This window comes from Mytilus edulis, chromosome 13 (genome assembly GCF_963676685.1).
Source record: "Mytilus edulis chromosome 13, xbMytEdul2.2, whole genome shotgun sequence".
Classification (NCBI taxonomy): Eukaryota; Metazoa; Mollusca; class Bivalvia; order Mytilida; family Mytilidae; genus Mytilus; species Mytilus edulis.
Window position 1 is genome coordinate 25962368 of NC_092356.1, and position 72089 is coordinate 26034456.

The 72089-nt window shown below is 32.4% G+C and overlaps 3 protein-coding genes across 3 annotated transcripts in view; 2 read left to right on the forward strand and 1 right to left on the reverse strand.

Annotated features, from left to right (window-relative positions):
• The first annotated feature begins 1454 nt into the window (after nt 1-1454).
• LOC139501062 (uncharacterized) lies at nt 1455-41895 on the forward strand. The gene is made up of 10 exons (XM_071290029.1): nt 1455-1655; nt 28056-28115; nt 29820-29932; nt 30939-31126; nt 31952-32525; nt 33154-33258; nt 33939-35656; nt 35891-36127; nt 38203-38387; nt 41137-41895. Exons 3-10 carry the CDS (start codon nt 29836-29838, stop codon nt 41321-41323), a joined length of 3291 nt encoding a protein of 1096 aa, XP_071146130.1. The 5' UTR covers nt 1455-1655; nt 28056-28115; nt 29820-29835; the 3' UTR covers nt 41324-41895.
• Nucleotides 41896-59649: 17754 nt separating this feature from the next.
• On the reverse strand, nt 59650-60186 carry LOC139500209 (craniofacial development protein 2-like). The gene has a single exon (XM_071288948.1). It carries the CDS (start codon nt 60184-60186, stop codon nt 59650-59652), a length of 537 nt encoding a protein of 178 aa, XP_071145049.1.
• Nucleotides 60187-60831: 645 nt separating this feature from the next.
• Nucleotides 60832-72089, forward strand: part of LOC139500210 (uncharacterized) — a 21601-nt gene continuing 10343 nt past the window's right edge. Inside the window, exon 1 of the mRNA XM_071288949.1 lies at nt 60832-60952. Coding sequence (XP_071145050.1) covers nt 60832-60952 — 121 coding nt within the window. The remainder of the gene's footprint in view (nt 60953-72089) is intronic.

The following is a 72089-nucleotide window of genomic DNA, read 5'->3' on the forward strand; positions in this document are numbered from 1 at the left end:
CTCATTTATACAACACAAAAAATATGTCGTCCACTTTTCGGTGTAATGAATTAGAATTATTGTCAGGTGTAAAATAAGAGAATAGGCAGGCGAAGAATGGAGATCGTAGCGTGTTTTTTTTTTATCCACACAGGGAACACATTGAGAGTTTTATGCTGTAAGAAATTAAGCAATTCGCATTGTGTCCGAAAAGACAAATTTTCCTTCATTGTAGAGGATGCTTACATAGTTTTGACATACTATATGTGATTGTAATATAAAATTTCAACTGTTTTTTTTAAATGATTATTTATTTATTTATTTCTGTTATTTCTTTAACCGGAAACCGCCTTTGAAACTGGTGAAAATGTTTTGCAATGTTCCTGGATATCAATTTTACCCAGGGTTTTCGGATTTTTTCATTGCTGTCGTTGGGAAATCTAGTGTCAAAGTATTACCTTCTAAGTAAACACTGAAAACTTGATCTTTCAATGATGGTTCTGTTTTAGCAAAGACACTAGAAGTTAAAAATTTACAAGAAAACTTTCTGGTAGTAAACTAGTAACAATACAAAAGATTTGCACTTAAAAATATCATTTCCCTCCTAAAATAGCAATTAAACGACGAGTACAACAGGCTACAGAAACTTTTTGTATAATAAAGATAAAAAGATGAAGCTTTGTGTCAAATTAGGTGAAAATACTCCTATGCGAATATATTCCTGGAATACCAGCTTTAATTTATGTTTTTATTGACTGTATACCTCTCTGGAACATACTAATTATCTGCATATGTATCATATGTACATTTTGGTTCAGTGGTGCTGATGGCATTTGAAGCAGTCCTGTTTTTCATATAATGACATCGGGGTTTTATATGATTTGCATATGTGGTATGAAGTTTGCTCATTGTTGAAGTGGTAATAAGCATTGTATGTAACTTTCATAACATTTTGTTGAGGCAAATAAAGTTAGAGCGCGTAGACGACAAATTAAACATTTTTTCCACTTATAAATAGGCTCGAACGGTGAAAGTGATGCCAACCACATTTTTACTTGATCTCAGTGTGGTGGCAATTAGCATTGTGTATAAGTTTCATAGTATTTGTTTGAGGCAAAATAAAGTTAAATTGCGGAAACTTTCTTGTTTATATGCATCATTTCTTTGATTGTTGGGTTTTTTTTTGCTATTCTTGTTTGCTTGAATTAACATTGAGGGGCTTGTGCATAGATTGTTACCAATGGTGCACATACTTTTCAATTAAATCAATAATGGCATTCTGCTATTATCATGTCATATCTCGTCAGTTCTTGTAAACTGCGTCCCATTTGAAATATATTAGCCTTGCACCAACGGTTTTCTATGATTAAAATATTGATTCAATACACTTTCATTCAAATGCAATCGACATTTGAACAGAATCTAAATAATTTCACAGAACTTCCGAGTTTAAATTTCCGAAAAATCGATGTCAAATAAAGCTACCTTTAAATAGATGTCATCAAGGTAAACAATTACGATCATATCAAAGGAAAATCAATTTTTGGAACCTGCATCATTTCACAATACGACTGGTTGTAAAACCAAGGGTTAAATAAGGAATTCTTATTCATGTTCCACTTTATATGCATACTTCTTCTTGGATTGCCGGAATGGGGATAATAACTTCAAAATAGGTAAGATACTGTAACGTTAGCACGATCCCGAATGCGAAAGGCTGTAAGAAAAATTAAGACATTCGTTGTTGGGTTTTTTCATTGGATAATAAAATTTGTTGTGTGAACAAAAACAATGTTTTTGTTTTCGACACTACTTAAACGAATATGGCATTGCCTATCATTAAAGAACTTAAACGGATTTCCTGGCCGTTGTAACTTTTCGAAAATTATAAATGTTTTCTTTTACTTTTTAAAGTTGTGTGATATGCAACTCATGGGTTTCGAAATACACTTTTTAGCAGAGCAAAATAAACTTTAACTGTTAAAGGAGTAGGTCCGGTAAGGGCCGATTATGGCCTCAAATTTCAAGTTCATCTGACGAAAGATTTTTGAAACTTTTTAAACACTTTTAGTGTCTATTTTAGTTGATTTAATTAATTTATGTGTAAGATTTAGTCATTAAAAACACTCCGGTTCAAGCTAAGTCATTTTTAGATATTTCTTGTTTACAAAACTTTTTTTCGAAAAACTAAGGATTTTCTCATCCCAGTAATAGATTAACTTAGCCGTATTTGGCACAACTTTTAGATATTTTGGATCCTCAATGCTCTTCAACTTCGTACTTGTTTGGCTTTATAATTATTTTGATATGAGTGTCACTGATGATTCTTATGTAGACGAAACGCGTGTCTGGTGTTCTAAATTATAATTTATAAACCTGGTACCTTTGATAACTAATTAGACATGAAAAATCTATCAAATATGCCAAAAAAATTCCTTTTCAGAATGATTTTTGTCAAAAATGAAAGTGACCGCATCCTCAACATTTATATATGTTGTGTTTTATCATCAAATACTACGAGAAGGATCAATCATAATTCAGAATTCAAAACTCGCAAATCAAGAAAGATAATCCTGTTTTATTGCAGTTGCAATCCAAACACAATAAATATTATCTTAATCTGATCAACTGATCTGATAAAATATACCGTAGATTAATAATATAATAGTGCACAGGCAAACATTTCAAAGGATATGTGCCGACATTATGTCAGACAAATGAAACATTTCTTGTTATCAGTTTTACTCCGGGAGAGAGATATGTCGAGTGTCACTTCAATCCTTATTCGATTTTTTTCTTCTTCTTTCCATGATTTGAGAATCTTTCATAATATAAGAATAAGAAGATGTGGTATGATTGCCAATGAGACAACTCTCCACAAGAGACTAAAATGACTCAGAAATTAACAACTATAGGTCAACGTACGGCCTTCGTCAATGAGTAAAACCCATATCACATAGTCAGCTATAAAAGACCCCAAAATGACAAATGTAAAACAATTCAGACGAAAAAACAAATTTGATATACAGCAAAAAACGACAACCACCAAATTACAGGCTCCTGTGGTTAAAGTTTTTGAAATTTTAATAACTTTCTTAAACTATACTGAATTTCTACCAAACTTGGACAGAAGCTTGTTGATGATCATAAGAAAGTATCCAGAAGTAAATTTTGTAAAAATAAAATGCCATTTTTTCCGTATTTTACTTATACAATGTAAATGGACTTAGTTTTCCTGCGAGGAAACATTACATTCACTCTGTGGTTAAAGTTTTTAAAATTTTAATAACTTTCATAAACTATCCTTGATTTGTACCAAACTTGGACAGAAGCTTGTTTATGATCATAAGATAGTATCGAGAAGAAAAATTTTTAAAAATAAATTTTCACTTTTCCGTATTTTACTTATAAATGGACTTAGTTTTTCTGCGAGGAAACATTACATTCACTCTGTGGTCAAAGTTTTTTAAAATTTTAATAACTTTCATAAACTATCCTTGATTTGTACCAAACTTGGACAGAAGCTTGTTTATGATCATAAGATACACAATGTAGTATCAAGAAGAAAATTTTGTAAAAATAAATTTCAACTTTTCCGTTTTTTACTTATAAATGGACTTAGTTTTTTTGCCAGAAACTAAACATTCACTCTGTGGTTAAAATTTTAGAAATTTTTATAATGTTCTTAAACTATCCTGGATTTCTACCAAATTTAGACAAAAGCTTGTTTCTGATCATAAGATATTATTTAGAAGTAAATTTTGTAAAAAAAATTCACTTTTTCCGTATTTTACTTATAAATGGACTTCCAGTTAACATTACATACAGTCTGCAGTTAAAGTTTATAAAACATTTATTAGATTCATAAACTATCCTGGATTTTTTACCAAACTTGGAAGCTTCTTTCAATCAAAAGACAGTATCGAGAGGGAAATTTTTATTGATGTTTTTCCTCATTTTTGTTAAGTCTGCGATTAACAGCAAAAGTAGGCGAGACACTGGGTTCCGTGGAACCCTTACGAATTTTTTAAGTGCATTATTCTTTAATCATTTAACCCCATTCAAACCCTCATGTTGAGACAACTCTCCATAAAAAACAAAAATGACACAGAAATTAACAACAATAGGTCACCGTACGGTCTTCATCATCGAGCACAGCCAATACTCAGCTTTAAAAGGTCCCGAAATGACGATGTAAATCAATTCAAACGAGAAAACTAGCGGCCTTATTAATGTACAAAAAATTAACAAAAACAAACACATAAACAAACAACAACCACTGAATTACAGACTCCTTACTTAAATGTTCATAACATACTAAATGAATGTTGATATTGAAATTGATAGAAAACCAAAACTTAGGAATTTTGAAAATGAAGGAGGAGGGATAAAATAAAAAAACATTTTCCTATCCCCAATAACCTATGACTTAATATGATACTTTTGCTGAAATTCTCCAGTCATTCAATATTTTACAAAATTCTTCCAACAACACTTTACATACTTTAAACTACGCTCTGAATGCCCGCGATTTCGCGGGTGTGTTCTAGTGTAATTTAGTTTAAAACGAAGTTAGTTTAAAATTTGTCAAAGTAAGCTTTAAGAATTCCTTTTTTTTCAATTTGTCTTTTAATTTAAATTTATCATGTATGTCTCTAAACAAAGTATGCGACACGTAACAGTTTATAAGTCTTGGTGTACTCATATATTCATTTGATACGGTGCATTTATTATTGATATATTTCAGACTCCATTCATGAAAGAAAATTTATAGAGCAGAGCATTTTTTTTTTTTTTTGTAGCTCTATTTTTTTGAACATAAGATTTAAACTTGTTGAAATGAACTTCAGTTTAAAATTTGTCAAAGTAAGCTTTAAGAATTCCTTCTTTTATTTTAGATTTATTATACATGTCTCTATACATAGTATGCGACGCGTAACAGTTTATAACTACATTTAAGTGTTTTGATATATGACTTTGATACGGTCCATTTGTTATGGATATATTTCAGAATCCATTTATGAAATAAAATCTATAGAGCAGTGAATTTTTAAAAAAAAATTTTGTGTGTCAAGTTATGAACATTTCTTAACCTATAATAATAAGAAAGCATTCAAAAGTTGAAGAAGGGATTATTATTGGATTGCTAATACAAATTGTAAGGCTATTAACTACATATTAAGTATTAATTTTAATGAATTAAAAACAGAAAAAGAAGATCTATATGTTAGTGGTCTTTACCATGTTTACACTAATATAAGACAATCTTTAATTATCTTTGGGTTGTAACTGTATTATATACACGATGGACACCAGACCTTTTTGTAAATCTTTTTCTATAAGAAGATTTTAATTGATCAACTTTGAAAAAATGTGTGTAATTATTTTCAAAATATTATTCTTGAAAGGTTTTGGTCTGTACCCATTTCAATTTGAAACTTGATTTGACATAAACAAAAACATTGTTTTAGCTCATGAAAACAGCCTCTGGGATATGCACTCGTTTCATTAATTAAATATATACAAAATAAGAATTGTTATTAATAAAGGTTTTATAGATGTTAGTGTCACAAATAGAAATGTGTGTATCTTGTGAATGGTTGATGAGTTGGCATGCAACACTCCCCCTCCCGTCCCCCCTCAAACACACAAACTAGACAATACGACGAGTCTGCACGCACTCCGACTAGGAAAGGTTTAATAGATATAGGAAGATGTGGTGTGAGTGCCAATGAGACAACTCTCCATCCAAATAACAATTTAAAAATTAAACCATTATAGGTTAAAGTACGGCCTTCAACACGGAGTCTTGGCTCACACCGAACAACAAGCTATAAAGGGCCCCAAAATTACTAGTGTAAAACCATTCAAACGGGAAAACCAACGGTCTAATCTATATAAACAAAACTAGAAACGAGAAACACGTAAATATTACATAAACAAACGACAACTACTGTACATCAGATTCCTGACTTAGGACAGGTGCAAACATTTGCAGCGGGATTAAACGTTTTAATGGGCCCAAACCTTCTCCCTTTAAGTCTATATAGGAACATTATCTGATATTATTTACGGTATTCTTGTATTCTGTACATGCATATTTAATTCGATAAATAAGTCTGTATGTTCTATTGTTTATTTTTAGCAATGTACTTATTTTTCTATAATCCGTTATTTGTATTTGTCATTGTTTTAGAAAAAAATATTGTTCAAGTATATTCAAGTAACTTTTGGTTTGTTATATAAACTATTTTATAATTCCGATATGGCATATCGGATCATTGTATTACATGTGCACAGAGCAGTTCAAACTGTGTAAAACTGTATTACGTAATATAGATACAATGACCCTAATACGCTTTCGTAATAAATGTAATTACATAAGTAAAAGCTAAAAGTATCATCTTTCGTAAATCATAGACCGTAACTCCCAAATAACATAAAGAAAAATCGTCAAAAACTTAACACGAATTTTGTTGATATAACAACATAAAATTATCAGAATTTGATAAACGATACACAAAATCTGTCTTTTGTATATACATATTTTAATAACTAGATTATTCCGTTGGAAAACTAGGTTATTATAAGAGATTGGTTGTTGTTTGTAAATATTTCCTGCATATTTAAACTTTACGAAAAAGCGATGATTTCAATTTTTCCATTGTGAACGTTCCATTTCAGTGAAGCGACTTTCTAGCTTAAAAGTAAGCATTGAGAATTCCTTCTATCTTTTTTTTTAGATTTATTATGCATGTCTCTATACATAGTATGCGACGCGTAACAGTTTATAATTACATTTAAGTGTTTTGATATATGACTTTGATACGGTGTATTTGTTATGGATATATTTCAGACTCCATTTATGAAATAAAATCTATATAGCAGAGAAATTTTTTTGTGTATCAATTTAAAATGTAGATTCAAATATTTTTCACTTCACACGATAAAGTAAAACTTCTTCAAAACGTATATATAATGTAAAGTTCGGCGTCCGCAAAACAGAAGCCATACGTATTTCATTGAATCTCGATATTTATCATGTTTATAATTTTTTTAACAATGACGTTCTACCTCCATAAGCCTGGAAATGTCATGCCGGGTCATAATTTTAATATATAATGATAGGTACCATATATTAGTTAATATCATATAAAAATGGGTACATTGTTTTAGACAAACATAGCACACTCCTACCCAAAAAAAACTAAGTTAACCCCTCCACCCAGATTAAAATTGATAAAATTTCCAAGATTAGAGTTGGAAATTGAAAGATTGAAGTTGATAATTCCAAGATTAAAGTCGACAATTTGAAAACAATAAATAATCAAAGTACTGAAGTACTGAACATCAGAGGACCTCAAGTTGTGTTGAATTATTGATAAATGACACGTGTTTATATTATACCTACCAGACAGATATGTTCACCATACAATATAGTACAAATATTAAATATAATATGCTATCATATCTGAGATACTGACTTGAACTAGGAAACTTAACTTTGTGAATTATCAATGATTACTTGGTCAAATGAGAACTGTTAGATTGGCATTATGACCATATAGTTGCACACATACAAAAATCGTTAGCGTATAACTTATAATAGATAATCAACATAGCAAACAATTCTTCGAGTAGCTATATAGTCGCTCACTGAACTATGAAAAAGAGGTTCAAGACAATCATTTCAAAACAGATAAATTGTAATATTGTGGCTAATTAAAAAATAAAGTGGGGAAAAATATATTGTTTTGGCAAAAGGGGTGGCGAAAAAAATAATTGACCCAGGGGAAACTTTGGGGCTAAAGATACCAGATGAACAGCAAACTCATAAATGGAAAATAAACTTACAATTCCATGACTAAAACTAAAAAAGACATGCATACAAATAAAAGTACACTAGAAACAACATAGAAAACTAAAGACTGAGCAACACGAACCCCAACAAAACACGTGATCTCAGGTGCTCCGGATGGGTAAGCAGATCCTGCTCTACAAATGGCATTAATTAACAATGTTTGTACATGTAGTATCCAGGTCTTTTTTCTGAAACATTTAGCTTTTGGATCAATTGCTAATTAAATGGATGTTAACACAGCAAGATTACTATCCCTTATTCTAGATTTTTGTTGCAGTCAACACAAACTCTTTAAATGTTCATAAATAGCTTCACTGAGTTACATTTGTATCTTGGTTTTATTGTAACACAGTCAATCATTTATCCATTATATTTTTTTTTAATTAGCAGCTATACGTGTACATTGTAGGTTCTGTTTTCTAATTAGGGTTTCGACCTTTCCGTGGAAAGACCTATTGATTTTGTTCTGATTATTATTTTATTTTTTTCTTCCGCCTAATTTTTTTTCTTGCGTAATTTTGTTGTTTCAAAAGATGTCGCTTAGATATTTGGAATATGATATCGTATAGTTTATACGCTTTAAAACTGACAACCGCGCAACTAGATACTTTGCGTTGTAAGAGTTATCTCCCCAAACACGGTTTTTCTTGTGGCCACTACTCCTTCGCAACCGTAAAAGATTACGACAAATTTATTTTACCAAATTGCTCGTTACATCTTCAGGATTTGGAGTTTAGTTTTAACCGAAGCTATCCTGATACTCCATATGAGAGTTATTCCCCCTTATGTATTTGATATATAAGTGATTTGCATTTCTAACTGGTAAACCATAAGTGCTATAGAGACCTAGGGTCTTTTAATTTGAGATCCTTGGTCCAAAAAAATGAAAATTAGGTCAAGGTCAAGGGTCAAGGTCATATTCTAGACTTTTTATTTTGGCTTATTTTGACTTATTTTCAAAACCTTATAACATATCTACATCTTATTTTCACTAAATTGTTAGTTGCGACATGCCGTTACTTATAGATTTTGGTTGAAAGGGTGCGTAAACAATAAATAGGAGTTTTTGCCCATCTTATATTTAGAATTATGCGTAAAGTCATATAACTCATTAACCATACATAATAAAGACCTAGGGTCTTTTGATTTGAGATCCTAGGTTTATGACCTTGAAATTGAGGTCAAGGTCATAGGTAATTTGCACGTTCTAGATTTTGACCTTTGCTTTAAATTCATATTTATATATTATAAAGCCATAGGAACTGACATTTTAGATTGATTTTTAATATTTTGATAATAAAATAGATCTTCACTTGTGGAAAGACCTTCAATTGTTCTTTGAACAATTGGTTTTTAATTATTAAATGGTTCATTGTAAATATTACAACGTATTATATGTAGATAGCCATTTGCTAATGATGGTATTTTTGTTAATTGAATATCACAACATTTGGATAGTTTTTCAACTGTTAGGTTTTTTTTACTTTGTTCTCGATTTAATACTTTGGATACCACTGGTTTAGCAATGAGAACATTTTGCACTATACATATAGAACACAACTACCATATGAATGTGTCGGTCCTTTGTAAGAAACCTGTAAAACAGGCCTTGTAATTTTTTGGTGTATATCTTGATTTCCCGATTGTACATTGATGTGGCCATTAGTTTTCTTGTATATATTGTTTAACATTTGACATTTCATGGCTATTTCTAACTGATTTATGTATAGTTTTTTTTCTGATTGTAAAAATGTATGGTTATAAGCTTTATTTCTTTTTCATCATTTTGTCTAGAGCTGGTGTCTGATTTATACCAATCATACCTCCCTTTTCTTTTTTTATGAATAATGACAAGTTTGGTTTTAATTTTCATTTATGTATGTACATGTAACAATATAAAACAGTATATATACATGTATAATCTCATTCCATCATTAATATTGGTCATTGTCGGTATATATTTATCTTTAAGTTTAACAATGTACTGTGAAAGAGCTATCTTCTAACAGATACTTGGTATATAATGGTTATTGTGAAACCACTGATTCAAAGGACAAGTTTCACTTATTGCCCAAAATAGCCTAAACTATAAAACTCCAAAAAGTTCTCAATTTGGTTCGTAATTTGGGTCTATTTTCAAAGGTCTTAACACTCAATAAATCAGTTCTTTTCATAAAAGTACATTTTATGTTCCAAATTTGTCAAAATGTGATGATTTTGGGCAATTTTCAGACCTGAAAGCTTTAGGCCTTTAGGAATAAAGAGTTGGCCGCTACCTACATGTACCATCCAAAATGTTTTGTAACCAAAAGAATCCAAATCTGATATATAATTCATCAATATAAAAACTTTTTAGATCTTGGATGGCAGCCAAGTTTAATTATGCCAAAAACAATTAAAGTTTTACCATAGTTATCTGTGGTATAATTTTCACAATTATTCAATGGTTTTGTTGTCTGATTTTCGAATAGAAAAATAAAGATGGCAAGACCTGAACGATGCCGCCTAATTTTTTTAAGTCAGAGTCAGTGTGGGGCCACTAAGCTAAACTGCCCGCTTTGCACCAGCCAATATAAATGAATGCCTAGTGTGGGAATCGAACCCACATACACCAACTCTGTTGTCCCTATATTTTTTTTTAAACATAAACAAAAAATTGTCAAGAACAAATTTAAAAAATATAGCGCTCATAGGTTTGTCTCAATAAAGATTTGCTTAGTTTGCTTATGCAGTATCCCAATATTGCTCTCACTAGTATAAATAGGCTCATGTGTGCTCAAATAACCATTTAGATTAGTTTCAATATTGATATATATCTAACTCAATTGAGTAGATCTAGCTCAAATTTTACTGAACATATAACTGATCATATTTGCTCAATTTAAGATCTCATGGGTGCTCATAGATAAAGTTAACTGATTGTATTTCTCATAGATATAACTAATCATATTTGCTCAATTCAAGTTCTCATATGCACATATGCATGTATGTGTGAACAAATGTCTAATATAAGTTACTAAAATTTGACATGGATATGGTTACACATTTAAATTAAATAATGCTGTAGAGAATGATAAGCACAAGTATGTCATCAAATTATCATATAATTTTGACGATACATGTCATGTATGGTCAAAATAATACAATACTACAAGCTAAGGAAGACTTAAGGATGTTCGCTACTCTGTTAAAAAATAACAAGCTTTTTAAAAGATTGTTATGAATTGATAGTATATATGTAAAGAAACTAGAAAAGTTGAAAAAAATGGAGGGTCTGTGTGCTCGTTTCTGAGATATAAGCCATTGAAAATTTGGGGGGAAATAATTCTCTCTAGATTTTTCTTACATTTAACATTGGCAACCATTTGTTTCAAAAACAATGAAAAAATAACAAGAATTTTATAAAATTTTGAAATATGGCTTTTTAACCTATATGTAATTAAATTATGAAAAGAAAAGTAGGGGTTTGTGGGCAAATTTGTTTAATGACAATACATGGATAAAACCAGAGGATTCCGAAAATCTGGCAAAAAATCCAAAAAGGGAGGAGCAAACATCCTTAAAAAACAGGACAGTTAATCTATATTTATATCTCTAAAACTGTAAGGTTTCTCCCAATATATCTATAGTAATTCAGTAAATGTGATTAACCCAAATTCTGACATTTCAGTGTAAAGTAAGACTCTTGATTTTACGAGCAAGAGTCTTTATACACTCAAAGAGTCCAACTCTATAGGAAGAAGAAAAAGTCGAAGATTCTCTGAATATTATATAAACAATAAATTCAACCAATAATTATATATTAGAATTGACTTACATAGACATAGTCAAAGTCATTACAAATTCCGCGTATTTTCCAGTCAAGGGACATATTCACATATATACTAATGCAACAAACTAAGTCGGAGAAGGAGCGAAAATCCGAAACAGTATCTTAAAAAACAGAAAATAGTTCCGTGTGTGTGTCCAAGTGATCAATCTACTTGTTATTTACGAAGAAAAGAAATTTAACTCAAAAAATTGTTGAGATCTTTATAAAAACAAATTGTTGTTATTAAAAATACACAAATAGTAACCTTATCTTTAAAGGCCTTGCAGGTTCTTGTTACTCCTACCCAATCTGCTGGTATTTTCAAAATGGCTGCGGGGGACGTGACCTGATAATTTATTTTAATATTATGACAGATTAAATTTTCCTGGTTTTGCTACGTTAATATTATAGACAAATATGCTACAAACGGTTTAAAAAGGTTACTCCAAATCAAATAATTGAAATATAATTACCTTTCTGTGTATAAATGTGTGAATTGATTTCCTCTCGATTTTCTACACGCTCGCTCTTGTCCTCTTGCGCACTCGTGGTATTCATCCGCAACAACAATTTTTGACTCGTCATTGATCTTGAAGGTCGTTTGATTAAAATACAAATATTTCTAACGACAAAACATTTTCAAATTATAAATTTTGCATTAAGAAAAATTAAAAAAACTGAGTATCCATTGAAAACATGAATTTAAAAGAAGCGATACGGAATTTTATTCTGCACTATATAGGTCCGCGGGTCTATAATGTCGGTTATTATTCCAAAACTAATTATATATGCATCTCTTTGATCTTTGCGCGAATTGAAAAGTAGGCGATGGCAATACACCCGAGGCCCCTCAGGGGCCTCTGATGTAAAAAAGGATGACCCTAATACGCTTTCGTAATAAATGTAATTACATAAGTAAAAGCCAAAAGTATCATCTTTCGTCAATCATAGACCGTAACTCCCAAATAACATAAAGAAAAATCGTCAAAAACTTAACACGAATTTTATTGATATAACAACATAAAATTATCAGAATTTGATAAACGATACACAAAATCTGTCTTTCGTATATACATAATTTAATAACCAGATTCTTCCGTTGTAAAACTAGGTTATTATAAGAGATTTGTTGTTGTTTGTTTAACCTCCAGTGGTACATATTTCATACATATTTAAACTTTACGAAAAAGAGATGATTTCAATTTTTCCATTGTGAACGTTCCATTTCAGAGAAGCGACTTTCCAGGCTTGAGTTTCCTTTCCTATTTTCTTGATAGAGGGTTGCTACTAGCAAGGATGCTGTGTTACCAAGGGTTGCAAATGGTAAAGTTGGATGTATCCCTTTGAAGGTGTAACGGACCTAGCTTTGCCTTGTTTCAATGGGTGTGTGTTCTTAACAAACTTTCTAAAATAGCTTTCAGTAGTATTTTAAAGTGTAAAGAGCGATCTTTTTTAGCTTTCGTAAGCGCGGGGAATCATGATAGAATAATGTAGGATTTTTGAATTTTGAATTTTGAATTTTGAATTTTGAATTTTGAATTCTGAGTTTTGAATTTTGAATGATCCTTCTCGGCTTTCGTAGATTTTTACTATCAATTCTTAATTCACTTATCAATCAACGGCGGTCATTGATATATTATATAGATCCTCTCTATTTAATTTACTTAGTGACGGAATTTCAGAAAAGGTATCAACAGTTATAGGTACTTTGGGACAGGACCATTACTAGAAATAAACTTATAATATAGAGAGTCTGCCATTTACACCCTTACATGTTTTCTAATGAATCAAATTAGTCATGCACAGTCGGGCGTATGACATTTGCGCCGAATTTGAAAATATTCATTTTTTCATTTGCGCCGATTTCATTTTTTCATTTTCGCCGATTTTATATTTGCTCCAAACTAGATTCACAGGTAAGTTAATACTTGTACATGTACTATGTACTGTACTATACAATTGGTAAACTCTGCCAGTCTCTGGTTACAAATGTTGTTGATTTATGTTAATTTTGATTTATATTGTTCTGAAACTTCATAGTAACATGATAGACATATTGCACACTGAAACGAGACGAGGAGTCAATTCTTTAATCATCGAGGGCCATACATATCTGAAGATAAGTGTCCTTAAACATATCTTACTTATGTACCATAAAATCGTGTACAGCCAGCGTCACCACGTATTCTATTGTCAAAACACAGAACGAGTATAACCATGTGGTAGATGTCCGAAAGTCAAGGAAAAAGTCTGGAGATGTTCCTTGTAGGACTTCTTCCACCTACCCGTGGTGAGCAGGGGACAACAGTTATATACAAGTTATGATTGATATTTCATTAAATCTGTACAAGTGGCTAACTGAGGAGGTCTATAATGATAAAGGAAAAATAACATGACTTGGATTGAGAGTTCATTCATTGGCACTCATACCGCATCTTCTAATATCTATTCACCTGTAATTTACCTTAAAAAAATCTGCGCACATGAAAGAAAAAAATCGGCGCAAATGAAATGCAGATCGGCGCAAATGCAAAACGCCGGCACAGTCACATTCCACCACACTAGTTTACCTTTTTCAAAAAAAAAAATCACAAGATATTCTATACTAGTACTAGTTGTTCTACATGCATGACATGTATCCCACATGAAAAACGTGTAAAAACAAAATTAAACAGCATTTGCAATTGCGAACATCCCATAATCTATTGCATTAAATTTTATTAGTTTTTCTAAAATTAAAGCTAAATATCTTCTTTACCACACGCTCGCTTTACGGTTGACATGACAGAATATATAAATACACAGTTTCTATGACAGATCGTTAAGCTTAGCTAGCACATGCCGACTAAATATTTAGCTATAGGACGACTCATGGGCTGCTTTTTAATGGAATTCTTCTATTATCAAATGAATATTTTTTGTCTTTTCCTAAAACTTTACATTGAATTATAACAACAACAAAAAATAATAATCTCTTCAACTTTCGATTTTGATTTGAAACAAATTTAACAAGTTAAGACAGAATAAGTTACTGTCATGGCAACTTTTTTATTCACTTTTGCTTATATTTCAAACTTTTCAATGAACTCAAATTTGTTTACTAGACGTCTATTTTGAAGAAGATATTTAACTTTATATATATTGATTTTGAAGTTATTTCAACAAATTTTTAAACGTGAAAGGCTACTGTCTTACCTTTAAATGATGAAGAAACAATCTAAATTATAAAAAAAAGTAAACTTTTCTCTGCAATTTCAGCCATTTTTTCATAAAACTAAACTGTCCTGGCAGTTTTTTTTTTTAACTTGCTTATTATTTATTTTTATATTTTTAAAAAATAATATTTAAGTAAATACCCTGTTCTTTATAATACAAGTGATTTTTTTAACAATATGTTGAGTAAAACAAAAGTTATAGATAAAAGCGTATCGAAAATAACTGTCCTGGTTTTATATGTCCTGTTAATAGACTTTCTCAAGAAATAAAAGACAATCTGTTTGATTGGTTATCGTCGGTCAACGGATCGTAATGCCGTTCCATCATGATGGATTAATCTCCATCGTGATGCGTTTGACTTCCATCACGATTCTTTAAACTTCCATCACGATGCTTTTAACTTCCATCGTGATGCTTTTGACATCCGTCATGATGCTTTTAATTTACATCGTGATGCTTTTAACTTCCATCGCGATGCTTTTAACTTTCATCGCGATGCTTTTCTCAATTCAGTTGCATCGAGATGCTTTGGACAAGTATCATGATACTTTTAATAAGTATCACGATACTTTTGATAAGTATCACGATGCTTTTGGGTAGTATCATGATACTTGTCAAAAGCATCGTGATACTTATTAAAACCATCACGATGGAAAAACTATCATGATGGAAGTATCATTATTTTGTCACGAACGGCCACTCATACAAAAGATAATGCTAAATATTTGGGCGCTGCATGGCATAATATTGTTTAGTTAAGAGAGCCTTTACATTTTGTCAGTTATATCCTTGGTTATATCATGGAAGTATACCTCCTTGGTTATATAAACACAATGTGAGAACGGAACTGTATGGTTGTCAAATAATTTGGTCATTCTAGAGACTGTCAAGCATGGCTCCTACATTGGAAAGATAACAAGTTGCTTGATGGAAACTTTGATGAACACTTATGTTACCATAAAACATTTCTGCTTCAAGGTTTGGTAGCTAAAACATTCTTTATGTAAATATGAAGCAATAAAATAATAAGAAAGATATATGCATCAAAACGTTTTCCTTAGAATGGTGGAGCTCCGTGTAAAACGATAAAAATAGTAGCACAACTGCGATCAAAAATGTCAAATTAACATCGAAAAATCAATGTTTGCTACCTGAATTTTCACATGTACCTTTTCTGATATATAAAGTCTTACCTGTCTGACAGTTTCAAAGCCATTGTCCCAGTAGAAATCCAAATATATTCATTTTCTCCATGTCGGATATTTTTATTGACTGTACAATCGCTTGCAAGTTAACTGTACAATTACTCGGAGCCTTCCCGTACAATCACTTGGAGCTTTCCTGTAGAATTGCTTGGCCAAATTTATTAAATACATTGCATATGCATTGCATTGGTTGTTCCTTGTCTGTCCTATTACATTCATCAATGGTATTTGAAATGAAAATAACCACAAAACAAGTCATTTTGACAATTAAGATTCTATCAAGGAACCCTTTTAAGGTGACTATACCAGAGACAAAAACAAAATGTGTACAATATATATAAAAAAAAAAGAAGATTTGGTATGATTGCCAAAGAGACAACTCTCCGCAAGAGACCAAAATGACACAGAAATTACCAACCATAGGTCACCGTACGGCCGTCAACAATGAGCAATATCTCATAGTAAGCTATAAAAGGCCCCGAAATAACAATGAATGATATACAGTTTTCTAACACCACAACTACAGAAGAAGGGTGGCTGTTTTTATATTTCCATATGTCGGGGTTAAAATTCCATTTAATAGAAGTAGAATGGGGGGGGGGGGGGGGGTCGAGTGTTTGGTTATATTTAGTCTATCATGACGCTAAGAACTACTACATAGTTGTTATTAATTCGTAAATCATAATTTAGATTTGACCAATAATTGGGAGCATTAAGTCGCAAAAATAATTAAGGGCAGTCTCTTTATGTAAAGAATATACCACATTGAGCTTTCTGAACTTTCTTCTGTATCTAGCAATTTCCGGACTATTTCGAAATATGTAGCTTAACGAGTGACATATATATACGTATGCATATTCAATAATTACATGTAGTATAATCCAGGTTAGATTTAAACGATCAAGTTTATTTCCTTATAATGCATAATTGGGACAAATTCGTTGTTCAAAACTATTTTCAAAGTGTTATTTAGAATTCAAATATGCATATTGAAAGTAAATTTTACTGTTATTTATTGAATGAATTTAAATTCAGATCAAATCCGCTGAAAGAAAATACATCCGGCGAATGACACTCATTTTTGTTGAATTTGGGTTTGACTGACCTTAATTGATATTTTCTTTTAAAACAATTATTCAAATTAAATATACCATTATTTTACGTTTTTAAGGGGGAGGGGGCATTGACCCTAAAATAAATACTACAGATTCCGATGTGAGACATGTGCCGTTACAATAGCCAGTGTACACGCATCAGCGCACACATATATGTCAAATAGGTCAGTTGATTGGAGGAATGTTACCGAAAACACGCCTACCTCAAACTAATACCCAATCAAACGCCTTTACTAGAAACATAAATAATACATGGAGATTTGGTTGCGTATTCAACATATGAAAACGTTTGTAAACTCTTAATTCGAGCTAAGAAGTAAAGAATATGCCCAAAATACAAGTTTCCAATAAATTTCAGCTATCTAGTGATGAAAAAATACAAATTTAAAAAAAGAAACAAATTAAAAGTATTTCGAATGTTTCTCTATGTATCATGCTGGTAGTGTAAGTAGTCTATTCGTACAAAAAAAAATCACCAGCAATCCAAAATATGAGAGATCATTAAATACAAATCTAACAAGACTCTAAAAGGTGTTTGCCAAAAATTATTTGAAATAAAAGATTTGTGTGCAGACGAGTAACAACATTGTATTAGCATGATAAGTAAATCTGACCAAATGAATGGAAAAAAAAAAAACTTTTAACAGAGTAAGTGCACATATTTCTAGTGGCGAAAACCACGCATATCGAGGTTACGTCGCCGAAATAGAAAAGTATATTAATAATAATAACTACGATGTCAATTTCATGAAGTTATAGGATTAAAAAAGTTAGAAAAACAATCTTAAACACGATTCATGTTTCCCCATGTATAGAGATTAAAACAGATTTTTATTTTTATTTTTAAATAAAATTCTAAAATACAAAAGCATGGCTCTGATACTTGACAGTTCAGCGAACACTATGACACGATGCTGTTGGTCGAAAACAAAGGTTAGAGATTCAAATTGTAAAATCAGCTGCTGAACGGCAGATTTTTTTTATCATCAATGCAATTATTCAACGATAATAAAAGACTTATGAGTGAAGTATGACAGAAATAATTTTACTTTATTGATTTTTTTTTTTATCAAATGGAATGCTTGTTAAATTGTTCCAGTCATGGTTACTAGTAACTGTCAATCCATTGCGATATTTCATAGCTTTTTTACAAATTCTGATGGGAATAATTTTAGTTGCCATGGAAGGAATAAATGTTCCCAAGGGAAAAGTTGTTTCCATGGGAAGAAAAAAAAGTTCCCTTGTGAACAAAAGTTCCCATGGGAAATTTCGAATTTCCCGTGGGAAGCAACTATCTCCTAATGTTCCCATGGTAAATTGTAGTTCTGATGCGAACTTTAAAATTCCCATGGGAAAAAGTACTTTTTCCGATGGGAACTTTGAATATTCTCATGAGAATTTTTTAATTTCCCATGGGAAATGTCCTTTCAATCAGCTGTGGTGACAACAGTGACAACGGTGACGGTCTTTTATCTGGCAAGAATACATGTACCCCTATTTAGCGGACAAGCAGTCAAGTGATTCTTTTCGCTGTTACTGAATATACCAAGAAAGTATATAAAATACATAAATCCCGAAATTAAATTGAAACTTTGATACTCAATACTTTTCCAGCAAAATATTCACATCCCTTGGGACGTCCAGTAGCATAAATATAACATGCATGTCGGAACAGAAAATTTGGCATACAGTACTTTCAGAACGATGTTCACATAAAGCATTATACCCAACAATCAGAGGCGGATTTAGGGGGGGGCAGGGGGCCCGCCCCCCCCCCCCCTTTTGGGACAAAATTTGGTTGCTTATATAGGGAATCACTGAAGCGTGACTGGAGCGGGCCCCCTCTTAGGTCAGTCAGTGGGCCCCCACTTATGAAAATTTCTGGATCCGCCACTGACAATTGTGATGACGAATTCCTTCCTTTGTTCGAGAACAATCTTATTTAAATAGAAATCTGTGATTTCACTTTGTCCATTACTTCGACGAACCAAAAGCAAGTTAAATGTCGACCTGTATTTAATTCAAATTGGTTCTCTTCTTCTTCTTTTGGTATACAATAGTCCATCGACATCCCATGATAACATACTGTTGTCATACGAGGACTAGTCTATTTACAAAACTTTTAACCCAAATTAAACAAAATGCATGTCTCTTTCTTATGTTCAATGTAAAAATGTATATAATTTTAAATTGCAACTATCTATAGTTCCGTAACTTTCTATCAAGGCGTATAAAAGAATGGTCGATAAGTGCGTATGTTTTATTAAATCAATATTTCTTGTATGTTTCAAACTGTCCTTCACTTTTGACAACGAGTACTTACATTTCCGCAAATTTACCCTTGGAAAAAATGTGTAAACAGATTTATATTTTATCAAATCTTTTTTTTTTTTTTTGGAATTATTTAGATTTTTATAAATAATATTCTTTACACCAGAAATGTTATTTATAAACAGTAATTACTAGTATATCACTATCGAACACGCAAGACAGAGATGTATATTATGAAATGATTATACACTTAATAGTTCAAAATGTAAAGTTTCAAGTTTTCTGTCGTGTACGCTGATAAATACGCTCAGAAGTGAAACGATGCATGAACTTGCAAGTCCGATAGGAAATCGCTTGAATACTTGGACGTGTCATCTCACAATACATTGGGAGTAATAGCTTTAGTTGTCATACGAGGACTAGTCTATTTACAAAACTTTTAACACAAATTAAACAAAATACATGTTTCTTTCTTATGTTCAATGTAAAAATGTATATAATTTTAAATTGCAACCATCTATTGCTGGTGATCAGACAAGGGAAGGTCTGAATTTATATAAATAAGTTTATTACATAAAAGAATTATGAACAAATTAGATTTTCGAAAACAATTTTCACGGAACGTCAGGGTTACTACTTGTACAAGTTAATTTTATTTACTTGAAGAAGTAAAAAAAAATGTACACATATAAGTAAATAAATAATGTTTGAATAATCTCCCCTTAATTTTGTCTGTAGTGTGTTTTGTTGATTGCTGTTTATCATATATTTGTTTGTTTGTAGCTGGCGTATACTAGTATACATCAAATTGACATCACTGTTGGGTTTCTCGTCTGATTTTTTTACATTAACTCTGTTAGACGCCTCATTCTAAGCCGAGCCTTTTATAGGTACTCATTATGAAGTTTAAGTTTTTGGTCATTGCTGAAGGGTGTGCAGTGACCTATTATATAGTGACTAACAAGTAAATCACTTGGTCTACATGGTTTATGGTTGATAGTCGTCTCATCAAAATTCATACAAAGTGGTGGATCCAGGGGGAGGGTTCCGGGGGTTGGACCCCCCCCCCTTTTTTGCATGCAGTCAGTCACTGAACCATGAAAATGAGGTCAGGTGCAATGGACATGATGATATAACGATAGACTGAAACATCATAACATATTAGCTACTAGTATCTGAATACAAGACAAGACAAGAAACATTCAGCTCTTTTAGCTTTTAAAATGTAAAGCTCTATAAAAATAGCTTACATCATCACCCCAAGACTGTAATACATATATTTCTTGCATACAACCAACTTTCATGACTTTCGTGTAAGGCGAGACAAAATAAAATGATACTTTGAAGTACATGTATTGTTTAATATGTTCGACTACTACATGTACTAGTATAAAATTCCAGTTTCAGAATGAACAGTAATTTAGAAGATTATCAAAATACATGTAGATACATTCAGACTATTACAACTATACAGCAAGCTTTCATTTGACTCTAACCAACAACCGTGCCAGGTGTGTAAAGCTTGTCTAGGTTGGTGAAAACTTCCATCATCATGCATAAGATACTAACCAATAGTGACAGACCATGACAGACCCTCATGGAAAGTAAAGGAGGTTTAACACTCCCTGGTGGTACATGTAGCCAACAGTAGCAATGCCAGCATAGAAATTCTTAATATATCCAAATTCTTATTTTAAATGAATAATTATCCAAGGTGAATTCAGATATATGTGATCATGATGATGCACTTTTAGTATTGACAATGATTGCAAGATATTCACTGAAACTATGAATTTCCATTATTCCAATTTCCTACATTTTTTCCTATGAATTGTAAGTTTGCTATTTGTTCAATTCAATTTAATTGATAAGTCCCTTATGAGAAGAAGAATAAAACCTTTTTTTTTAGGTGTATACTTCATTGAAAGGTTACTGTCTAATAGAGGCTATAACACTATACTTGTTGTGATCAATTTCTAAAATCAGACAGAGTTTTCTCTCCCTTAAACACAACTGGTAATTTCTTTTGGTCATTTTAATAGGAAATAAATTACTGTAAGAAAGATGAGATTAAAAAATTAAAAAAAATAATTTTAAAAATAAATGAAATTCACCGTTGCCATGAATACCCTGTAGACTTTACTTTTGTAAAGTGCATATAGGAAAGAATTTTGTATCATAAATGAATAAACTGATTTAAACCGTTAAAATTTTAAGAAACTGGATATATATAAAGTAGTATACTAAACCTTGAGTTTAATTTGACATCTTTAATGTTATCCAGTATACTTTTTACTTAATACAGCTTGTGCTTTAAATAATGCTTTGCGGTTTATTTACCCCAGACTACACATTTTCTTTATTCTATATAAAGTATTTACCCATTTTCATGTTGATAAATCTAAATTACACACAACTTTAAAAACCTGTATTTTTAATATATATGTAACCAAAATTCTAGAATAAAATTATATCCTGGCAATATTATAATATTTCATATTTTTCGTAATTTTTAATGAAATTAAAAATTAATTATTAATTTATCCTAAATTTGAAGAGAACATTTTAAAAATTGTGAACATATACAATCATCTTCAATACCCACGACATTTTAAAATTCACTCCTCAAGGCAATAAACTGTTGTGTCTTGAGCTCTTTATTACACGTATAGCATGTATTTAAGAAGTCCTGATAATTACCATTTCAGTGTTAAACATCCAAAGGCCGTGTCAATGAAAGTATCATAGGATATGTCCTAAGATATGTCTTAGGACGTTAGTTAGACTGGTCTTAGGACGTGTCTGAGACTTGTTTTATGATGTAAAACAAAGCTGTCTTAGGACAGTCCTAACTACGATGATCATAAGACCATCCTTATACATTTATTTTAATTGAAAAATTATGTTGAGATTGCTATGACATAGATTTAAAGGTATTTTAGTATCTATATGTATAAAGAGAGGGAGGAGGACTTTTATATGGAAAACAATTAACGCAACAAAAGTTAAAGATTATTATTATTCTAATAAATAACGTTGTCTAATATTACGATAAAAGATATAAATGAATTTAATACGAAAACAAAAGTAAATAGTCTCGAAACTTTATTAAATGCGATATTTATTCGTGCTGCAATTTTAGCGGATGAACTAGTTTTGTCCTTAGGTCCACTCGATTTTATTACATGTATCGAATGAGGATTAGTTAAAAAAAAAAGTCATATTTTCCCCATTTTTAAATTAGTATTGCACCGTTTTAAGTTAGTCGCAAACATGTTGCTTTAATGCTTGTATGTTTTAGGCTTCAAAAAAGGCAGCACGAAATAATCTAATGTAATACAATTAAATCTTTAACAAAAATTGAAAAACAAATTGTTGTATTAATTTAATTCTCATAACAGTATGATAGTTTAATATTGTATATGTATATTTAGTATTGAGTTTATGCCATATTTGTTGTTTTTATTACGTTTTAGGACATTTTAACCTTTATGACTATCCTAAGAAACCTATTTGTATGTCCTTACTTTAGGACAAAATTTAGGACATATCTTATTTTAGGAGACTTTCGTTAATCTGACTTAGGACTAAGACGTGTCATAAGACCATCCTAAGACATGTCCTAGTCCTAGGACAGCTTCGTTGACACAGCCCCTGATTATGACCTATAGCTATAACATGTATTATAATATCACATTTACATGGTCATGAATTCAGGTTCAGTTTTAAATATATTTTCATTTTGAAGTTGGTTTATAGATTTTTTAAAACCAAATTCTGAGACAGCATTTGTGACAACTAACCTGTATTCTGTAATACAATATCTTTTGAATTTCATAAAATACTAAAGTTTAGACCAGATTTACATAAAAGAATCATAAAAAGATATGCCTGCCTTACAGAAAGATTTTTTGTATTTGTTTCCCCAACATACTGAATATTAAACAGGTGTATATAAAAATAAATATAAATAAAATAGAGAGACAGCAGCCCAAGACCAAAAGCAAGAAAAAGGCATAAATGAATTTTGACTAATCATGCCTGCAGGGCAAAATTTATATATATAGATTTAAATAAATCTTCTAAATTTTTATGGCTCTTGACCCAAGAAATTACTCTTATGGAAAAACTGGGCTGTTATATTTGTGACTGTTTTAAATTAAGGAGATCAGGTATGAACACTGACACTAAGTCAAGTAAATAATTTGAGAATAAATACATATACATGTATAATGTAATTTTATTATTCTTTTATTCACAATATATATATGTGGTTTTTAGCTTGATTCTGACCAATGCTTATATTCCAAATATATATGTATATGCCTCTATTATTGTTGTTGTTACCAATTATGTACATCAATTGTATCTGATTTTATGCCCTATATGGGCCCTGTAATTTGGGAAATAAAAATATTCTATTCTATTCTATTCTATAAAAACTGACAGAGTTCACATGAAAATAAATTGTTTATGCCACATTAATTTGATTAATAGTTCTTTGGATTGATAATATAAATAACATCTGTGTGCAATGTGCAGTGTGTCGTTCCTCCACTATAACATGATATAATATTTATAGATATTTTATTCATTTTAGGAAAAGATGCAACCTCCGAAAAAATTGTTCAATATGAATCCTTACTTAGTTACTTAGTAACTACACGATGAAACAAACCATCTAATTGATATTCATTTTCAATGCCTTATTACTATAAAATATTAGGGCACATTATCTCAATATACTCTTTTTTTTTGCCCCAGGCACTTTTTAGGTTATTGCATATGCAAACCCAAGCCTTGAAGGTATTCATAACAAATATGTGATACATTATAAATATTGTACATCACCCACCAGTGGCTATATAAATAGGTACATCATCATCGTAACATGTGAAGATTGGTTGGTTATTAGTTATAAAAAATCCAGTGACAAATATTTCATGCAAATTTAGGATGTGTCAGTTATCAATACATTAACATACAATATGAAGGGTTATTCAGGGGGTTAGGTCTTGTAATAGGCCATCCCCCACAACCAAACCATTGTGAATACCCCACATGTTAGGCAATAAACAGGTGTGGATCCAGCCCTTTTTAAAAGGGGGGATTTAAACCATAGTTTATATATGTACCTTTTCAAATCATGCATTGATCTTCCAAAAAAAAGGGGGGTTTCAATCACAGGAACAAATCTTTAAAAAGCCAAAATTCTTACTTTGCCTTTGAACAGGTTACTGTACAAGAGTGTGGTGTATTAGAACGTCGATTCATATCTGTATGCACAAATGTAACAAATGTAAACATTTTTCCTTCAAACTCTTGGCCGGATCAATGATTATTTTCATGTCTAATAGGCATGTTTTAAAATATTATTCATTTCTACTCACCAATTGTAATTTCCAGCTCAGCTTATATTGTACTGTAGTTTCCTTCTACCATGTCAACGATTTTGTGTAAAATAAGTTTGCCATTTGAAGCGCTGACTGCCGACATGCGACATGATTGCCACAAAAGTAAAGAGGGTACGGTAACGTTTTCGGGCGTAAAATTATTTTCCGTTTTTAATCAAACTTGTCAGATTTGATTAATTATCGTCGGAAAATGTCCCAAATGGTTAGTAATTTAAATTAAACCAGCTTTATTATGCTGTATTCATGTAATATATATAACCTGGGCCCAGTTTCACGAAGCTGTCTTAGGACTAAGACATGTCTTAGGATGGACTTACGACGTATCTTAGTCCTAAGTGGGTTTCACAAAGCGGTCCTAAATTAGGACATCTCTTAAAGTTGGTCATAAAGTTAGGACAACGCTAGAGGTGTCTTATGATGGTCTTAGGATAGTTATACGTTTATTTATAAAAATTACATTCATTTTTTATATCAATTTTGAAAAAAAATATCTTATTATTATCTAATTATCTATTCTGCTGTTCCTGCTTAAAACATATATACATTGACGGATTATCAGGATTTGTCAACGATGAAAATTCGATGTATTGATATAAAAATTGCACGATTTTATCTCTTAACCTTTTATAACCAATAAAGTCGAAATTGAATTCAACTCACTTGTACCAAAACAATGTCATAATTCTTTTTTCTTAATTTTGCATTGAAAATTTCATATTTATATTGATGTATTGTTTAAAGATAATTTATATATAAATTACTTTTATTTTTTTATATTTATTTTGCAAATTATGTCATTATATTAATCAATACGTTTAGAATAATTTATGGTAAGACATACTACATTTACATGAATTTTTTCCGTAGATCATATTTATATTTGAAAATTTAAAGAACTTGCGACAGGTTTATGATGTCTTAGCTAAGATGATCCTAAGACAGCTTCGAGACGAGGTCTGAGATATGTCCTAGGATAGTCATAAGAGGATCATAAGACATGTCCTACGATATGTCTTATGACATGTCTTAGGATAGCTTCGTGAAACCGGCCCCAGGTCTTTAAATGTACTTCAGGTACACTAACGTATAAACATTTTCTTGCCGGATAATTTATCAAACCTATTTCAAATATGTTGAATGAATTCATAAGCCTTTTTTCTTCTATAATATTCAAAATTTATTTTTTAACGAAGTCTTCAGGTATGTAATATATTTTTTATAAAAGGCTCTCGAATTATAGACACATTAAAAAATAAAGATAGAAAGTCAAACGCATGAGTCTGGCAAAAATGAACGGACAATGTCATGACAATAAACGGAAAACGATAAAAATTAGACATAGTTATATATATTTTTCCCCTGCCTCAAATTTACTAAAATGCAATTTATATAGGTAACATAAAAATTTAAATGAGAATGCATTCATTTACAATATTAAAAAATGTTACAACTTAAATTTAATAGAACATATTAAGATCACGTTTTCAAGTGTTCACGGCCGACATCCGTAATTATTTAATAAGGGTGTAAAAATTATAGTAATTGGTTAAATTTGATACATTGATTTCATTTTTAATTTGCTATTTGTTTTACGCCAATACTTAGGACAGCAGTTAGGACGTCCTAGCTAAGATAATCCTAAGATAGCTTCGATGTGCATGCTGAGACGTGTCGTAAGTCTGTCCTAACTTTATCCTAACTTCTGTCCTAAGAAATTCTTAGGACCGATCTTAGGACAGTTTCGATAAACAGGCCCCAGGTACACTAACGTATAAACATTTTCTTGCCGGATAATTTATCAAACCTATTTCAAATATGTTGAATGAATTATAGACACATTAAAAAATAAAGATAGAAAGTCAAACGCATGAGTCTGGCAAAAATGAACGGACAATGTCATGACAATAATAATAAACTAAGACATAGTTATATATATTTTTCCCTGCCTCAAATTTACTAAAATGCAATTTATATAGGTAACATATAAATTTAAATGAGAATGCATTCATTTACAATATTAAAAATGTTACAACTTAAATTTAATAAAACATATTAAGATCACGTTTTCAAGTGTTCACGGCCGACATCCGTAATTATTTAATAAGGGTGTAAAAATGATCTGTTGCGTCAAAATGACAATTTTTTTACCACGTACGACAGTCTGTAATTGCATAAAAATGTTTTGCAATCACTTGTAAACCATTAGACCGTTGGTTTTCCCGTTTGAATGGTTTTATACTAGTAATTTTGGGGCCCTTTATAGCTTGTTGTTCGGTGTGAGCCAAGGCTCCGTGTTGAAGGCCGTACTTTAACCTATAATGGTTTACTTTTTTAAATTGTTATTTGGATGGAGAGTTGTCTCATTGGCACTCACACCACATCTGCCTTTATCCATTAAATATAAAGGTTCAGGTGCTTATATTCAATATATAAATGTTATTTCGGCAATCTGTTGATTTTTTTTAGTCAATTCGCGGCGGTTTGTGCAGCAGTATGACTTTGAGCTACTTTTTAAAATATATAAAAAAAAAATGTTAAATAATTAAATAGGAAGAAGTAAGAATTCAAATTTAATAAATTTTTTTAATTTAATTAACATGATTAAGGGGACGTGGTAGACTTTCAGTTAACATAAACCGTCTTCTTTTCTAGTTTTTATTTTATTCTTAAAAGGGGAGCAACCCCTGATAAACAATGGAAAAGTTTCACTCGTTTTGTGTCCAAATTATTAAAATCTGAACACGACTGCACACGGCCTGCCAACATCTTGACGTCATTTTGTATCCATGGTCTGTTTTGGTCTGACACGGTCGTAACGAATCTAAACAGCTCAATAGAAGATTGAGTCTTGATAATCGTGACATGCCTTAACGGACTAATTTACCTAATGAGACTATCGATCGGAACGGAGACTTAACGATCTTACAAGTCTTGAGGTTTTCCTCTAGAGGTAAATCCAGTCAATTAAGATATGATCAGACCAAAATGACCGTTTCAGACTGAAATCGTGCTACTAGTGGATCCAGAATTAACCACCAGGTGTTATATTAGTAGTGGTTAAAACCATATATATATAAACTGTGTACAGGGTTCTTAGTGCGTGTAATCTTTTAAAATAATTTTGAGCGATTGCATTATTTTGGGAACGTTATATGTATTTGTATTTCTTTTTTTTCATTTCAGTTTCTAGTGTGCTTGTTTACCTAGCAACTAATTATAACAAAGTCCAGAATTAACCACCAGGTATTATATTATAATTAGTAGTGGGTAAAACCATATATATAAAAACTGTGTACATGGTTCTTAGTGCGTGTAATCTTTTAAAATAATTTTGAGCGATTGCATTATTTTGGGAACGTTATATGTAAGATAACTATCAGCCGTTCATCTATAAATATAAGCCTTTGTATTTCTTTTTTTCATTTCAGTTTTTAGTGTGTTTGTTTACCATGTTTACCTAGCAACAAATTATATCAGAGTCCAGAACTAACCACCAGGTGTCATATTAGTAGTGGTTAAAACCATATAAATTATATAAAAATCCTATAATTCTATTTCTATTTGAAAACTTACAAAAGAAAGTCACTTACTTTTTATCGTACACTATTCATTTTTTAAACCATTTCTTAAACATTTGTTAAAAGTGAAACTAAGACTGCTATGATTTTCTGAAAATCTGATCAAACAGTCTCGTGGTGTGTAATGTATCATTTCCTGAATAAAAGTGTAAAAGAAATTGTTGTTTTTATAATTCCAACATATAAATTTAGTTAATCTTATCATTAAAGCAATTATATCAGGAGAAGTCCAACCATAACAAGTAAAGATTTGGACGTCATACGTGCGTTTTGTAAATATAAAACACATCAGTGAGGCTCGAAATCAAAAAGTTAAACAGGCCGGATAAAGTTTGAAGTTGAAGAACATTAATTGTAAGATAGAGTTCTGACAAAATAAGTATTCTCAAAAGATCAAAACTGAAGTCATTAGTTAGGTTCATTGTTACGGTAAACAGGTAAATTGGTCATGTCTTTGCATATACACTGATATTCATCCGTGGTTTTTTAACAAACTCTCCCGATACTGGATTATTATTGTTTCGATTTGCTCGACAGTTTATTGTGTCTAATGGTTAAATAAATCTGCGAATCATCTAAACAGTGTAAACAATACATTTCAGCAATAATGACAGTGTGTTATCATTTGTGAATTTTAAATTGAAAAAAAAAAATAAAAAATGAGAATGAATGAATAAACACTATTTGAAGGAAATTTTTTAAACAGAAAAAAAGTAATTTTTTTTCTTAATTGTAAGTAAATGATCGAAAAGAGTAAAATCACAAAAATACTGAACTGATGTCTCAGAGAAAAATCTTATCAGAAAGTCCATAATCACATGGCAAAATCAAATGACAAAACACATAAAAAATGAATGGACAAGAACTGTCTTATTCCTGACTTGGTACAGGCATTTTCAAATGTAATAAATGGTGAATTAAACCGGGTTTTATAGCGCTAAAGCTCTCACTTTGTTGACAGTCTCATCAAATTCCGTTATATTTACGAATTGATTTCTTCAGAAAAATAATGAATACTTTTTGTAATGTTAACCACAAATAAAAAACTAATCTATAGTTAATTGGCCCCATTTTTCCTTTCATATAAGACTTTAATAACTTATAAAGGTCATTTACCAAAATGTGTTCGGCTTTTTCTCACCTCTTATTCAATTCCTATGAAACGAGTTTCTAGTTATTATAACGTTAAGGTAATTATTGAGCCAACGCATGCATATATACAAAACGGATGACCATTGAACAAGCGCAAACATACTTGAATTGATAGAGCAATGCTATTTGTTTATAGTGTTCCCATATTTAAACATATGTAAATCACATTTTCGTTCATAACAGTTGTTAAATGATTGATTAATTTTATCACTCATAGGGAAAAAGGTAATAAAATGTGGTTATGCTCAACTTGTTATACGGAAAACGGTGTGGAGAATAATATTTGTTCAGAATGCCATACAGAACGACCACAGTCAAGAAACTCAAAGGGTATGATATTTAGTGATAACATACTTAGAGAGATGTGATATAAGTGCCGATGAGACAACTTTCAATACAAGTCACAACATCAAACGACAACTACTGAACATCAGATTCTTGACTTAGGACAGATGCAAACAATTGCAGCAAGTTTAAACGTTTTAATGGTATCATAGGGGAAATCTTACAGATTAAGAATGTTTTAAATGATGGCATCAACCTACTGTCTAACAAATTCCAAGCTGCCATTCATCATGGACTAAAAGCCTAAAATTAGTACATTGGACAAACAAGACTAAAAACATGTAAAATACAGAATCAAGTACGCAATGTATTTTGTGCCTCAAATATTGAATACAGATATTCATTGAGAAAATCTTACATAATAAGGATGTTTTGAATGATGGCATCTACCTACTGTCTATCAAATGCCAAACTGCAAGACCATTTCTTGTCTTAAACGATTAATGATACCCTCTGTATTTCCATGTTGGCAATAATCTTGAACACATATGATAGATAGACAGTGATCAGCAATTCAATATCTGTAAACATGGTAAATATGTCAACATAGATATAATTTGGAGTTATCTTTGTGTGCTAGTGTCATTAAATGAAAAAGGTTTTGCTTATTGTCAATGTTTTTGTTGGGCAGAAACCACAGGATATCGCGAGAAACTGTGAGGGACACGGTCGTTTTATAGCCTCTACAGCCTTTGTTGTTGTAGAAGGGGTAACTTATAATTGTGGGAATAAGATAAAACCATGAAATTGCATAAAAGGTTCATGACAGGTAAATAGAATTGACAAATACCAATAATCCGTTGTATGGAATTATCATACAATATATTCTGAGAAGAGTTGTCTTCAACTGGACAAAGATCATGATAATGAATGAAATTTGTTTCACTTTAATAATATTATACGAGATTACAAGTTCACCTGCAGGTAATAGATAAAATGTCTGATCGTTCTTTTGGGAAATATAGATTATTTATCATATTCTCTACTGCAGCAAAAGTATCTCCTAAAGAATCAGATACCAGAGAACTAAATGCCCGGAAAGAATGTAACGTGAATGAACCAATCAGAGTGATAAACAAGATTTCGGATTCAGAGAGAACTAACGTCAAAAACGAAAATGGTTACTTAGATGGTATGAAACAAAGACCAAATCAAGATCCAGTAATGTCTAGAAATCAGGTACAAGTTCATGACGTTAGATAGTGCCCTTGTTTTAGTAAGATATTTTTGATTCACAGTTTTTGAATTCAATGTATCTAACAATCATTTCAAACAGTATAGACGAGAATTTGATCTCTTCATCGGCAGTAACGATGTGTAATATATTATTTATCACAGATGGAGATTCATTTTTCTATTTCTGTGCCTCAACATGTACGTGTACGCCTGGAAAACTGTAAATCACTGCAATTGTATTGATAGTATATAACATTCATACGAATAACTGTGGAAGAAGATACAAGATGACATGCTATGAATAAGAAAACCTTAAAAAAAATTGATACTATGACAGACATAATTACATATAGTTATCAAAGGTACCAGGATTATAATTTAGTACGCCAGATGCGCGTTTCGTCTACATAAGACTCATCAGTGACGCTCATATCAAAATATTTATAGAGCCAAACAAGTAAAAAGTTGAAGAGCATTGAGGATCCAAAATTCCAAAAAAAATTGTACCAAATACGGCTAAGGTAATCTATGCCTTGGATAAGAAAATCTTAAGTTTTTTCGAAAAAATCAAAGTTTAATAATATGAAATTTATAAAAATGACCACATTATTGATATCTATTTCAACACAGAAGTGTTGACTACTGGGCTGGTGATATCCTCTAGGACAAAACGTCAACCAGCAGTGGCATCGACCCAGTGGTGTAAATAGTATACACCATATATGATATTGTCATGGTTTTAATAAAGAAACGTGCAGCTAACACATTGCAGTTTTCCGATTAATTTTTTATATAGGCTTACATGGTTAATTTGTCTCTTTTGAGTAGAAAGAATGTTCTCCAGAGAGACCACTTGATAAAGATCCAAAAGGAAAAGGACGGCAGTCTAATACTAATCAGTATCACGAAAGACCAACAGAAATGTACAAAAACGAAGGATATAACCAACAATCAAACCAGAATCAAAGATTTTACCAACCCCAAAACAAATATCAAGGAAGACCTCAAGGAATGCATGCCAATCAAGGGTACAACCAACAACCACACCAAGGATTAAACAAAACCCCAAACCAATATCACGGAAGACCTCAAGAAATGTATGCCAATCAAGGGTATAACCAACAACCTCACCATCATCAAGAATATAACCAACAACCAAATCAGCATCAAGGACATAACCAACAACGAAACCAGCATCAAGGATACAACCCACAACGAAACCGGCATCAAGGATATAACCCACAACGAAACCAGCATCAAGGTAACAACCAACCCCTAAACCAGTTTCATGGATACAACCAACCACATCAACCACAACCATATACTCAGGGGTTAGAAGGAATGATGCCACCACCATTATTACCAGCACAAAATATGAACCCGCCTCAACAGAATGTCACTGGTAAGTTAAATGATTTAAGGACGATTAATATGTTATCGCGTTTTTATTAATGATTCTTAAAGAATCAGTGAAGAATTACCTGATGATGAAAATAATAATAATAATATGAAAGGAAAAATAATAACGAAAAGAAGTGACTATAGGGTATACGTATGTCAATAAGACAACAACGAAATAAAACAAAAACACCTAACGTTTTTTTAATTTTAAAAACATGCTTGAAAATTGTGTCTGCCAATCAACATATAGATATAAGAAGATGTGGTATATAAGTACCAATGAGACAACTATCAATCTTTTAATTTGTAAAAGTAAACCATTATAGGTCAAATTATGGTCTTCAACATGGAGCCTTGGTTCAAACTGAACAGCAAGCTATAAAGGCACCAACATGACTAGTATGCAACAATGCCGCGATACATGTTCCTCACAGATTTAAATAACATTCTAGTAACCACTCTTCCATTTTAAATTAAGTTTATCTCTTTGAATGACTTAATTGGATAATAAAAGTTTTACAAAAAATAATATGAATTAACCAGTATACAATTCTGTTTATAACTGTCAATCTATGAATAACTTTTATGTTCATAACATTAATTCTTAATAAGGTTTTTTTTTTATGCAGTTGTCGTGCTACCGATTCATGTCCCCTCTGGCTCACATTCAGGTCAAGGACTTGCACCTAACCCTCTAGTGATGCCACCATACACCCCGACAATTTCGCCTCAAGGTAAATACATTTATATTTTCAAAACACATTTCCATTTTATTTATTCGATTATAATTTTATTCGCACACTGGTTTGGAATAACAGAATATTGCTATGACGGCTGATAATTATCTCAGTCAGACCTAAAAGGATGTTATATATCAGAGCAATCTTGGACTGAAATAAATTTGCAGCTAGACGTTAACGCAGCGTGCAGGCTTATACTTGCAATTTTTAAAACAACAGACCTATTCGTGTAGTTCTTGGCTTAACTCCGCCATATTCTGTATGTGCCTGTCCCTAGTCAGGAGCCTTTTTTCAATGGTTGTCGTGTGTTGCTGTATTTCAAATAAATTTTCGTTCAATATTTTGTACATAAATTAGGCCGTTAGTGTTCTCGGTTTTACATTGTCATTTCGCTCCCTTTTTATAGTAGACTATGCGGTATAGGGTTTGCTCATTGTTTAAGGTTGTACGATAACCTATGACTACGGTTTCTAGTGTTAAATAGCAGATTTCACTTCGGACAACTTCATACATATGTTAAGAAAATTTTTCAACACTAAAATTTGTGGTTAACTTATGTTTAAATCAGCAAAAGTATTATATAAAATAAAGCTGAACAAAGGCATGCACATATGTCTCCATTAGATCAATTAATTAAAATGAAAATTACTCAATAAATTTATATATCTTGGCAGGAAATTTGAATATAAATGATCATCAAGATAGTCCACAGAGAGACAAACAAACTCCAGACAGAGAAAAACAACTTAAAAAGAAAAAAGGCAAAACAGACAAAAATAAAGCAGAAGAGAATAAAAAACAGGATCCTCCAAGATCAGAACAGACAAAACAATCTGAATTATTATTGTCTGAACAAGAAAAAGAAATTAAACACCAAGAAGATAGAGAAAGAGTCAGAGGTCCAAAAATAGGGAAAGGTGGACATGGCTATAATGAAAATAAACATGAAAAATTGGAAGACGAGAACGTTCTTGGAAATCAAAAAAGGAGAGGAAATGGTACAGATAGGGGTCGTGTAAGAGGTGGTAATCATCAACTTGGGAGAGCAAATGAACAAGAAGATGGAGAAATAAATGATGTGGATGACATTGTTGTATTTAAATTCTTGATCAAATCTTTTGGTGGAGGATGTACTTTCGAAGACTTTTTAAGGCGTTGTGATCTCTTTCCTAAGGGCTCTAATATATGTTCTTGGTTTAAAAAGCATAGTAAAAGATTTCATGTTTTCTGGGACGAAAATGATATTGTTTATATTCAACCATTTTATCAAGAGGCCAAAATCTGCAACCACTGGAATAATAAACAAAATCCTGGTCAATGTCGAAATACTTCGTGTGATTTTTTCCATATCTGTCGTCACTTCATTAGAGGCAATTGTAAAGAAAGCAGTTGTCTACTGTCGCATAGTTTAGGAAATCCACACAATCAGACTATACGGGATAAACTTAGCTTCAGTGATTATAGTGATGTTGATATCAGAGTTATCCTAAATTGTAATTCTCTTTCAGTTTGTGCAGATTATGTTTACAACAATGGTTGTAAGGTGGAAAATGGAGAAAAAAGATGCCCACACTTACATTTATGTGAGCAAAAAGTATTTGGAAATTGCGAAGGCCAATGCAAGTTCATGAAAAATCACTCTATAACTCAGTTTCACAACAAATGGGTTTTGGGAGCATGGACTATGAGTAGATTGCCAGAGACCCAAGTATTCAAGTATATAAGTGTACCACCTAGACAAAGAAAAGAATTTGATGATAAATCCGATGATACTGAGCTCAGTCAACACGTAGACGATGCGGTAGATACCAGTGTTCAAAGTGATAGTAATGTCAGTGCCAGCAGTGAAAGTCTTTCAAGTACTGCATCATGTGATCCAAAAATCAAAAAGCTGATCACTTCTGGTGAAAATCGTAGTAAAGAAGATGTAAATGCATCAGAAGATAGCATTTGTGGAATTGTAGGAAAAAGCAACCACTGTCTTCCTAAAGTATCTGCACCACAAGAAAAATACGATGCTAATGATAACATCACAAAAGATAGGATAATGATGAAAAAGAACAAACAGGAAAAACAGGCTGCCACTTCTGGTAAAGTTGTAAAGCCAAAGTCCCCACCAAAACCTTCAAAACTGACTCCATATGATCCAGATTATCAGGAAAGACACCCCGATTTGTTAAAGGATGAAACAGAAAATTCCAAAATCTGCATTTTTGTGTCGAAGGATAAATGTCCGTCTGCATTATGTAAATCTCTGCATTTGCCTAGCGGTATTCCTTACTTGTGGCAAATAAAAATTGACAAATGGTTTTCTCTTACTTTGGCAGAGAACGAGAAAATAGAGAAAGGTTACTGCTATCTACTAGATGATGAATCAACTGAAGCATGTGAAGTAAGTTTATACTGATTTCAGATATTAATTTTATTCTATTTGAAGAAAGTACGTAAATGTTAAAAGACAATGTATAACGGACAGATTTTCTGGCTCGTGAGTCAAAAGGTTATTCATATAAAAGGGTGATTGAATATACTGTTATTGAATATAGCATTTCAAAGGAGAAAAAGCGTGTAAAATGTAATGTCATACTCTATTGCATATTTCGTAAACATGTTTAATTATTTATAGGTGAAGTACAATGGCAGTAAATACAGTTATCTTATTTCGTTCTCAAAGATGCAGGCCACAATTTATGATGTTGATGGTCAACCTGCCGTTGGCGACAATCAGCATGACCAGTGGTGTAATGTCAGACGTCTGAGTACCCCATCCTTCACTGAGAAGAAAATGATGGTTGATAGCTATCTTACACAGTGGAGATGGTATTGGAAGGATTACAGTAAAAAATGGAACATGTACGATAAGGTGAGAACGGTACAAATTTGTAGATGTTTTATACACATTTGTAGATGTTTTATACACATTTGCAGATGTTTTATACACATTTGCAGATGTTTTATACACATTTGCAGATGTTTTATACACATTTGTATCTTATTAATTGATAAAAATGTGCTTTTCATCCTTTAACAAACAAATTGTAAGATAGTGTTGAAATCCATATAGTCATTGCAATGTTAATAATTACAATCCATTTTTGACACATATATTACATATACTGATGGTAAAGATACATTAAAATTGATATTTGGAACACTAAATAAGTCACATGTCCTTTAAAATTTAACTATTATTATGTTTTTCGTTTGCATAAAGCTTGATAGGGTGTCCAACTTATATTTGTGTCACACTTCAAGTCTGTGTTTACTGCAGACGTGGTGTAAATAAAAGCAACAGTAGTATATTGCTGTTGGAAATTCATAAATCGATTTGGGAGGGGGGAATCCGGGTTACAAAATAAAACTGCGGGAGACACATCAAATATAAGAGGAGAACTACAACACAGCATAAGCACAACACTAAAAGGTAACACACATAGAAACGAACTATAATATAACAATGGCCATTTTCCTGACTTGGTAATTTGGTAAAAGTAGCTTGGTCGTCTGAGTGCAAGAAACCGTGGACCCGATTCTCGACAGGGTCAAACAAAGACTTGACAATAAGTATGCGCTGCTCCTCCACGTAACATGTAGAAGTTACAGCAAATACTGGTCATCTTGGAGACTTTAATGATTAGAGTGTTAATGTGAAATGTTACCTTGTGAACAAGCATGTTAAAAAAAATTTTTTTTTGGGAAAATTTCTGCTCAGCATAACGAACCAGTAAAAACCAGAATTAAATTTCATATCACATGAAAAAGAGGCAACCGATACTAAAAGGACATTCAAACTCATAAGTCAAAAATATACTGACAACATTATTGTTAAACAAGGAAAATACTAAAAGACAAACAACAGTTCACAAAATACAACATAGACAACTAAAGAATGAGCATCACGAACTTCATCAAAAAGTAGGAATGATCTCATGTGCTTTAGAATGGTTAGCAGAGAAAATGTGTTGACCTGATTTATTTATGTAATGTAACCACTAGATTTTTTAAACACAAATTTGTCATCTTTGCCATCACATTTATACAAATAATTAATATAAAAAAAAATGCGACAGAACAAGGGGTTACTGTCAGGGGTATCGAAATGTTTTCGCCCCTTGATTTCTGATGTTTTGAATGCAATCCCTGCTAAAGTGTGTTGATGTATTTCGTATAAAAATAAGAAATATCAAGGGTCGTCAAGTTATACCTTATTCCTTATTCGTAACGTATTCCTTATTCCTTATTCGTTACCTATTTGTTACTTATTCCTTGTTACTTTTCGTTACTTGTTCCTTATTCCTTATTTGTTACCTAAGCGTTATTTATTCCTTATTCCTTATTCGATACCTATAACGTACTCGTTACTTATCCGATTTTAGTATTCTCCCGCTTGTGTTGCTTTACTTTCTTATCTCTGTTAATAGTTCTTGTTTTTTAGAGGTGAAATTACACTTTTGGCCCTTATTGCAGCCATCGACAGATACCCTGTTACTTATCATTTGTTCCTTATTCACTTGTAATACGTGTGTAATACGTTGCACCTTTTAAAAAATACTTTTCAATTTTTGTCTACCCGATTCAGCGCTCGGCTGATACCCTCTTTCTTATTCGTTCCTTAATAACTTGCGATACGCGTGTAATACGTTGCACCTTTTAAAAAATGCTTTTTAATTTTTGTCTTATCTCTGATGGTAGCTAAGGGTTCTTAAAGGTGAAATAACCATACTAGCGCGTATGTACCCGTTTCAGCGCTCATTAAATACCCTGTTACTTATGCATCCCTTATTCCTTGTAATACGTCTGTTATACGTTACATTTTAACAGAACAAAATTAATTTGTTAAGTGTCTCTGGTGTTAGCTTTGGGTTCCTAACTGTGAAATAACATTTTTGACATTTACCTGTTTTAATCCTTTTTCATATAAAGTTGTTATTTTCATAGGATGACATTGAGAGGAAGTATCAGACTAAACAGAACACTTATTTGCATACCATGGAGAACAACCTTAGTATATACAGGATAGATTTCAAGAAGATGATCCAGGTTAACGTCGAAACATATAGAGAACAAAAGATTACCAGACGTCCACTGTTTGTGTCGAAAGATGATGTTAATGAGAAGAAATTGTAAGTTGAGAGTTGAACTATTTTAACTACGGTTTTGGCGTACAGGTATCAAACTCAGTTCTGCATAAATTAAAACTTGTTTAATGGATTCTTATCTCCGAGCATACAGTGTATGATTTTTAGTATTTACTTGTATTATCAAAACAAGTTGTCAGTGTCAACAGAGTAAATATTAGACAGGTTTCAATGAATATGTATTGAAAATATTGAATATTTTTACATTTTTTAACAAAATATAAGATTAAAAGGAAACAATATCTAAGATATCTTTGTCGTGACTGTGAAATAAGTCTAAGAAGTGAGACATATCCAGTATATCGTCGGATTCTCCTCAAAATTCAGGTTAAGTATGTAGTAAACTTCTTTAAAAAGCATGAATTTGGATTTGTATGATAGTGGTAATACTTCTTTATCATGATCATAAGACATGAAGGGTTGAGATCTCACAAACATGTTTAACCCCGCCGCATTTTTGCGCCTGTCCCCAGTCAGGAGCCTCTGGCCTTTGTTAGTCTTGTATTATTTTAATTTTAGTTTCTTGTGTACAATTTGGAAATTAGTATGGCGTTCATTATCACTGAACTAGTATATATTTGTTTAGGGGCCAGTTGAAGGACGCCTCCGGGTGCGGGAATTTCTCGCTACATTGAAGACCTGTTGGTGACCTTCTGCTGTTGTTTTTTTCTATGGTCGGGTTGTTGTCTCTTTGGCACATTCCCCATTTCCATTCTCAATTTTATTATCCACGGGAAACGTTTGACAATATTTATTTCAATTTATCCGTCGCTTACTTTAAACTACAGTTACACTTTCAGATAAAAATTACTTTGAATAGATATAATAAAGTAGTTCACTCATATCAAGAAAAAAACCAAATGTTGAATGTGATTATTAACTATAACTAGCACACGTATTAATGTATTTAAGGAATGACTGTAATATTTGTTCTGTCTATAAAAAATAGTGGGTTATTTAACAGTGTGCAACACATTTTTTGTGTTATTTCGAATAGACAGAAAAATATAACAGTTATTTCTTATCATTTAATTCTAAATTCCATTTTAAACCGGAGTAAAAATGAAAAAACGTTGATGACGTCACGGTCACATGACTAAATTATGTCTATGGGCTGATAAACAAAACGACGTCAGCCAATCAGAAGACGTGTTGCATCAAAAATTAAATTATTTCTTAGTGCTAGTAATTCTTGTTCATTTTAAGTTATCCATTTCAGTAATATTAAGTAATCATTATTATAATATCCCTTTATTTTTTTCTAATTTAAATGTAGTAACACTAGTAATTTTGGGGCCCTTTATAGCTTGTTGTTCGGTGAGAGCCAAGGCTCCTTGTTGAAAGCCGTACATTGACCTATAATGGTTTACTTTACAAAATTGTTATTTGGATGGAGTGTTGTTTCATTGGCACTCATACCGCATCTTTCTATATCTAATAATAAGTTATCTTTTCAAGAAATCCTGTTTGATGTTTTATAGTAGATGCAAAATATGTTTGCATGATACTTAAGTAATTTTAATTTTATTTGAATTCAAATGTTATAATAAGCAATCTAAAATATTTAAAGAAGGTAATTGTTAGTAACTCAAAGTAATAAAAAACATAAATGCAAGTACTATTAAACAACTTAATTTAGCGAGCGATTTATTATCGCGACTGTCACGAGTACAAAAATAACGCGAATATAAATTGTCGCAAATATGTAAAACTATTATTTGCCTTCTGAAGTAAATTTCAAAATGGCGAAACTAAATCGCAGCGAAATGGATTAGAAAGGGATACAGGCGAAATGAAGTATCCGCGAACATAAGTTGGTTTACAGTAATTCAAAATAATCACCAGGGCGTGTAAAACAGATATATATTTAATTATAGCCTTTTTATATCGGTCAATACATGTTTTGTTGACCCGGTGTAAGTATATTGACTGAAGATGCTTTCCAAAGTCAATGATTTTTCATGGGATATCAAACATGTATTGACCACTATGAAACAGTTACAATTGTTTTATAACGAAACAATATCATTCAAACTGACTTTTCAAGATTGATCATTCAATAGCTACTTTGTTGAGTTTTTTAATGTTATGTTCCACATAGGCTATTTACCAAGTTATATGATATTGCTACATGTTTTATTCATTTCAAACAAAAACAGTGACCAGCATATCCCAATGCTCTCTTTGACGTGCACATCTTTCGTCCAGTTTACAATTGCAAACGTTTTTAATTAAAATCACTTTCAGTTCTTGCCTTTTTTTACAACATCTTACCAAATTAGACTAAAATTTGATTAACTTATGCATTTTGATTAACTTAACAATTCATACACAAATTACTAACTCTTTAAAACAGGAATTAATAATTATATTTATTGTTACAAAGTTTATTATTGTATATTTTAGTAAGACATAGCCGATATTTGGTTATAATAGAACCATGGCATGGATTACCAAATAACAGTTTGTGTATTATATGAAAGCATATAAAAGTCCCAAGTAATTTCAAGAAACCCAAAGTACCAATTTTCAGTAGGTTAAAGTGTTATTCCACCTTATTCAGCATACTTAGTAGCTAGCTTAAATAATTCATAGTTATATAAAAAAAAAGATTTATAAGCAATTCAAAGCTTGTTAATATAACATGTATGAAGTTATTGGTTTTATTTCGTTCATTGTCTGCTGCTACTACATTTTCGGCATTCATTGTTGACATATTTGTTTATTTTCATAGTGAAAAAATCTTGAAAAACGTCGACGTTCCACTAAGAAGAGTGCCCAATTATCCGAATGCTAAAGGTGACTTGTACCATTACAAACACCGTGTCGACGATGATGACGATTTATATAAAGGTAGTGATTTTATGGACATGGACGAGAAGTTGGTTCCACTGAAGACTGATAGAAGTGATGGACACTAGGATGAAAACGAGTCTGCATTTATTGACTTGGATGAGAGTTTGGTACCACTGAAGGCTGATAGTAGTGATGGCAGGTCGGTTGAAGACGAGTCATGTAAACATTCGAATTGTTGATAATATTGTGAAGTGTTCTTTGCATTTTGTGCTGTAGTTCTTTTATTCATTTTAGCTCTATTTAACCACTCAAATAATTATCATTTTTTCGTTTTGCTCATGTAGCTAGTCAACTGTAGTGGTTCTTATACATCATTCGCTTTTACATATTCGGCTTTGAGTGTTCCTGTCGACGATAAATCCATAAAGTGCTTCGTACTATTGATATTTATAAAGTGTTTTTATTTTTTAAATATGCTTGTATCATGTTTTATCGTTAATTACAAATGTTATTCTTGCATCCCTCTTTGTTTATCTCATTGCATATTTTTATTTATTTTTATTTCTTTAGTTTCTGAACTTTATACTTTTATCACTAGATGGTTACTCTCAATATGTTGAGTCGTTAATACATACTTTTTTGCAATAGGTCTGTCATGTTATATAATTACTGACAATTTTATAACAACAGGAGTCAAGTGTCTTATAATTATTCAGTTGTCTTATTTGTTAATGGTGTTATGTGAATATTATATAATACCTGTTTTTTTTATATAATAAGTAGCACAATAAACAGGTTGTACATACAAGTATATCGTAGTTGTTCAGTAGGATACAAGTTCACTGTGTCTAAACCACACCGGCAAAATTTGCTCGGACTAGATGCTATCTAACATCCGGAACAATGACGGAACACCAATAGACAAAAGAAAGGTAGGTTTCTCCTTATTTTTTTATTCTTTTTATGATATCGAAGAATAAATATACATATACAACTATTTTCTATTGTGAGATGCAATATTTTCTACAACCGTTCTCTATTAACGGAGAAATAAGTCAAAATGCATGTCAAAATGACGAATTGAGTGAACCTTGCCTCGAAATTGTTTAATTTCTCGTTGAATTGTTCACATTGTACGGAAAGAAAGGTACGGGAAGATAGATATTGACACGGAGATTGCAAATTTAGTTATTATGAGCATCTCAATAATTGTAACTTTGTGTATGGAACGAAAGAAATGGGTCATGTCAAAATCGAACTGGCCGGTTTCGTCAATGTATACATCCCGGTTTCGTCATAGATTTCAAAATGCATAACCCGGTTTGGTCAAATAAAAAAAATCATAATCGCATTACATTATAATAGATTATTTAACTTCAGCGTTCAAAAGGAGTTTTGTGGGTCGTTCGAAAACAAGTTCGTTCACCGGACAGCGGCTTATTATTTATATGAGTCTCAGATTCAAATAAATAATACGCAAATTCATACTCTTATAGAACACAAATATTTTAATTTTTCTTTGCATTCCGAAATTTTTTAACAGCATATTGAGATTAAAGCTCTCTTAATATGCTTTTTCTATATGAGTTATGGGAAAATATGTTGAACATTTTTAAACTTGAAATTAAAGTTTACGGTCTTAAAAATCGAAACACACAATTGATATGTGATTTTCTCGCACAAAAGAATGGACACCTTTATAAGTAATCTAATCATTCCATGTATTTAATCTTTTCTACCATCGTTAAAAATAAATCTTCTTAAGGATAAACGTCGATAATAAGACAAATGTATATGCATGCATAATCGACATAGAAAATGAATGTAGGATTACAACTACCATGCATTAAAATAAAATTTATTTATCACTATACTGCTATGTACAAATAAGTATAATAGTCTCAGGTCATCGATAAAATTCAATAATAAATATTTTGTTAACATTATTAAAAAAAAAACAGTCTGCACTGTCGCCATTGTGTTATGATGATCGTACACTGATGTTGGACAATATATATACGGACAGACGGATTCAGTTTATTTCAAAGTGGGCGTATTTCGAACAACTTTTACATACCGCCGAGCGTAGCGAGTCGAACAATATTTTGATTATTTTTTGCTTTACAAAATCTTTAAATACAGGAATCAATAAAGTTTTGGCAACCAAAGGTGGGGTCGGGGCGTGCAACATATACGTTATCTAGATTCGCCACTTATCTTATAAAGTGTATACCGAATTAAAATATTTTAAGAAATGAGAAAACAGGGACACCCGGGCAATCGGATTATGTCAGTTGGATTATGTTTCTCCTAATAAATGCCGAATATCAAGTTCTTTTTATCGATTTCTATACATTTTTTTCCAAATATATGTAAAAGTTATATAGGAAAATGATAAGGCAGACAAATATACAAATAAATCGACTTGGCCGATATCCTAATAAAACTTATTGACCTTAATTACGATTTTTTTTCATTTCTTTGCGTTTTTACACGCCCATCCCAATTTTGACAGGCCGTATTATTGTATACACCCCCTCCTTCCATCCGTCCGTTCCTCCGTCTATCAGTCATTCTGTCCGTCCGTCCGTCTATCTATCCGTCTGTCCACTATAAACATGTCGCACCGTAACTTCAGGACAGCTTATCTCATTTTCTTAAAATTTAACATAGTTATTTCTTATAATGGCCAAACGATCTGTAAACCTTTTAGTGAAAATCAAATTAAATCTTTTTGAGTTACAGAAAATGTAAGTGAAACAGGAATGTGTTTTTATTTAACATGTCGCGCCATATCTCAAAAACGAAGTATTATAACTGCATCAAACTTTATACACTTCTTAGTTATATAAGAAAACATATATGGTAAAACAAAAACAAAAAAGGGGGGGATTTAAACATGAAAAGTTCATACAAATTCCAAGCGACAACAACCCGACCATAGAGCAGAAAACAGCCGAAGGCCTCAATGGGTCTTCAATGAAGCGAGAAACTCCCGCATCCGGTGGTGTCCTTTAGCTGGCCCCTTAATAAATATGTATACTAGTTCAGTGATAGTGGATTTCATAGTAAACTGCGAATACATGTATATTTATCATATTTAATGGATAATTTTAACTATGATACAAGTTTTGGCACAAATCGCGAATTTACTATACAGGCTCTGTCAAAGGACGAGTTAAGGTTTATTCATCATTTTTTATTATTTGTACTTTTGTTGTACTGTTTGTGTCAGCGACAACACTTTGACTCAGTCCATTTCCCGAGTCACAGGCTTGTAATTCCATGGTTGTCTTTGATTGCTTTATACCATATGCGTTTTGAACATAAAATAGGCAGGTAGTTTTCTTGTTTGAATTGTTTTACATTTATAATTTAGGACCCTGTTATAGCTTGCTTTCATGCGGTTTGTGTGTTTTTCTCCTTGTTTAAGGCATACGGTGACCTAAACTTGATTAATTCAACATCATTTTTGTGTCTAAAAGAAAGTTGTCTCATTGTCAATGTATATGGGATAAGTGGTTACCGTCACTTCTTCTAAATAAGACCTAGATATAAATGACGGTGATGTTTTGCAAACCAACTTTTATTCACATTGAAAATACAAAACTGTCAGATACATGTATTGTTTCCGAAAGTTATCTTGAAGTTTCAATTGAATTCGAACTGTAAAAAAGATGAATTTGAACTGTAAAAAAAATGAATTTGAACTGTAAATATAATGTGAAAAACATGCCTAGGAAAATAAATGTGCTTACCAGAAACGGGTAGAAAGTTACAAATCTCACTGCTATGTTATGGATGCTTAAGTGTGAAAACTTGATTTAGTGCGCAAGGAACACAGTATATGGCAGGACTGCATGCATGATAAACTTGTGCAGAACAGTATAGACTATAGTCGGTTTGGGACTGTTCGTCAATGATTGAATGCATAGTGTATATAATATAGTATAGTAAATTAAAATTATGGCACAATCAAAACACATACTTTTATTTTTTATCTTTCCATTCTACTATTATAAACAAAGAAAATATAATAATGTTACAAAATAATTAGATACTAGTGTTTGCTATTGATTATTTATATTCCATTTAAAATTAGTTTGAAGTTAAGTGAAATAAGGGATACGCCTTTCTTTAGGAACATGTGTATTATCATAATTAACTATGTCCAAAAGTGCCTGTTTAAATTAGATTTTAACACGTCAAGTTTACCTTACAATGAAAATATATTTAAATTCTCGAAAGACACTGTTCAGGGGCCGGTAACAAAAAGCATTCTTATGTCTTACGAACATCTAAAGAGTGTCTTAAGATTTAAGAGTGTAACAAGACCCAACCTCAGACCTATCTTAGAATGATTGACAGCCCTTAATGTTTTGAAAAAATGCATGATTTAAGAACGATTCTTAGGTCTAACGTAAAGCGATCTTACTAATTCCGGTAACACGAAATCATTCTTAAATTTTGGTCAGTTATTAAGTGTTCTTCAAACAAACTTAGCAACTTAGGGGTGTACCAAGAACAATTCGCAACAGCCTCTCTTGATATTTTTTATAAGAGTGGTCCCGACTACTCTTAGCTGCACATTCACTTGTTAATCTAACAAGTTGCTTTTTGAAAAAAAGACAAAACGTGAACCTTGGAACTTTTTATTCTAATAATTAAAACAACTCAAAGAAATTATATATAAGTGTTATCTTGGCCATGTGTGTAGAGGATAATATTTTCTATAAATCATAACAATTTTGGCATGTTGAGAGAAGTGTTAAATAAAAGGCTTAAGCAAGGAGAAAAAAAGATGTTGTAAGACGTATATATATATATATACATAATTTCTTCAGGAATGATAAAAATTCAAAACATGGGGGATACATGAACCTTCTTCCAAAAATTCATAAAATTAATCTAGAAATAAGAAATGAGGCATTGCTGGCCAGCTAGCAGGACACATTGATGTTTGGTACCGACAAATCATCAATAAGTGTAACTCACCCGCGAGAGATACTGACTTGATCTAATTATAAATTTTAAACCATCATTGAAGAGGCATAACTTTATGCCCCCCACTGCACTGACTCTGTCCACTATTGTGCCCAACAACTTTTTTTCTTCCTCTCGTTTTTTTACTGTATCTGTGAGTTTTCACAGGAAGAAGATTTTATTCTTTTCAACTTCGTCAACTAGTATCTAATACTTATCAGAATTAAAGTTTGGTTTCATTGGCTTAGCGGGCTCTTCCCCCTTCGATATTTCATTCCAGGCTGAGCCCTGCTGTTTTGAAAAGTGTTTTATTAACAGCAAAGAGAAATATTGTGATTTTTTTTTCAATTTTAAACCAAGAGTTCGAAATGGTGATGTTGGAATCATCACTTCTTAAATTTTACGGACGCTATTATGAGTTGGATGAACGTTATGGAATATCCGTTTCATAGATGATATCAGTTATGTCGTAACTACAACCCTATTTTCATGTCACGAATGTGACCTACCGAATTAGACTATTTACCGCCTACGTATAATGAGCAACACGACGGGCGAGCAGGATCCGCTTACCCTTCCGAAGCACCTGAAATCATCCCCAGTTTTTAGCGGGGTTCGTGTTGATGTTTGTGACATTTTTATGTCTATGGTGTCTGTTTTGTTCACGCATAGTGTTCAATATAATGGAATTTGATAAGACTGCCAAACAATGAGAGGTTAAGCGCTAGAAAACCAGGTTCAATCCATCATCTACTGTTGAAAATGCCTGTAACATGTCAGGAATATGATAGTTGTTGTCAATTCGTTTGATGTGCTTTATCATTTGATTTCGCCATTTCATAAGGGACTTTCCATTTTGAATTTTCCTCGGAGTTCAGTATTTTGTAATTTTACTTTTTGTTAGAAGGCTTCAGACCACAATTTGATTTTAAACATATTTTATTCATTAAGATATGAAAAGGATTGAGCAACAGGCACAGCCTATAAAAGCTCTCTCCATATTACATGTACAAGGTATAATTCAATCACAGCAACTGTATTTAAAATAATGCAATATAGTGGAACATGCATGCTACTTGTGAGCACACACGAGCAAATATATGTTAACAGTGTTACTTACTAAATGCAAAATATATTTAAATATATAGGCAAATAATCATCAGTTATTTAAAGTACCTTGAAACATGCAAATATCCTTTATAAGTCATTAGAAATATATATATGGCTTGAAAGAGACACTAAGCTTGCTTAGTGGAATAAATGAATTAATGTTGGAGTGTAGAAAAAAATAAAAAATAAAACTAGATGAAACAAAAATTAAAGTAAGTTTCAAACAAAACGTTGAGTGTCACTGATATATTTCTGAACAGATTTAAAAATAGCAATATTCATATCATATGAAAATAATCTGTTTCCAAAAAGTAGTAATTCAATATTTATGTCAACATTATCAACAATGGAGTAAATGGAATCAAGAAGGATCTGTCTTACATCATTATACTTAGGGCAAATAAAAAAGAAATGTTGGTTATCCTCAACAGGATGGTTACAGTTTGTGCAAAAAGTGTTCTCGGATAAGAACTGATTAAACAAATGAGATTTAAGGTTGCTAGCATTATTTCTGAGTTGACAATGACTTATATTTAGTTTCCTTATCCCATAGTTGAAAGGTTTAAATATATCATCAGTCCTATAAAACTTATCTAGTCCACTTCTAAATATACCCAAACTTGGTGATTTTTGTAAACTCAAAGGAAGACTATTCCAAAGTCTTATAGTGGAAGGAATGAAACTATTAAAATAAGAGCTAGTTCTAGCAAGTGGCGGATGAAAAGTGTTATTTTCATTCCTCAAAGTATAAGGGGTTTGTCTGGGAAGATATGGCTGAACTAACTCATATAAGTATGCAAGTGTCATCCCATTTAATATTTTGTAGAATAGTATAAGCTTATGTTTATTACGTCTATTCTCCAGAGTTTCTAAACCTAATTCAATATAAAGTTTTTGTCTGGAGGAATTACGTCGTAATCCTGTAATAATTCTAGCAGCTTCTATCTGAATATTTTCAAGAAGCTCAGTCTCATGCTGGGAGCAATTGCCCCAAATAACATCACCATATTCTAATATAGGTCTAATAAAAGCATAATAAATACGTATAAGTGAACTCCTATCTAACAAGTGTTTAACTTGACGAAGCACAGAAAGACGAGAGCATGCTTTTTTATAAATAATATCAATATGCGTGTGCCACGAAGCTGATGACTGAAATGTTATCCCAAGATGACAGTGAATATTTATTTTCTCAACCTCTTCACCATTTATCCCCAAAAATACAGGTGGATGCTCCCTTTCCCTTCTAGTAAATACAATATTTTTAGTTTTCTTAGAATTAAATTGAACAGCCCATGATTTTGCCCAATTTGAGATAACATCCAAGTCATCAGTCAAAGAAGCAGCCGCTACAGCATGATCATCATCTACTATGACAAATAAAGAGGTGTCATCTGCAAAAAGTCTAATATCATTAGCAATATCATTTACTATATCATTTATATAAATAAGAAACAGAAAGGGTCCCAAAACTGATCCCTGGGGGACACCTGCATGTATACTTCTTAGAGTTGACGAAAAGCCTTCTGAAACTACCTTTTGTTGACGATCCGAAAGATAACTTTCTATCCAAGATAAGAGCTGGTCATTTAAGCCAGATTGTTTAAGTTTAAATAAAAGTCCTTTATGCCAAACTTTATTGAAAGCTCTAGATACATCACAAAATACAAACCTTACATCCCTACCACTATCCATATAACTAATAATTTTATGATATATTTCAATTAACTGATTAACAGTAGAATCACCTGGTTGGAATCCAGATTGAAACTTTGACAAAAGGTTATTACTCCTCATATAATTATACAAATGTTTAAATAAAACTTTTTCCATAATCTTACAAACAATACTAGTAACAGATATTGGACGATAGTTTAGAGCTGAATGTGGACTACCTTTCCCTTTAAAAATAGGATTAACATGTGCAATTTTCCATAACAGTGGAACCTGTTTAACTGATAGAGACATATTAAATAACTTAGTTAATGGTTTAGAAATAAAGCTAGCAACCTCTTTTAAAATTCTAGGACTGATACCATCAGGTCCAGCTGGTTTATTAACATTCAAAATTTTTAACTGGTCTAAAATTTCTTTCTCAGTGATGACAAATTTGTTTAAATGACATGGAGGAGGGTCATTATTATCAGGAATTTCTGGTTCTATATCAATATTAGCTATATCAGCAAAATGATTGTTCAGGATCTCTGATTTGTCCAATGGATGAATAAAAATTTGGCCACCATGTTCCAAAAAAGGGGGGGAATCTCTGTTTTTAGTAAAATTTGAAACAGACTTGGCAATACGCCACCATTTACCAGGAGGAATATTTTTGTCAATAAGTTGTGATGTCAGTTTGCACTTGTAATCATCTTTTGCCTTTCTAACTAAACTGATTATTTCATTACGAATTTCTCTAATTTTTTTCCAGTGATCTGGATTATTTGAAGTTTTCGCTTTGTGGTGAATTCTATTACGATGTCTTATTTTGTTTCTAATCAAGTTGTTCATAAATGGTTTATCATTTGGTCTAACTGTAATAGTTTTAGTAGGTATGTATCTATTGACAGTACTTTCGAATGTTTTGACAAAGTTCATATAAACATCATTTATATTATTTGAATTAAAAACAACATCATCCCAGTCGGTATCATTCAACTGGTTTTTAAGACCTTCATAATCTGCACGCTTAAAATCTCGAATTTGTCTTTTAAACGAGTGTTGTTTAAAAGTTTTAAATGAAATTTCGACTGAAACAGGAGAATGAGAACTGCATATCGGTGTAAGTACAGTCACTGATTTAATTAAGTTTTTGCGATTAGTCACACATAAATCAATACAAGTTCCAGTTTGGGTTGTAAAGTTGGTAGACTCCCAAACAACATTTTCCAAGTTTAACCGGTTAAGTAACTTTTTAAAAGAGTTACTTGAGTTTGACATCATATCACAATTGAAATCACCACAAAGGAAAATTGGCAAATTACAATCAAGTGCTTTATCTACTGACTCACTTAATAAGTCCCATAAATTAGAATTTGAGTTAGGAGGACGGTATAAAACACCAACTAAAAATTTTTCATTACTACAATTCCTCACTTCAACCCAAAGTAATTCAAGATTGCTTACTGATATGTCATTCCGTATAATAAAATGTAAGCTATTTTTTATATAAATGGTCACACCTCCACCATGTCTATTTCTATCTAACCTAATAGGTTTATGAAACCCATTTAATTTAATTTGGTCATCAGTAATTGACTTGTCAAGATGAGATTCTGATATACAAATAATGTCATAATCGTGTAGTTCATTGTTAATGAGATCTAACTTAGGAAGTAAACTACACACATTATTGTGTACTATTTTCAAATTCTTTTTGTTACTCTGATCTGACCTGGATTTTGCTCAATTCCAGCAACCAGTAATAAAAACTGTATTATACTACTGAGGATAAAAACATTTTTTATGATTATAGGGAGGATTATGTTATGAATAATAGTATACATGTAGTTTACAAATTTACAGATTAATGTTGAAAACATTGATCAGTCAAAACTATCAAAAGTTATAATGAATATATAGTGAAACATAAGCACATGATGTACACTTTGGACAGATCTTTGAAACCGAAAGCTGACGTATACATTAATTAACAGGACACTCAAACATAGACGAGATAAAGTACAAAACAAAACATACATGTACAGAACATATATACAAAAGGGAAACATTAATAAATAACAGATGTTGATGATATCAGATATCACAATTAATGATGGTCTTCGGTTTTTTTCTTTGAAAAGTTGACTATTTATGTGGTCCTATGAGTTGCCTATATATTGAAATAAGAAAAACGATGTGGAAAAAAATATTGTTAAAAGTGTAAGTGTAAGTGGCCGAAATGAAAGTAGGATAGAACTTAGCCTTCGTCATTTATTCAAGTTGCAAATCCTACCATTGGCATGTTCATAGGGCTCTCAAAAGAAAAAGCACCGATGGATTGTCCTGGGACAAGAATATTTTAATAGAGTTACAATGGTCTGTAACCAGTTAAATTTATTTCATTTTTGAAGCGGTGCAATTTTTTTATTCAATTTGACTTTTATTAAAGATGCTTTGTAGCAAAGGGGGATAATATAAGAGGTCTGAGGCCAGAATTAGTTTCCTTACGTTAAATGGGAAGTTGATTGTTGTCTGCATTTTATCGTTCGTAAAACGTTTGTATGATTCATTTCAGGCAATTCTAATTTCTTTGAGAGGAACCCAACACGGACACGCCGGATAATTATTAAGAACTCGTAACTTGAAAACTATTACGATGCAACTTAAGGGGGAAATAAGACCGATCTACGAGCAACCTGAGGGAGCTTTGATTTACACTCTTTGAATGATCTTAGGATTATCTTATCTTCCCCTTAATTCAATACTTACGATCTCTCTTAATATAATTTCTTGTTACCGGCCCCAGATCCGTGCCAAAGTTGCTTTTCATAAGTTGTTTGTTAAAAAAAACGAAAAAAAACCGGGTGATATATATAGACGAAACCGGGTGATTGTGTAGTAACAACATTGACGAAACCGGTTTATTTTAATTTGACATGAACCTTTTCTTTCGTTCCATACACAGAGATAAAATTATTGAGATGCTCATAATAACTAAATTTGCAATCTCCGTGTCAATATCTATCTTCCCGTACCTTTCTTTTCGTACAATGTGAACAATTTAACGAGAAATTAAACAATTTCGAGGCAAGGTTCACTCAATTCGTCATTTTGACATACATTTTGACTTATTTCTCCGTTAATAGAGAACGGTTGTAGAAAATATTGCATCTCACAATAGAAAATAGTTGTATATGTATATATATTCTTCGATATCATAAAAGAAATTAAAAAATAAGGAGAAACCTACCTTTCTTTTGTCTATTGGTGTTCCGTCATTGTGCCGGATGTTAGATAGCATCGAGTCCGAGCAAATTTTGCCGGTGTGGTTTAGACACAGTGAAGTTATCATAATAGTTATCATAGGTACCAGGATTATAATTAAGTACGCCAGACGCGCGTTTTGTCTACATAAGACTCATCAGTGACGCTCAGATCAAAATAGTTATGAAGCCAAACAAGAACAACGTTGAAGAGCATTGATGACAAAAAATTGCTTAAAGTGGTGCCAAATACAGGTGAGGTAATCTATCCCTGGGACAAGGCAATCATCAGTTTTTCAAGAAATTGAAAGTTTTGTAACAGGAAATTTATAAAATGACCTTAAAATTGATATTCATGTCAACACCGAAGTGCTGACTACTGGGCTGAAGATAAAATTGAGAATGGAAATGGGGAATGTGTCAAAGAGACAACAACCCGACCAAATAAAAAACAACAACAGAGGGTCACCAACAGGTCTTCAATGTAGCGAGAAATTCCCGCACCCGGAGGTGTCCTTCAGCTGGCCCCTAAACAAATATATACTAGTCCAGTGATAATGAACGCCATACTAAAGATGAATTAAGATAAAATATTTAATAATAAGTGAACTTTTTGTAGTTGACATATTTGCTTAAAGTAATGGCAAAAACAGACCAAAACACAAAAACTTAACATTGATTATATATAAACCATGAAAATTGGTTCAATGTCGGATGATTCCTGCCAGACAAACTTGTTCACCTTACAATTAAATCAATCAAAACACGAAAAGTCTTAACATTGACCAATGAACTTTGAAAATGATGTCAAGGTCATATAAAAATGCAAGATAGATATATACAAGTCATAATATTTCCATACACTAAATATAGTGTTCTTAATAATTGTAGTCACTGATACATAGACCAAACCACACAAACTTTACATTGATCAATGAATCATAAAAAAAAATCAAGGTCAGATGAAACCCGCCAGTCAGACATGTACACCTATTGATCATTATATATATATATATATATATATATATATATATATATATATATATATATATATATATATATATATATATATATATATATATATATATATATATATATATACAAAACATAATTGACCTATTGCTTATAGTATCTGAGTTACAGACTTGACCACCAGCCTTTAATCTTGAACACTGATCCATGATATGAGGTTGATGTATAGTGAAACCTACCTGACGGACAGGTAGACGTCGCAAGGTAGCCATCAACCAATTATACTCATCAACATAAGTGTAAAAATTCAGATGACAAAAAACTCTTTAATTTTTTCAAGCAGTCTCTGGACCATGAAAATGAGGACATCCCCACCGGATTGTCATACGAGATGAATCAAGCTTCCCTATTGTGAACTTTAATTTCTCTGTAGCAACATTCTAGCAACGCCTGCACACTGAGTATATATCTCCCAATTGATATGATATTCCCGCGCGTGTATTTCTTATCATGATTTCTTTGATAGAGAGTTGCTGCTTTACAGGAAGCTATCAAACCAAGAGTTCCAAATGGTAAAGTTAAAATGATTCTTTCGTAAATTTTACGGACGCCATTTCGAGTTGGTTGACCGTTATGGAATAACCATTTCACAGATGATATTGGATATGTTACTGTCGTCGTAACTACAATCCCCTCCCATTTTCATGAATGTAACCTACCGATTTAGATTATTTACCGGATTTATAAAAACATGATCAACATGACGGGTGCCACATGTGGAGCAGGATCTGCTTACCCTTTCGAAGCACCTGAGATCACCCCAAGTTTTTGGTTGGGTTCGAGTTGCCCAGTCTTTAGTTTTCTTTGTTGTTTCTTGTGTACTATTATTTGTCTTTTTCAATTTTAGCCATGGCGTTGTCAGTTTATTTTCGATTTATGAGTTTAACTTTTCCTCTTGTATCTTTCGCCCCTCTTCATATCTCGTATTCTGCTACTTTCGTCGCAGGCAACACAAACAGAAACATTATGTTTCGAGTACATGACGTTGTGACTGTTGTATATATAAGTCTCGTGCATTTCATTTATAATTTGATGGACCTGAACACGTGATGATGCTACACCGATACGTGACGCCATTGTCTTATATTTTCGAGTTTTATGTCCGTTCAAAATTTTTAAAAATATGAAGCAGTAGCTATAGGATCAGAAGGAAAATATACAAATTACCGATAGGTGTAAAAATAAGATGTGGTATGATTGCCTTAAACGCAAATGTCCAACGAAAGGCCAGGAGGCAATGGCGTAATGAACAAATGCAACTGCCTTGTAATAAAAAAAAAAGCAGAACTCAAATGTAAAGCTAGTTTAACGCTATGGCCATCTAGCGAAAAACGATAAGGATACTACTAATGAATTTTTAATACATTGAGCTTTGCGATCAGTACCTTTTGTTATGTGTTGTCTTAATGTCAAATGTGGCAAAAGAAAACAATGTTGAGATTCGTCATGGGAAATACTCTGTAACAGTCAGACGGTTTCAATATGTATTTAATAGGGTTATGTTGACCATTAAAATGTAGGCATTTTCTGTATATAAAAATTAAGGTTTTGAAACGATATTTCTTTGGAAAAGAAATGCCTTCCAAATTCCACGCTCCCCTCCACTCCCTTTTCGATATTCTACATATTTTAATTGTCTCACATCAAACAATTTCAATATATGGAAACATTTTTTTTTAATGAAGGATACATAAATGGTTTAAAGGATTCATTTCAACAAATATTAGCCGTACGATAAATACACTTTATATTGACATATGAATCGTGTTTGCCTAATGTTGTTTTTGTTGTTGTTGCTGTAATCATTTAATCACGTTATTTACCCTTTACAAATATTTAACTGTTCAATTACACGTGAAAAAGGACATAAATATTTCCAGAGATATTAGTTATAATACACCCATTTTTCACTTCCGCGTTTTCCACTTCCGCGTTTTCCACTTCCGCGTTTTAGACCTTCCCATATTCATGCAACATTGAAACTGAAACCACAAACCTCGTGAACAAATTAATCAATATTATTACATTATAGATAAATTTTCATAACATTTATATAAAAACTGTTATCTTTTTATTCATAAGAAAAAAAAAGCTCATTTCATCTGATGCTGATAAAGATGCTCAGCGTCAAAAATATTAAGTAAACTAGAGACATATATTCCGGCCATGGTACAGATTCGTTGGATGCATGTCGTGGTATTTGTATCAAAAACTTTGACTTCAGAGCTAATGGCCGCAAAGCAGTCCATGCCATATTAAATCATAATTATACATAATTTGATTCACCTACAGACATGGATTAATGTTTAGAGCCAAAGTTCTGGTTGGGCAGTATACAGAAGGTAATCCAGACCTACGTCGACCTCCAGAAATCCCTGGACAGGTGCATAAGTTTTATGATTCATGTGTGAATAAAGATAAAGATCCTCAAATCTTTGTTGTGTTTGACAGAAAATCAGTGTTATCCTCAATACCTAATTATGTACAAAGAAACAATGTCTCCAGTGAATCAAACCCCTGTTGCTCCGAAACCTACTTCTACAATGCAAAGTTTCTCGAAGTCGTCGGTTGGTAGAGCAAAAACATCATTTGAGCTTCTAGCTTATATACACATAAGACGTCTGAAAAAACAAAAAAAATGTGAATTGAAAAATGTGAAATTTTGAATTGCAACATGATATGATATTTGACAGGAGTAAATGAGATTTCTCAAGGTAAAGTTGATTGCTTGCAACTGAATTTCTGGTTAACATGATGAATATGGTAACAGAATAATACTGTTTCGTATATTTCATAAAAAATGATATTTCATAAAAATGTTTTGTTTCAGACAATATTTGGTCATTCAAATTTTAGAGTGTCACAATACTATTGAATTATTTTGACTGATACTAAATTTCAAGTTCTTGAAAATTGCCAGTTTAAAGCAGTACACGGATTCAAATTTGAAATGTTTAAAATGTATTGTTTCATTGTGTTTTTGGACTAAAATAAACAAATCTTTGACAGTCCAAAATTTTTATTCAGGCCAAATTATGTTCAAGTAGTAGATTTAGATACAAAACAATCAACATTCCCTTGCACTTGGTTTGTTATTGCATTAATGAATAACGTGTTGTGAATTGATATGCAGAATATCTTGCTTTCCACTATTAACAATGATTACTACATATTGCTGAATTTAACTATCTTTAGAATATAATTTTGGAATGTTAATTATGATTTCTATGATTTCTACCTTTATACATGTTATTTATCAAAATAAGATATCTTACAATACAATTTTGTAGGTTCAAAGTAGTGAGTGACTAACATGGCCCTATTTAAAAACCTACAACACAATAAAAAAACACAAATTTTGTGTCTCTTGAATGTTTATACAATTTGTATCTACATTGGCTATAGGTATAAGGGAGGGTTGAGGGCTCTAAAACATGTTTAACCCTGCTTCAGTTTTGCGCCTGTCCCAAGTCAGGTGCCTCTGGCCTTTGTAAGTCATGTATGATTTTCAATTTTAGTTTCTTGTGTATCATTCGGAGTTAAGTATGACGTCCATTATCACTGAACTAGTAACATATTTGTTTCGGGGCCAGCTGCAGGACTCCATCGGGTGCGGAAGTTGTTTCTCACTGAATGGAAGATCCATTGATGGCCTTCGGCTGTTGTCTCTTTGACACACTCCCCATTTCCATTCTCAATTTTATCATCGATGAGACTTTACAAAAAGCAAAGTACAAGATTAAATGTACTGTGGTAGATAATTTTCAGTATTTAAAATGCTTATATCATTTACATGACTTAGATGAAATAATTCATTCGATTGTTTTCAAATTGGTTAAAAAAAAAGTGCATTGATTTGATGATGTTACTACTCACCTCACCTCACCTATCCTCTTCATGCCGGTCGGCATTTAAGGCCCTGATACATTGTTTCCATCTCACACGGTCTTTAGATACTGTTCTTGCTGAAACCCAGCTGTTCCATCCAAGTGATGTTCGTTCTGTCTCTACAGTCCGTCTCCAGGTGGTTTTGGGACGTCCAACTTTCCTTTTTCTCTCTGGTTTCCATGTCAGTGCAACTGAACATATACTGTTGGCATCCATTCTATGTACATGGCCAATCCATCTCCAACGCCGTTCTATTACATCATCGCTTAGCTTCTTTGTTCCAGCTCTTATGTGGAGGTTTTCATTTGAAATTGTATTGGGCCAACTTATTTTCAATATCTGTCCTAGACATCTATTTTGAAAGGTGTTTAATTTCTTCTTGTCTTGTTCAGAGTCGTTTTCCAGGTTTCACATCCATACAGTAGGACTGATATGACTAAGCTGTTAAATAATCTGACCTTTGTTTTAAATGACAGTACAGATGATCTCCATATTTTTCTTAACCTGCTGAATTGGCCTTTAGCTTTCTCGAACCTGTTGTCCATATCATTGTCACAGCCACCTTTTGTTGTCACTATTCCTCCTAGGTAAGTGAAGGTATCGACATCCTCTAGGTCTTTCTCATTTACATTCACTGGGTTGTTATTCGTGGTGTTCATCCGCACTACTTTTGTTTTGGATGCGTTTATCTTTAATCCTTTTTTGCTTGCATTTTCTTGAAGTTTACTTGTTTTTAACTGTATATGTTGGAATTTGGAAGATAGTAATGCTAGGTCATCCGCAAAATCAAGGTCCTCTAGTTTGGTGGTAAATTTCCATCTAATTCCTGTTTCATGGTCTTTTATTGTTTGCTTCATGACATAGTCAATGGCTAACAGAAATAAGAAGCCAGACATCACGCATCCTTGTTTTACTCCTGTTTTTACTTTGAACCATTCTGATTGTATTCCTTTATCTATGACTGTACACTCAAATGAATCGTAAAAGAGTTTTATACGTTTTTGGCGTATTGAATTTTAAACCTGATGCTTTTTGTTATCTATTAATCATGCGTTTCTTTGTCTAATATGGTCTCCTTTTTATTTGTATTGTAGTCCTGTAATATTATGTTGTCATTTCAATGTTATATTTAACTTTGCCATTAAAGTGCGAGGTTTGGCATGCCATAAAACCAGGTTCAACCCACCACTTTTATTCCCCTTTAAAAGTGTCCTGTACCAAGTCAGGAAGATGGCCATTGTTATAATATTGTTCGTTTCTGTGTGTGTGTTGCATTTTAACGTTGAGTCGTTTGTGTTTTCTCTTATTTTTTAGATAAGACGTGGCACGGTACTTGTCTATCCCAAATTCATGTATTTGGTTTTGATGTTATATTTGTTATTCTCGTGGTGTTTTGTCTATTGATTGGTCCGTTTTTATGTGTGTTGCGTTTCGGTGTTGTGTCGTTGTTCTCCTCTTATATTTAATGAGTTTCCCTCGGTTTTAGTTTGTTACCCCGATTTTGTTTTTTGTCCATGGATTTATGAGTTTTGAACAGCGGTATACTACTGTTGCCTTTATTTATTACTGTAATGAGTTTGTCTGGGATGCGATAAGCTTTTAAGATGGACCATAAGCTTTCCTTGTGTATGGAATCAAACGCCTTTTCAAAGTCTACAAAGTTGATGTATAAAGGAGCATTCCATTCAGAACATTGTTCTATGATGTTTCTTAAAGCAAATAGTTGTTCAGTAGTGCTTTTCCACCTTCTGAAGCCAGCTTGCTCTTGTCTTAGCTCTTCATCTATTCCTTTTGTATTCTTTGGATGATTATCTTAGTGAATACCTTACTTGGCACGGAGAGTAATGTTATGCCTCTGTCGTTGTCGCAAATACTCAGTGGTTGTTATTGTATCTGCTTTTACTATTTCCGCTGTTATGCCATCTATGCCTCCTGACTTCCCATTTTTTAATCTTTTCAAGGCTTTTGTAACTTCCTCTTTTCTGATTGGACCAGTATCTATCTCTTTTTCCTCAATTTCATAGTCTAAATTGATGTTAAGTGCTATTTCTGGTTCAGGTCTATTCAAGACTTTTTGAAAGTGTTCTTTCCATCTTTTAAGTTTTTCCTCATGGTTTGATAATAAATTTCCAGACTTGTCTTTGATGACTTGAGGTGGTTTCTGTTTTTCATTGCAAATTGTTCTAGTAACCTCATATACTGTTTTCATCATACCATTGCTTGCTGCTTTTTCTGCTTCTTCAATTATGTTGTCTGTCCATTGCCTTTTGTCATTTCTCATACTTTTTTTTACCTCCTTGTCTTTGTTTCTATACTTGACATTTAAACTGTTCTTAACTCTTTCTGATCTACTGTTGTTAGTTCTTTCCTTTAGTTGTCTTCTCTCGTCTACAAGTTTCCATGACTCATTGGAGATCCAGGGCTTATGCCCACACTCTTTGAAACCTAAGGTTTTAGTTGCTGTTTCTTTATAGCATTTTGTTACTCCTTCCCAGAATGTTTCTATGTCCTCTAGTTCATCTAAGAGTTGGAACCTGTTCGTGATCGCAGCCAATGTCTGCTCCTTTCATTGCTCTTGTGTCCAGTATTGATGTTCTGTGTTGTCTAGTAACCAGGATATGGTCTATTTGATTTTCTGTTTTCTTGTTTGGTGATATCCATGTTATCTTATGTTTGTCTTTATGTGGAAAGATTGTGCCAGTAAAAACTATGTTGTTCCTTTGACAAATATCAAGGAGGTTTTCTCCATTTTCGTTTCTTCTCCCTATTCCATGCCTTCCCATGATGTTCTCATGACCTTCATTGTTCATTCCAGCCTTTGCATTAAAGTGTCCCATTACTAAGAGGATGTCATGTTTAGGTGTTCCTGCTATGACTCTATCTAGCTGTTCTATGAAGCTTTCTTTTGTTTCATCTGTAGCATCGTTGGTCGGTGCATATACAGTGATGATACTTATTTTGATGGTTGTTGTGTGAAATCTGGCATACATTAATCTCTCAGTGATTGGCTTCCATTCAATCAGTGCCTTTTTCGCTTGGTTTGACAGCATCATTCCCACTCCTGCCTGATGTAAACCATCTTTATAATAAGACTTTACCATTTTGAAGTGTAAGCTTTCCACTGTCCAGCCATCTGACTTCATTTAAGGCCATTATTTCTATGCTGTATCTGTCCATTTCCCTCTCAACTTCTGCAGTTTTACCTGTGGCATACATAGTTCTAACATTCCAACTACCTAGAAGTATAGTATCTTTTGGTGTACACAAGGGTGTCAGCTTGTGGACTTTCCGTGGGCTTTCATCCACCAGCGTCATGTCCCTTAAACCATGTTGTGCAGCAGAGGTGTTATCCTCATGCTGATTTCTTAATGTATCTTTGGTTTCCGTAATCATCATTTTTTTACTCTGTCTGGTGATTAGCCATACGAGAAACCTACTACCTGTAGGATGGAGTTTTGTTGTCTAGGTTTTCCTTCCCATAGACGATTGACTGCCATGGCTGACGAGTTCAATCTTCCCGGCTTTTCTTTCTGGGTCTGCTCTCATAGCCTTTGATTTTCCCAAAACTAACCACAAGACAGTGGTACTATTTACCCATAGGTGGGACAAGGTTGATGAGTGCAAGGACGTGTCCACACGCCGATGGGCCTACACACTGCATCTCTAGGGCCCTTGCTGCTCCGAGATCCTCTACAATAATGCCTAGGATGCTAGATCCTAGTTACCATATGCTGTCGCGAGGAGGCATTGTAGAAGTCTTGAATAGTGTAGAGGCTATGTACTGGCAGAAAGATGTTACTGCTATTGAGAATTATTATAGTAGGTCATTAAAGTAAATAAGTGTAAATTATATAAAAAGAGTTTCAAAGTTATACTTCTTATAGTAAAATTTTTACATTAATGCACTTTGTTGTAAGTAAGATTGTATTCAAGATCTTATAAAAACCCTTTCTTTGTAATTTATATCGTGTTATTACTATATTTTATAAAGCATTTGACCACAGTGCTAAGACAAACAAGAGTGTAATATCTAAAACTTTAGATAAAGACAACAGTGGTATACCGCTGTCCAAAATTCATAAATCGATTGAGAAAAAATAAATCCGGGTTACAAACTAAAACTGAGGCAACACATCAATTATAAGAGGAGAACTACGACACAACAGAAACACAACACTACAATGTAACACACACAGAAACGAACTATAATATAACAACGACCATTTTCCTGACTTGACTTGGTACAGGACATTTTAAGAACGAAATGGTGGGTTGAACCCGGTTTTGTGGCTAGCCAAATCTCCTGCTTCGCTTTTATGGAATTTTGGATCCTCAATGCTTTTCAACTTTGTTCTTGTTTGGCTTTATAAATATTTTAATATGAGCATCCCTGTTGAGTCTTATGTAGACGAAACGCGCGTCTGGCGTACTAAATTATAATCCTGGTACCTTTGATAACTATTTACACCACTGGGTCGCTGCCACTGTTGGTGGACGTTTCGTCCCCGAGGGTATCAACATCCCAGTAGTCAACACTTCGGTGTTGACACCAATATCAATAATGTGGTCATTTTTATAAATTTCCTGTTAATAAAACTTTGAATTTTTTGAAAAACTAAGGATTTTCTTATCCCAGGCATATATTACCTTAGCCGTATTTGTCACAACTTTTAGGAATTTTGGATCCTCGATGCTCTTCAACTTTGTACTTGTTTGGCTTTACAAATGTTTTGATATGAGCGTCACTGATGAGTCTTATGAAGACGAAACGCGCGTCTGGCGTACTAAATTATAATCCTGGTACTTTTGATAACTATTTACACCACTTGGTCGATGCCACTGCTGGTGGACGTTTCGTCCCCGAGGGTATCACAAGCCCAGTTGTCAACACTTCGGTGTTGACACCAATATCAATAATGTGGTCATTTTATAAATTTCCTGTTTACAAAACTTTGAACTTTTCGAAAAACTAAGGATTTTCTTATCCCAGACATAGATTACCTTAGACGTATTTGTCACAACGTTTTGGAATTTTGGATCCTCAATGCTCTTCAACTTTGTATTTGTTTGGCTTTACAAATGTTTTGATATGAGCGTCACTGGTGAGTCTTATGAAGACGAAACGCGCGTCTGGCGTACTAAATTTTAATCCTGGTACCTTTGATAACTATTTACACCACTTGGTCGATGCCACTGCTGGTTGACGTTTCGTCCCCGAGGGTATCACCATCCCAGTAGTCAACACTTCGGTGTTGACACGAATACCAATAATGTGGTCATTTTTATAAATTTCCTGTTCACAAAACTTTGAATTTTTCGAAAAGATAAGGATTTTTTTATCCCAGGCATAGATTACCTTAGCCGTATTTGTCACAACTTTTTGGAATTTTGGATCCTCAATGCTCTTCAACTTTGTACATGTTTGGCTCTATAAATATTTTGATATGAGCGTCACTGATGAGTTTTATGTAGACGAAACGCGCGTCTGGCGTACTAAATTTTAATCCTGGTACCTTTGATAACTATTTACACCATCGGGTCGATGCCATTGTTTGTGGACGTTTCGTCCCCGAGGGTATTACCAGCCCAGTAGTCAACACTTTGGTGTTGACACGAATATCAATAATGTGGTCATTTTTATAAATTTCCTGTTCACAAAACTTTGAATTTTTCGAAAAGATAAGGATTTTTTTATCCCAGGCATAGATTACCTTAGCCGTATTTGTCACAACTTTTTGGAATTTTGGATCCTCAATGCTCTTCAACTTTGTACATGTTTGGCTCTATAAATATTTTGATATGAGCGTCACTGATGAGTTTTATGTAGACGAAACGCGCGTCTGGCGTACTAAATTTTAATCCTGGTACCTTTGATAACTATTTACACCATCGGGTCGATGCCATTGTTTGTGGACGTTTCGTCCCCGAGGGTATTACCAGCCCAGTAGTCAACACTTTGGTGTTGACACGAATATCAATAATGTGGTCATTTTTATAAATTTCCTGTTAACAAAACTTTGAATTTTTCGAAAAACTAAGGATTTTCTAATGCCAGGCATAGATTACCTAGCCGTATTTGTCACAACTTTTTGGAACTTTGGATCCTAAATGCTCTTCAACTTTGTACTTGTTTGGCTCTATAAATATTTTGATATGAGCGTCACTGATGAGTCTTATGTAGACGAAACGCGCGTCTGGCGTACTAAATTATAATTCTGGTACCTTTGATAACTATTATGGCAATGTTAAATAAAATAATAATCCAACTATGTAGCTGTTCTAGACCATATGAGTTTTTGGACTATACGCGTATGGTCATGAACATCTGAGCAATAGTCTTGTTCAATCAGATGATAATCAGTCGTACATATTAATTTGGTAAATGAGTATGACTTACAAGTTAGAATTATAATAAAATATATGTTTTACATGGTCAATATCGATCTGTCGTTACGAAACGAATAAGTCGACTTTTGAAAATTACTTCTTGAAATATCTTAGTAAATGGTGAAACAATAAGACAATTGCTCAACTCACAAGAACGCTGGACAATGAACCCTCTTTCTTTTTTTAGTTTTTTTTAATTTTCTATTCGTGATTTAATTTGATGTTACTACATTATAAACGTTTCTTAATGGCTTTGCTCATTGTTGAAGGCCATATGGTGACCTGTAGTTGCTAATTTCTGTGTCATTTTAGTCTCTTGTGGACAATTGTCTCATGGACAATCATACCACATCTTTTTTATACTTATAAGATGTTTCTAGTTAATTTGTTCGTGTGAATTTCTTTCTCCAATTCATTACATCTTACAATCACAGCAAGGTCGAATGAGCAAGAACACATCAAAAACATGAATATAAGCAGAAATAAGAAGAATTTTGTTTCTGAAATAGTAAATGAAACACTAAGAAAGCAGAAAATATTCTTTACGGACTTATATCGGCAATATTAAGGCGATTTAAATTGACGCAAGCGTATTCACCATAACAGATACACCAAGTTTAATACAATATGTGACAGATAATGGCATTCAGATAGTATAACTTGTGTCGTTTTCTGTTTAGACAATAAGCTTGGTATTCCTTTAAAGAAAGTCATAATTATTCGAAAAATACTTAAATGATATAAATACTCATATTATACGGTGCGTTAAGAGCCAAACGAATATAATACTCATATGATTCGACCCTTCGCGTATGGTCAGGCCATATGAGTATATACATACGGTCATGACCATACGCGTATAGTTCAAATACTTATATGGTCTGGAACATAGCCAATGTTCCTTACAAAAAATGTACAAAAAGTAGATAAGAACGTTTATGAGATACAAAAGTAGATTCAAGAGCAAAAGTGCAGAAATAACTATTATACAACCGATGAATACAGAAAAAAAATCTTTTATTGAAGATTATATCTAGATATTTTAATAAAACTTATTATGTAAAATATGAAATAAAAAAAATAACATTCTTTTTTAAGGCAACATTATCTTTTTCATAAATAACAATGATGAATAGCAAAGCAAGCAAATGGTGAATATAACATGTCTAAGAAAATAAACTCATCATAGATACCAGGAATGACATTTTATATTTACGCCAGACGCGCGTTTCGTCTACAAAAGACTCATCAGTGACGCTCGAATCGAATAATATTTAAAGGCCAAATTACTCTTTTATTAAAAAAAAATACCCACATCTTATAATTGTGTCTCTAATTGAGTTATGTATTGCTACTTTTAGTGCAAATTGGACATAATGGTACCTTATCATATTACAGTTAACATTGTCCATTAAATTATGTCTTCTTGGGAATCAGTTTTTGAACTGTTATAATAAGGGCATCACTCATGAGACTCTTGTAAACGAAACGCGTGCAGTGAACAAAGTAACCAGAATGGTGTCTTTGGTGATTTACTTAAAACAACATTTATAACCTCTTCTTTAAGTGAAAAAAGAGTAAACCCACAAAAACATTGAAAAATATACCAATATTCAAAAGGGAAAGTCCCATATAAAATGTCAAAATCAAAAGTTCCAACACATCAAACGAATGGATAAAAACTGTCATATTCCTGACTTGGTGCAGACATTTTCCTTTGTCGAAAATGGTGGATGAAACCTGGTTTTATAGCTAGCTAAACATCTCACTTGTATGACAGTCGCATTAAATTCCATTACATTGACAGCGATGCGTGAACAAAACAAACCGAAATAAGTTAATATGTCAAAAATTGGGTTACAGCATTCAACATTTTGTTTTTAATCTAAATCACAATAAAAACGAACAAAAATTTAACAAAGAAACACAAAATGGTATTTATCAAATCAAATGAATAGATCTGTAAAAAATATTTGGTTGTGGATACCATCTCCACGGTATCATTTTTTTTCTTATTTTACTTGTGCTATTTTTAGTGTAAAAATTCATAGAAAAGGTTAACCAGTGTGACAACAGTAAGCTAGGATACTTTGTTATACAAATAAAGCTTGAAATCAAATTAAATTATCAGAGCACAAACTATAAGACTTTTATTTAATAAACGGACTATTGGCGCTGAAAAACCAACGATACAAATTGTAGAATGAATATAGAATATTTATTATTAATAGTACAACAAGTATATGTACAAAATATGTATGTTTGGATGTTTGAAAGGCCGCAGATAAAATGTTTAAACAGTTCCAGGGAGACAAACAATCCGATAGCCAAATGATTGAAAAGAGGATATCGGTGACCCTATGATAAAATAATTGTCAAAACATCCCTCCTACGTGCAAGAGTGGACTGGACGGAGAACTCCACTCTGTTTACACAGACCTCTGAAAACAACAGTCTCTCCGTTTTTTTAAATGCAAACAACCTGAATTATGTGTACTGCGGAGATGACACCTCCCTTCTGATACCAGAAGTGGAGGGGATTGCTCTTGATGACAAGAGTGAACCCTAGGAAATTATTTAATACCCTCCACTAAAGTGCCGGTAGGATAGAGATATGTACCAGGTGGGGACAGTTCAAAGTCCATTTATTGTCTCCCTGAACTGCCAAATGAATGAGGGTCTTATAAATCCCCATACACCGCCAAACATTCTCTGCGCTCATTTATATGGTGGGAAAACCTCAGCAACACCGAGTACGAAAGTTTCAATGGCAGCCTTAATGTTATTAAAGAAAATGCCAATACCGACTTGTGACAGGTGGGAGCCGTCATGTCTAAAGAAATTTGATTCAGAGGCTTTGATGGCTGTATACCTCAAAATATATTGACCTTCGATCTTCATAAACGATCTTACGGCAAAATTTACTCTTTTTTCTTGCTATTTCTACTAACTTTGGCCTTAATGTTCCATGCCAATAGGACCTTGGTGAAATGTCTGACCATATTATTCTAATGTCAGGTGCGAAAACTTGTATTCTTAAAATTGAACATTTGATGTTCTCTATTAACTCTTTTGATTTCATAAATACTAAATCATTTGCACCTATATGTATAAATATATAATTTGGAGATGGCCACATTTATATTTCACATTGAAAAGATGAACCCAGATCTTTCCATTATCATTCCTGATGCGATTTCAAAAGGTTAGGGTTTGTAATGTTACAAAAATTAACTGACTTCCTTGGCATAGCTGACAGTTGATAACGGTAAAGCGGTGACCCGTCCAAATGCACAAATAACGATTACGACATGAAATCGTAGGATGTGCAGCTAAATATTTCTTCAATGTTAACACAGCGCAAATACTCGCGTTATCTCTGCATTTATTTATCCCAATGAACGTTGAATGACCTCTCTGATCTGTTTTACTTTTCTTAATATTAATTTTAATTGACGATCTGACAAGACCACATCCGGCAATTGTAATGCCTCGGTACTAGAATCAGATTTATTTTTTGTCGTAAATTTACTTACACGTAACATAGCGAAAAATGCCAAAATAAATGAAGATTTAAATAATAAAGATTCATAAAAAGATGAACAAATACTAGGAAGAGCGTCTGTAATCTTTCGTAGTAATGATAATGTTATCACCCTATTGTCTCTCTGTGGTTGATTACTGTGTGAACCTTCAAGCATTTTCGTACAACAAAATTCTTCGTAGTATCCTCTAAATTACGTGCCTTGTGCGAAAAGAAAATGCCACTTATATATAATCGAACTGTAGCTTGAGAAAAATGCTTCAAGGATAAATAAGCGATGAATTGTACTAACTGTTCAACAGGAGTTGGCCATACTTTATCCAGTGTATATAAAAGTTGGAATAAAGCAAGAACAGATCTCGCTCTTGAATAGCTTTTCCATGTATTTCCGGCTAACGAATCGGAAAAAAATCTACCTGATTCCTCTGTTATAGAATTCATTGGAGATGGTTTCAGTGATGCTTTTGGTGCTAAGTTCTGGAAGCGGGACCACAGATGATCTGGAATTGACTGCACTAGCTTGTTCTTTCTCCTTAGGGTCGGCCATTCTTCGTCGTTTTACCCCCTGTCCTCTAGCCGGAGTCCCTTTCTTATAATTCCCTCTTGGCATGGTAGATTGGAAAACTTTTTAAACGGCTAATGCTTCTTCGGTATAAAAAAACTAAATGTCAACAAAATGTTTGTCTGCGATGATACTCTGGCAATAATAACTAGACAGGTGAAAATTGCACAAAAAACTGAGAATATGACTACATGTGTATGTCGAAAATATTTTTTTATATATTTTTTTGTATAACAAAATGTTTGTATGAAGCTAAACAGATGCTATGTGAGAAAGTTATAACGGGCTTGACACTCTTGAGAATACAATGCACGTGATAATAATCATTCTAAACAAAAAGAGGCGTTTCTGAACGTAAGCCAGTGTAAGCAGACACTTTTGATTTATAATACAAACACATTATAATCCAAACAAAAAAAACATACACCAGTAGCCTCATTTTAAAAATTCAATTATCTGATAAACAATAATTGCTGATGTATTCGGTTCTGATTATTCTTCTTTTTTAGATGCAACAAATTTCCCATCGTTTTTTTTTTTAAATTATTTTTATTATAATTGTTTGGGTTTTTAGTTTGTTTGTGATTACAAATGTTGTCACTTCGGTTTTATCATGTATATCTATTATATAGTCATTTTATAAAATTTACTGTTTGAAAAAGTATAATTTATTCTAAATAATAAGGATGTTCTTATCCCAGGCAGAAAATCCTAGCCATATTGGGAACAACTTTTTTGGAACTTTTGTTTCATAGTGCTCTTCAATTTTGTACTTTTTTTTGAGCGTCATTGGTTGGTCTTGTGTGGACGAGGCACGCGTCTGGCGTATTAGATTTGAAACCTGGTGCCTTTTGTTAGCTATTATCCGTGTGTTTCTCTGTCCTATATGTTCTCCCATTTATTTGTATTGTAGTCCTGTCACGTAATGTTGTCATTTTAATGTTTTATTAAACATTGCTATAAAAACGTGAGGTTTGGCATGCCACAAAACCAGGTTCAACCTAACCTTTTTTCTTAAAATGTCCTGTACCAATACAGGAAAATGGCCATTGTTATATTATAGTTCGTTTCTGTGTGTGCTACATTTTAATGTTGTGTTTCTGTTTTGTCGTTATTCTCCTCTTATATTTGATGCGTTTCCCTCAGTTTGAGTTTGTAACCCGGATTTGTTTTTCTTTTCTCAATCGATTTGTGAGTTTCGAACAGCGGTATACTACTGTTTATTTGTAAAAACATTTCGGACAATTGTTTGATAAAATCCCTTTTAGTAAGCAGATGTATGATTCGAATAGCCAATCTATTTATATTCACATTTAAATATTCTGTGACTACTCCTTATTATTGTGTCAAATGAAAAAAAAACTCTAATGCTTTCATCTTTATCATACATGTTAATATATTTGGTTAAATTGCATTTACGTTATTCAGGTAACAATGTATGAAGTATTTTGGTTAAATATAAAAGATGGATTTTTTGCCTCTACCAATTAACTATCAGCATTAATTTTCACCAATTCATGTCTACGAACTAATCACAAATCAACAAGTATCTTATCCTATACGTTGTTAACGTACTATTTAATGCTAAGCAAATTTTAAATAAACAAGATTATTGTGTTTATGCATCAACTCTTTGGGGATTGATTTTTTGCAATTCTTGTTTGCTAGAATTAACTTTGAGGGGCTTGTGCATCCATTGTTACCAATGGTGCACATACTTGGCAATTAAATTAATTAAGGCATTCTGCTATTATCATGTCAGATCTCGTAAGTCCTAGTAATCTGTGACCCATTTCCCAAATTTACTATATTTGAATTATTTTTGCCTTGCACCAACGGTTTTCTATGATTAAAATGTTGATTCAATACACTTTTAGTCAAATGCAATCAATATTTCAAGAGTCGAAACGATTTCACAAAAATTCCGCATTTCAATTTCCGAAAAATCGATGTCAATAAAGCTACCTTTAAATAGATGTCATTAAAGTAAAAAATTTCGATCATATCCAAGGTAAATACATTTTTGTAACCTGGATCATTGCACAATACGACTAGTTGTATAACCAGAGGTTAAATAAGTAAATTCTTATTCAAGTTCCACTTTATATGCATATTTTTTCTTGGATTGCTAGAATAGAGATTACAACTTCACAATGGGTAAGATATTGTTATCCTTTCCCCGAATGCGAAAGGCTGTTATGAATAATTAAGATATTTTTTGTTGGTTTTTTTCCATGAATAACAAAAACTGTTTTGTTAAGAAATCAATGTTTTTGTCTTCAACACTACGTAAAGGAATATGACATTGCCTGTCATTACAGAACTTAAACAGCTTTCCTGATAGTTAAACTTGAAATTATTATTTTGTTTTTACTTTTAAGACTGGTGTGATATGCATCTCATGCGTTCGAAATACAATTGAAATCCTTTCATAAAAGAACAAGGCGATGATCGTTTATTCTTAGAGTGAGCTTTAAAGCAACGCCTTAAAAATTAATGTGCTTGAAAAAACATAATTAATAAAATGTTACAAACACGAAAATTTGATACTCTAAAAGGGGGCAGGAATTTAACATATATATATATATATATCAAAGACACAACAGATTTTTTAAACAAATTAAATGCAATACAACTGCCTTTACCAGACAACGCAATAATGTTTTGTTTAGATGTAACTAAATTATATCCAAGCGTACCAAGAAAAGAAGCACGAGAAGCATGTAAATCAGCACTAGAAAATCGAACTAACACATCAATCCCAACTGAAGATGTTCTTAAAATGATGGATTTAGTCATTGAAAATAATAATTTTAGCTTCAACGGAAAGCACTTTTTACAAACTGAAGGAACAGCTATTGGTTCCCATCTAGGCATGAATTATGCTTGCACCTACCTCGGACAATGGGAAGAAAATTTATTTCAAAACAGCAATTTACAACCATTTTCATATTGGAGATATGTTGATGACATCTGGGGGATATGGGAACATGGTTTAGATGAATTAAAAAAATTTCACGAAATGTCAAACAGTTTGCATCCGCGAATTAAAACAGAAATGCGTTACTCAACTGAAAAAAATGAATTTCTTGATGTGTTTGTACACATAGAAAACGGACAATTTAAAACAGATCTTTATACAAAATCAACAGATAAACACCAATACTTACATGTGTCGTCAAGCCATCCAAACTCTGTAAAAAATGCTATACCATATGGACTCGGCATTCGTGTCAAAAGAATTTGCTCAACAGAAGAAGATTACAAAACAAGAAGAGAAGAAATAAAAACGCACCTAAAAGAACGTGGATACAATAACTCGTCCACTGAAGTTCAATTGAAGAAAGTCGACAAATTAAACCGAGAAGATCTATTAAAGTACAAACAGAAGAAAGAAAACAACAGGGTACCTTTAGTAATTACTTTTTCCAATGCGCTTCCAAATGTACATTCCATTCTTAGAAAAAATCTTAAAATTCTCCATCAATCCGAAAGACTAAAGAAAATATTTCCCGATCCGCCTATCGTGGCATTTAAACGTGATAACAACATAAAAGACATCTTAGTACACAAAAAGCATAATTTATTATTTTATAAGCAAACTAATGGATGTGGACCATGTGGTAAACAATGTGCACTATGCTCACATTTAAATGAAACCAAGGTATTTTGTGACAACACCGGCAAAGAATATACCATTCAGGGACAAATAAATTGTAAAACCGTAGGCGTGATATATGCGATTAATTGTACAAAATGTGAAAAAGTTATATATGTAGGACAAACGGGTGATACACTATATCAACGAATGCTATTGAACTTTTCAAAAATACGAACAAAGAAAACAGAAGATCCAGTAGCCAACCATTTCATTCAGAACAATCATTCAATAACAAATTTAAAAGTTACCGCCATAGAAAGAGTATTTGGGACAGAAACTTACAGAAAAACTAAAGAAGCCTTTTGGATAAAAAAATTAAAAACTCTAGAACCTGAAGGACTCAACACAATGTATGAACGATGATAAATATATTTATATTGAAAAAGCGAAAAACGCGGCAAATGAACGTCATAAAAGTTATTATAACGTAATGTATCCAAGTGATGTAATTGTTGTTTCAATGTTGTAATTTATTCCAATGAAGAAGGCCGTAATGGCCGAAACGTATGGGAATTTGTTTTATAGTTTTTATATATATATATATTTATATACAACTCGTCTAAACATCAACCCAACAATGTTAGATCTGTAAATTTGCTTTCGCAAATTTTTAGTTCTTCCCTCGCCGGGATATATATATATATATATATAAGTACGTCTGAGTCAGTGACAACCCTACAACAGATGTATCCATCGGATCGCCATCAATGATGGTGATACATGGCTGTGTACATAATGTATATACAACTCGTCTAAACATCAACCCAACAATGTTAGATCTGTAAATTTGCTTTCGCAAATT

Bases quoted from the DNA above. Each gene is read 5' to 3' on its own strand.
- LOC139501062 (XM_071290029.1), top strand. From the start codon at position 29,836: ATGTGGTTATGCTCAACTTGTTATACGGAAAACGGTGTGGAGAATAAT. The intron at 33,259-33,938 runs GTAAATACATTT...ATATCTTGGCAG, and splicing joins CCCGACAATTTCGCCTCAAG to GAAATTTGAATATAAATGAT. The intron at 35,657-35,890 runs GTAAGTTTATAC...AATTATTTATAG, and splicing joins AATCAACTGAAGCATGTGAA to GTGAAGTACAATGGCAGTAA.
- LOC139500209 (XM_071288948.1), bottom strand. From the start codon at position 60,186: ATGATGCTGTCAAACCAAGCGAAAAAGGCACTGATTGAATGGAAGCCA.